Source organism: Hibiscus syriacus, unplaced genomic scaffold (assembly GCF_006381635.1).
Source record: "Hibiscus syriacus cultivar Baekdansim isolate YM2019G1 unplaced genomic scaffold, ASM638163v2 tig00111061_pilon, whole genome shotgun sequence".
NCBI lineage: Eukaryota > Viridiplantae > Streptophyta > Magnoliopsida > Malvales > Malvaceae > Hibiscus > Hibiscus syriacus.
Window position 1 is genome coordinate 41975 of NW_024062967.1, and position 65073 is coordinate 107047.

At 34.1% G+C, this 65073-nt stretch overlaps 1 protein-coding gene and 1 long non-coding RNA gene across 2 annotated transcripts; both read right to left on the bottom strand.

Annotated features, from left to right (window-relative positions):
- Positions 1–39604: 39604 nt before the first annotated feature.
- On the bottom strand, positions 39605–40037 carry LOC120151586. Its single transcript, XR_005518629.1, has 3 exons — positions 39954–40037; positions 39794–39860; positions 39605–39703 (listed from the first exon to the last, which is right to left on the bottom strand). It is a non-coding gene; the product is annotated as an uncharacterized LOC120151586 (long non-coding RNA).
- A 48-nt stretch (positions 40038–40085) lies between these two features.
- LOC120151607 (phenylalanine--tRNA ligase alpha subunit, cytoplasmic-like) lies at positions 40086–47261 on the bottom strand. The gene is made up of 8 exons (XM_039164001.1): positions 46938–47261; positions 46880–46901; positions 46321–46426; positions 46193–46249; positions 46064–46119; positions 45685–45775; positions 40180–40257; positions 40086–40121 (listed from the first exon to the last, which is right to left on the bottom strand). Exons 3-8 carry the CDS (start codon positions 46342–46344, stop codon positions 40086–40088), a joined length of 342 nt encoding a protein of 113 aa, XP_039019932.1. The 5' UTR covers positions 46345–46426; positions 46880–46901; positions 46938–47261.
- Between the last annotated feature and the right edge of the window lie 17812 nt (positions 47262–65073).

Genomic DNA, 65073 nt, shown 5'->3' on the forward strand with positions numbered 1-65073 from the left:
GTATCGATACTTATTGTCCAGAATGAATGCCCAAACGGGTGCACGTATAAAGTGTCGATACAATTATTAAAAGTATCGATCCCAATAAAATCGAAATAGATAATTATAATGTAATATGTAAATTTACAATGTAACCGGTATAAATATACCGGTTTTATGAGAAAATAGGTCATCATAAAGTATTGACAGTTATTAAATTTGTGTCGATACATTTTGTCCATAATGAATACCAAACGGGTGCACACATAAAGTGTCGATACATTTATTAAAAGTATCGATCCCAAAAACATCGAAACCGATAATTACAATTTGATAGGTAAATTTACAATGTACCCGATAGAAATATACCAGTTTTATGAGAAAATAGGTCTAAATAATTTATCGACACTCTTTAAGTTTGTGTCAATACTTGTTTCCAGAATGAATTCCCAACGAGGTGCACGCATGATGAGTGTTCAAAATCGTTAATCTTTGCTTGTTATTTCTTCAATTTTGTGGAATTATTGTTGCTGAATTGGTCGTGTTATACTTGTTTTTATATATGTCCTTGCTTTCCAGAATTTGTGACAAAACGGGCGAATTCTGTATTTTATTATTATTATTTGGTCATGGCTGAAGACATGGGCACGACTCTGGCCACGACGCGGTCTGACGTGGCAGTTTTTAGAAGGTCCAGTCATCGACGGTTTCTAGAAGACTTTATCCGCCGCCTTTTAGAAGATGGATGAGCAGAGTTGCATTAGGAGACTAGTTTAAGTTTGAATTTAAATTAAAAAATAATTATCTTTAGGATTATTTTATTTATTTTTTTGTTTATCCTTTAGGCTTTTAGAGGCTATAAATACCCACTTCGGGGTAAGCCTAAACTTATCATTCGGATTATAATCTTCTTTTCTCTCTAGTTTTTATAAAAGTTCTCTTTTTACTTTTCAAGTTCTTTTCATTTTTCTTTTATTTTTCAAGCTTTGTTTTCAAAATACTATGTATGACTTTTGTCATGCTTAGCTAAACTTTTCATAAGCCGAGAGATGTCGCGATGACTCAATTCCATCAGGAGAATTGAAACAGACCCTTAATATTTTCGGAATATCTCTCTCAATCTCTGCGCTTATTTTTCAAAATCAAAACAGTTTTCAAAATCAAAGATTGACTTTGGTCAAGAGGTTGTTGCGATTAAATGTGTGGGAGGAAGATTCGGTTTATAGAAAGCAATTCGACTTCCTGGGAACACACTTGGCGAGATAGCTTCGCCAAGAGGGAATTGACGGTTATTGAAGCAACAATCCGAGTCGGATGCCATGAACCTAAATGGTAATTGATCTACGACAATTGATGTTGTTATAATCAATTACCGAAGCCGAAATCAAAGATTTCCATGGGTATTCGGTATACAAGATAGAGTCACGTGGATAGGCCTTGTAGGCAAAGTAACCGACGTGAATACCGGAGGGAAAATATTATTCGAAGATCTAAAGGAAATTGAGTCAAAGCGAAGCTTGAGGCTACTTTTACCGTATTTATTCACAATCTTCATCTTTTTATTTTTACTTTAATTGCTTTTACTTATTTAATCGCTTTTATTATTTTTTTATTTTCTTAGCAAAATCCCCCCATTTTTACTGTTTCACGCCTGACATAAATAAATCTGACATAAATTTATAATTTTCTAAGTCCATGTGGAATCGACCCTTACTTCTCTTTACTACGTATTTCCTTTATTTATTTATTGAGAATAAGGAATTTATTTTGACACCGAAACGACAGTTGTCAAATTGGCGCCGTTCCGGGGACTTCTCTAAAGTTACTAATTTTTGTTTTCTTTTGATTTATGACCAGGTCTAATCCGGGAGCATTAGTGGAGTACGACCCGGAGATTAAAGCCAAAGCTAGGAGACTCCACGTACAGACACTTCGAGAAACAATGAGACAACAAACAAATCCAGAAGAAGATTTGAATTTAGGAAATATAAATCCGATGGTCGATCTTACTATCCAGGAGTTAGCCGTGGCTCCTATTGAGCAAGGGCCTATGTGCATTGATTTTCCCCAAGGTGAAACTCCGTACCAGTTAAAAACCGGCCTTATTCATCTCATCCCTACATTCCGCGGATTACCAAACGAAGATCCACACAAACATCTCAAGGAATTTCATATGGTCTGCTCCAGCATGAGACCACAAGGAGTAACCGAGGACCAAATAAAACTTAGAGCTTTTCCTTTTTCATTAGCCGATTCGGCTAAGGAGTGGTTATTTTATCTTCCTCCTAATTCTGTTACTACATGGGCTCAAATGACTTGTATTTTTCTTGACAGTTTTTTCATGCGGTAAAAGTAAGTGAACTACGAAGGAGAATACTTTGAATCAAGCAGCTTGATAGAGAGTCACTTTACGACTACTGGGAGCGGTTTAAGAAGTTATGTTCTAGTTGCCCACAACATGGGTTAACTGAACAAACACTCTTTCAATACTTTTATGAAGGATTATCTCCCCTGGAAATGAAGATGATCGATGCTGCCAGCGGTGGAGCCTTGGTGAATATGACTTCTACTGAGGCTAGAGACTTAATATCGACGATGGCCGCAAATTCCCAACAATTTCGCACAAACAATGAACCTTCTCGAAGGGTTCATGAGATAAGTTCATCTTACTTAGAAAATAAAATAGACAAGTTAATTGAAGTCGTAAACTCTCTTGTTACAGGAAAGACAGGACAAAACCGATTATGTGGAATATGTGCATTACCTAATCATCCAACAGACGGTTGTCCACTGATTCAAGATAACACAACAACTCAAGTCAATGCAGTCAGAAATTTTCCGGGACCTACCAAAAGATCTTATAATCCTTACGGTAATACATACAACCTAGGATGGATGGATCATCCGAACTTCAGTTATTCTTAGAACCCGAGACCGAATCAAGGCTATCAAGCGAGACCTCCCCCACCGCAACAACAGCAGAAGTTATCATTAAAATCAATTATCGAGAGGTTAGTACTTTCCCAGGAAAAATTCCAGAATCATACTGAAGCCCGCTTACAAGAGATAGACAAGCAGATGAGCCAACTGGCTCAAACCATAGGTCACTTGGAATCACAAGGTAAACTTCCATCTCAAACTAAAGTAAACCCGAGGGGGAATGTCAGCGCCATCACTCTTCGGAGCGGTATAGTAGTGGTGCCACCTGTTCCATCAAATGAAGCAACCCAAAAGGAGAAAAAGATTGATGATTCAGGGTCCCAGAAAGGGAATGATGAAGAACAAATGGACAACACGAAGCCATCCCCCTATGACGTGCCACCGTCTTTTCCATCGAGGTTAGTTAAAAAGGATAAAAAACTGAGGAAAAGGAAATATTAAACGTACTTCGGAAGGTAGAAGTTAACATACCTCTCCTTAAGGTTATTCGGAAAGTTCCAAGGTATGCCCGGTTCTTGAAGGATCTCTGCACTAATAAAAGGCGACTTACCAGAAATGAGAAGATGGATTTAGGTGCGAACGTCTCAGCAATTTTCCAACGACCGCTTCCACTAAAATATAAAGACCAAGGTATGTTTTCAGTACCTTGTAAAATCAGTGAGGTTAAAATCAAGCGAGCTATGTGCGATCTAGGTGTCTCTATCAATGTAATGCCTCTCTCCATCTATAATTTAATTTCCACCAAGCCTTTGAAGGAGACAAGAGTTACACTTCAGCTAGCCGACAAATCAATTATTTATCCTAAAGGACTCATAGAAAATGTTCTAGTAGAGGTAGAAGATTTAATATTCCCTACTAATTTTTATGTGATTAATATGGAAAATAATTGTAGCAAAATTGGTTCTGAAATCCTCCTCGGTCGTCCCTTTCTGAGCACGGCAAATGCAAAAATTGGCGTTCGAAGCGGTATTCTTACTATGGAGTTTGACGGTGAGATCTTAAAATTTGGTGTTTATAAAGCAATGAGATATCCGGACAACGTGCATAGTATTAATTTTGTTGGCATTACTGAGCTTGTTGATGATGGATCTAACTTCGTTGATGATTTATGCAAGGAATCGGATGATAAAAAAACGACATAAGGGAGTTAAAAAATATTTCAGTTGTTGATTCAAATTTGATCTTAACTTCTTTAAAAACTAAAGATTTACCTTCCCTTTTGCAGGCACCGAAAATTAAGTCGAAACCATTGAGGAATTGTTTGAAGAAATCATTCTTTGGTAAAAAAGTTGTTTTAACGACCATTCTTTTCGACATGATTTTTAATTTGGGAAATATTCGAAGAAATCTTAATGAGAATTTTCGAATTTCTCATAAGAAATTTCTTAGTTGGAAAAAGCTAATGAAGTGGAAGTGTCTGTCACGGAACCTGTAGTCTGAATCAGGTCGTCGAGCTAACGACGTTAAACAAAAGCGCTTAATGGGAGGCAACCCATTGTTTTTAATTCTATTACATTTTTTTTATTTTTTTTTCATTTCGATCGAGCATATTTTATTTTATTTTTATTTTATAGGAATCAATTTTTTATTCAAACTTGAACGACGAAGATTTACAAAATTATGATTCGAACAGTGCTAATTTTGGAGACTACTGAGCAGTGAATAGTCAAACAAAGCAGAAAAAATAATGCCCCAGCCGTGCGCACCGTTTCATTAAACGGAGCACGTTAGAAAAACCGACGTGAAATCCGTGGAGTACTCTATTCCTTTTCTTGCACTTTAATTTTTCGTTTTGAGGCAAAACGCTTTAAGTGAGGGGGAATAGAGTGTAGGATTGAATTTCACCTTGCTTATCTTTATGTTTCGATGCTAGTATATGTTGGTTGGATTTGTCGGAAACTTCATTGATTGTCTTTGTCTTGTTGAATATTGTTGGGATTGCTATGCTTGTTTGGGAACACATAATTGTTTAGGTTAGGATGTTATTGATAGTGAATAACATGAATTGTGATCAAGTTGGTACTTTTGTGATCTTCCATGATTTTATTGGTTGAAATGTGATTAGCTCAATGCATGAAATAATCTGGTGAGATTTGAGCCTTTACGAGCATATCATTTTCGCTCGCATTTTGTTTGATTAAGTGTGTCGAATTTAGCATTGATATTCTAGAACCTGCATGTTGAATACTGTTGAGATTACACATGAACATGATGCTTAAAAATGATTTGGGCACCTTAGGATTAACCATCCCGTTTCCCCACTAAATAGCCTACCCATGCATTTTTTCCCTTAGTTAAACACTTGTGAGCCTATTCCAGCTTCTTTGCTTTCACCACATTTATAAACCCGAGCCTTTTTGTTTTATCCCTCTTTTCTACCTTTTTCAGGGCAAGTGAATAATTTTACCATTGTATGCTCCATTGAAAAAAATGTTGAATGCGAAAAAAACAACAGTTCGAAAAAAATGTTGTTTGAAAAAAAAGACATGAAAAAAATGGAAAACAAAACAACAAAAGTGTGAAAAAAAAGAAAAAAATCAAATACATTTTGTTGTTTGACAATTAGTCTTTTATTCTTGGTGTGCTTAATGTTTTAATAGAGTTGAAATTATCATTTGTTAGTTCATTGCCTTGAATATTTAGCCATATATTTAGTCTTTTCCCCACCTTTACCTAAGCCCCGTTACAACCAACAAAAGACCCTTTGATTTATGCATCTTGTTCTTATTAGTAATGGAGATTTGATTTACTTGCAGGCTTATGGTAATATCGTGTCGATTCTGACATTGACCGTTTCTTTACCCCAAACACATTGAGTGATTTGAGTGAATCCCGGTAAGGTGTTGAGTTGTGAGCATTGAGATTAATAAATGAATGAATATTACAATTGCATTTAACTTGTTCCAATTGATGATGTTCATTTGATTGATTTCTTGACTTGAATAGTTATTGTGGTCTCTACCTTGCTTCCCTAAATGTGAAACTTGACAAAAGAACGTTTAATGAAGTTTTTGACTGATTTGGTTATATCATACTTGAGGACAAGCATGAGATAAGTGAGGGGGAATTTGATGAGTGTTCAAAATCGTTAATCTTTGCCTGTTATTTCTTCGATTTTGTGGAATTATTGCTGCTGAATTGGTCTTGTTATACTTGTTTTTGTGCAGGTCCTTGCTTTCTAGAATTTGTGACAAAACGAGCAAATTCTGCATTTATTATTATTATTTGGTCACGACTGGAGACATGGGCACGGCTCTGGGCACGACGCGGTCTGACGTGGCAGTTTCTAGAAGGTCCAGTCAATGGCGGTTTCTAGAAGACTTTCTCCGCACGCCTTCTAGAAGATGGACGAGCAGAGTTGTATTAGGAGACTAGTTTAAGTTTTAATTTAAATTAAAAAATAATTATCTTTAGGATTATTTTATTTATTTTATTTGTTTATCTTTTAGGCTTTTAGAGGCTATAAATACCCACTTGGGGGTAAGCCTAAACTCATCATTCGGATTACAATATTCTTTTCTCTCTAGTTTTTATAAAAGTTTTCTCCTTTTACTTTTCAAGTTCTTTTCATTTCTTTTTTTTCAAGCTTTGTTTTCAAAATGCTAAGTATGACTTTTGTCATGCTTAGCTAAACTTTTAATAAGCCGAGAGCTGCCGCGATGACTCAATTCCATCGGGAGAATTGAAACAGGTCCTTAATATCTTCGGAATATCTCTCTCAATCTCTGCGCTTATTTTTCAAAATCAAAACAGTTTTCAAAATCAAAGATTGACTTTGGTTAAGAGGTTTTTACGATTAAATGTGTGGGAGGAAGATTCGACTTATAGAAAGCAATTCGACTTCCTGGAACACACTTGACGAGATAGCTTCGCCAAGAGGGAATTGAGATCAGAATTGACGGTTATTGAAGCAACAATCCGAGTCGGACGCCATGAACTTAAACGATAATTGATCTACAACAATTGATGTTGTTAGAATCAATTACCGAAGCCGAAATCAAATATTGCCTTGGGTATTCGGTATACAAGATAGAGTCACGGGATAGCCCTTGTAGACAAAGTAACCGACGTGAATCCCGGAGAGAAAATCTTATTCGATGATCTAAAAGAAATTGAGTCAAAGCGAAGCTTGAGGCTACTTTTACCGTATTTATTCACAATCTTCATCTTCTTATTTTTACTTTAATTGCTTTTACTTATTTAATCGCTTTTATTATTTTAATATTTTCTTACCAAAATCCCTCATTTTTACTGTTTCACGCCTGACATAAATAAATCAGACATAAATTTATAATTTTCTAAGTCCCTGTGGAATCGACCCTTACTTCTATTTACTACGTATTTCCTTTATTTATTGATTGAGAATAAGGAATTTATTTTGACACCGAAACGACAACTGTCAACATATAAAGTGTCGATACATTTAAAATTGTATCGATCCAAAAAATATCGAAATCGATAATTATAATGTAATAGGTAAAGTTGCAATGTTACCGGTATAAATATAACAGTTTACTTATAAAATAGGTCAATATAAGCGCTACATATTACATTATATAAGCGCTACCTAATATGTTATTGTACTTGATAATATTTCTGGTTAAATGCATATTTTATTATATAATCGCTACATATTATATTATATAAGCGCTACCTAATATGTTATTGTACTTGATAATATTTCCGGCTAAATGATATAACATAACCAGTTTAAATTTTAACTGGTCACGCCGTTTTTTAGGCGCCACACAACAGAAGTTCCCCATTATCGGAGTAATAATCATTTTAAAATCATCTTCTTATAGTATTTGATATGAATTAATCGGTAAATAGATCGAATACAAGTGATTAATTAAAAAAAATCGTATTCTCACATTTAATTTGAAAGTACTCAATAAGTGGTAATCATCTTTTACCAACAATACTACTCTCCCAAATGGCCTTCAATTTAACTTTTTTTTTATCCGGTTGCACAAATTTAAAAGTATTGTGTTAATTTTATTGATATCATTCATATTTTATTATACCAATCAAGATAAAATCGCTTTTAAAATAATTATCTTTTATAATATAATATTTATTTTATTTTCTTATTATTTATAATTGTTAGTATTAATGTCTTTTATTTTATTTTGTTATACTCAATATGACCTTGTTAGGGGCCGCTGAGGATAGTGGCGGAATTAGGAATTCAATATAGCATGGTTAAAATGATTTTTTATTTTTTATAAATACAATTTTTTTTAATTGAGGAGAGCCTGATAATTTTTTTATTTATTTTTTAAAATATTTATTTTTTGTATTAATTAATAATTAAAAATATAATTGGCGGGGTCAAAGGTCCTCTTATTCTCCCCTTGGTTCCGTCCATATTTAAGGATAATTGTTCTCAAGAAAAATTCAAATTATTATATATTTTAGATTATTTTTATATTTTTTATCAATAATTTATATTTATCTCTAAAATTTTATAACTCGATCATTTTTAAAATTTTAGAAATTGATCTCTAAATCCATGTTATACTATTATCCAACAAATAAGTGTTAATTTTTATATGCATGAGATTAATTTGAACTTTGCATGTTACCGATTATGCTCTTGCATGAGCTTGGTGGGTCCGTTCTCGAAGCATAGGCTAAAATCTAATGTTTCGTACTATAAGTCCACGTGTTCACCTCTTGTTAAATATGATATAAGAGCTGGCTTGTTGATTTCGTAATAATCATGTGTGTTTTCTCTTACAAAGGTAAATATTTGTACGCGTTTCCACCGTCAATAAGTTGATATAATATGATAAGCCACTAGATTATTTAAATAAAGATATTGGTTTAAATTTTAACTATTGTAAATGTAACAAATTGAATTAAAAAAATCGTTCTTGTATCTATAGTATTTGATTCAAATTAATTGATTAATAAATTAAATACCAATAGTTATTTTGAAAAGAAAAAAAAATTGTACACGTTCCCTACAGCTACAGGGGTGAAGATAAAAAGAAAAAAATTCATTTTAATTGATTAAAATATAATTTTATCTTATACTCGAGGAGTTATATAAGGAATGGGGTTCTTTCCAAAACTTTTAGTTTAATAGCATGTTAGGTCCTTATCAATTTAAATTTAAGTAAAATTGAACTTTGACCCCCAAATTTTTAGATTAAATACATAATAAGTCATCTCTTAATATTTGATCATGATTTCGTACCTGCATATACTAACAATCTAACGAATAATTTCATAATTTAAAAAAGATTTATATATAATTTTATTATTTAATGGTATCAAGACCTTTACCAGCACCTAATTTCACCCTCTCCCACTGTGTATCTTACAATTTGGGGGCTTCTTTGTTGGATGTTTGGTTCTTTTGTAAAAATGGTGTTTTAGCCAAGTTAAAAACAATCCTATCATAGGAATAAACGATCATAAAATAATACGAAAGTTAAAATTATACAAATTTACGTAAAGAAGAAGAATTTGAGTATAGGTGGTGATAATTTACAAGAGGAATTCAAATTTTAAAACTCTAAGTACATATTTATAATTATATCAACATATTAATCCTAGTTAAATAAAATTGTAACGTATTGCAGGGGCAATGGTGAACGAATTGGACGGTAAACAGACCAAATAAAATTTGAATTACAAATTTATTTTTGAATTAATCACTTGTAAAAACACGTGTGAAAATACCTCATTTCTATATTATTAACCATTCAATACACTATCCTTTTTATACAATTCAATTACATCAGCTAACATACTAACTAGCTTCTAACTAACTACTAACCAACTAACAAACTTCCTAACTAATTCTCAACTTCTCAACACTCCCCCTCAAGTTGGTAGTCTAAAGATATCTTTGACTCCCAACTTGGAAATTCATGTTGCTGAGTTCCCAAAGCCTTGGTTAAAACGTCTACTAATTGATTTGCGGATGAAACATAATCTGTACAGATCACCCCTTCTTTTATTTTTTTCTCGAATGAAATGACAATCTATTTCAATATGTTTTGTCCTCTCATGAAATACCGGATTTGATGCAATCTGCAGTGCTGCCTTGCTATCACAATAAAGTCTAGCTGGTTGGAGATCCTTTACACCAATTCTATCAACAAACCTCTTAACCATACAATTTCAACTGCCACCACTGCCATACTTCTATACTCTGCCTCTGTTGACGACCTTGCTATAGTATTCTGTTTCTTTGACTTCCAGGAAATTAAGGAATTTCCTAGTTTAACACAGAAACCAGTAATCGATCTCCTTGTCATCAAACAAGCTGCCCAATCAGCATCACAAAAAGTTGTTAGCTGACATTGTCCTGCAGAAGACAGTAAAATTCCTTGACCAGGATTCTTCTTTATATACTTAACCACTCGAAGGGTTGTTTCCAAGTGTGGCCTTTTTGGTTGCTGCATAAACTGACTCAGATGATATACCACAAAAGTGATATCCGATCTTGTATGAGTGAGATAGATCAACCTTCCTATCAACCTCTGGAAGACTTCTTTTTCACTCTGCAACACTTCATCATATATCCTCTTTTCACCATTTTTTTTATCAAACTAGAATCATAACCAGTAGAAGTAAGCTTGACATTATGCTCCGTAGGAGTACAAACAGGTTAGCACCTCCTAATCTTGTTTCTTCTATTAACTCTAATGCATACTTCCTTTGGTTCAACAAAATTCCTTCACAAGATCTAAGTATTTAAAAACCAAGAAAATACTTAAGTTCCCCTAAATCCTTCATTCTGAAACTAGCATGCAAAATTCCTTTCAATTCTTCTATCATTTGTGCATCATTTACAGTAATCAATAGATCATCAATATATATATACGCATGATTACTATATTTGTTCCTTCTCTTTCTGTAAAAAGTGAGTAATCAAACTTACTTTGAATATATCCATCAACAACTAAAGCTTCAGTCAACCTCATGTTCCACTGTCTAGACGCTTGCTTAAGGCCATAAATAGATTTTTGCAGCCTACAAACCATGTTCTCCCCCTGGCTACTGAATCCCTGAGGTAGCTGCATGTAAACCTCCTCAACCAAATTGCCTTGAAGAAACATATTATAGACATCCATTTGAAGCAGAGACCAGTGTTGCAAAGAGGCTAATGCCAAAATGGTTCGTACTGTAACAAGTTTAGCAACAGGAGAGAAAGTTTCAGCAAAATCCACACATTCTCACTGATTGTAACCTTTCGCAACCAAATGTGCCTTGTAGAGCTCAATCTCACCATTGGATCGAAACTTGACCGTATACACCCATTTGCATCCAATGGGAACCTTTCCCAGTAGCAAAGGAACTACACACCAAGTATTGTTTAATTCTAATACTTGAACCTCCTCTTGCATGACCGTAATCCATAAAGAGTCTTTAATGGCATCACTATAACTAGTAGGCTCAACAATAAAAGAAGAAGAAATGAAGGATTGAGTGTGAAAGGGAAGATGAGAATAAGAAATATTATTTGAAATGGGATAAAAACTAGAAGTGGGTGATTGGCAAGAAACATACTCATTTAACCAAAGTGGATGCTTGGACACTCTAGAAGACCTCCTAACAACATGATCAACAGGAACATGAACATTAGGAGAATGAGAAGAAACATGTGCATGAGACACTGGAACAACAACATTATGACAAGGAACAATAGAAGAATTACCAGATTGAGATTGTTGAGAAGACATATTAGGATGACTACCATGATCAGAAGACACATCTGACATAGACAAGTCAGTTACAAAAAATTCAGAATCAGAGATAAAAGGCTGAGAATGAAATAACCTAGTTGACAATTCAGATGAATGAAAAGGAAAAGAATGTTCATGAAACCGAACATCCCTACTAACAAAAAAGTCTTAGAAACAAGACTAAACATCAAATAACCCTTTTGAGTATCGAGTATCCCATAAAAACTGAAGGAATAGCTCTAGGAAAGAACTTATCATGAGTCTTAACTTGAGTAGCATAACCCAAGCAACCGAAAACCTTTAAATGCAACGAAGAATGAGGCTTATGATGAAACATTTCATATGGAGATTTCCAATTAAGAACAGCAGAATGAAGCCTATTAATTATGTAATAAGCAGTTAAGACACTGTTGAAAACATTTTGATATTTCGATATAACAAATTAAGATAAATGAATTTTAAGATTTTCCAAAAAGATTTTCTAAGTATATTCGATATAATTATTCGAATATCAAAATATTACTCCAAATCTTCAAAAGTCATTTTTAATCCTTACTCAAGTGTAAAATTAAGTTTTAATCTTAAAATTATTTCAAAATAATTTTACAAAGTATTTCGAACCGTTTCAAAGCCGAAAATTCCAGAATGTCCAGAGGGAACCGATTCCCCCCCCAAGGGGGTACTGATTCCCCCCTGAATGGTTTTGCTCCGAGAAATTCCAGTATGCTCAGAGGGAACCGATTCCCCCCAGGGGTATCGATTCCCCCCACTGTTCAACGGTCGAATATTTGAATTTTACACTTAGGGAACCGATTCCCCATGAGGGGTACCGATTCCCCCCACGCTCCAAGCTGTTTTATTAATGGTTTTCACACTTAAACGGCTCCATTGACACCACTAATCATCCCCAACATTCAGAATCAATTGAGGGAGTATTTAAACAAGTTCTGAAGCCTTTGATCAATAAGAAATCATAGAGAAACAAGAGAGAAAACATCAAACACCAAGTTTGTGCAAATCAAGCCAATTTTCCTTTCAATATTCATTTTGCTTTCAAGAACACCATTTGTGCTCATTTGTAATTATTTTTAGTGTTCTTTTCTTGTTCTAGAATTGTGCAAACATCTTACCTTATGAGGTTTTCCTTGTAAGTTTGCAAATTTGTGTATTTCTCTTTGAAAAAGAGTGTGCTCAAGAATTTAGGGTATAATTCTTGAGGGAGTTGAAAGGTTACTCTTTGTCCTCAAAAGAAAGAACAAATTAGTGAATTTGTTAGAAAATCCTTAGTGTGGATAGCTAAGGTAGTGGACGTAGACTTTGGTTGATAAATTCGAACCACTGTAAATCGCTGTGCAATTACTTTCAATTTTCTACAAAAGCTTCCACCAAAATTTTTATTGCCAATTCACCCCCCTCTTGGCCGATTCCATCGATCGATTAACTCAATAATTGGTATCAGAGCCTCACTCATTTGAAGGTTTAATCGCCTCTTGAGTCGATCCGAGAAGAGTTAAATCGATAAAGATGACGTCTACTTCCGGTTCATTCTCCATAGAAGAATCCAGACCTATTGACGTGCCTCCACACTTCAATGGAATAAATTATCGTCATTGGAAGAGGTGTATGATGTTATTCATCAAAGCATTTGATATAGAAGCTTGGATGATAATCAAGAAAGGATATTCTTCTCCTACTAAGAAGGCAAAGAAGTTGAGTGTTCAAGAACGGAAGGAAGCTCAACAAAACTCAAAGGCTATGCACATGTTGTGTTGTGCAATTGATCCTAATGTATATAAAGGAGTTTCTTCTTGTTCAAGTGCCAAGGAAATATGGGATAAGCTTGAGGAGATCTATAGAGACAAGGAAGAATAAGAACCAATAAAAGTGATGTCTCTATTAGCTCTCACAGAGCCAAAGGTATCTTTTAACTCAAATATATCAAATTCAAAATCTTTTAATGAGTTACAAGATGCTTATGATAAATTATTTTCAGAGTTTGAGACCATGAACTCCAAATATAATAAATTGATTTCTAAATTTATTGCTAAAAATGATCTTCTTTTGAAAGCTAAACAAACTTGGAAAATCAAAATGAAATGTTGAGAAAAGAGTTAGAGCTTTCAAAAATAAAATCTGAAAACTTTGAAAAAGAAATTTTCAAATTAAACAAACTTCTTCTAGAAATGAAAATGGATTTTGAAAATCAAAATGAAATCTTGAAGAAGGATTTAGAACTCTCAAAAATGAAATTTGAAAGTATTGAAAAAGAAAATTTCAATTTGAAAGATAAGATTGAATGTTTAACAAGAGAAAAAGAGATCATTCTAAATAATTAATCTAGTTCAATAATGACAATATGTTCACATCATGGTCATAAGGAACATACTTGTCCTTTAAAGAAATGAAAACAATTTAAAATTAGACAAGTATGGGTTCCAAACGGAACAAGAGGCATTGAAACTAATCTTCAAGGATCCAAAGCAATTTGGATACCAAAATCTACTTAAATGTCTCTTGTAGGTGTGTGAGAGCAATGATGATAAAGATGATGATATTCAAGATGCTCTAGCCACACATAAAAAGGGAATGGGTAACCTCTAAACTTAATGTTTTTATTATTTGGTTGCTCATTTAGTTTATGCATGCATGAGGTTTTAAAATGTTGAATTATGTTTTATCTCATGTATGTTTAAAAAAAATTGTATGATGAACATGGTAATTTTTGGTAATGTTTTATAAACTCTAGTTCATCATATTATTTTTTGGTCAAAATTTTTTTTAAAATGTAATTGATATCTCTTTAACAATTGATATCGATTTTTCAAAAACTTTGGTTTTGTAAAATTTTGACCTGAAATTTTTCTTAATGTTTATGCATAGATTTTTGTTTAAATATTATAAAGTTTTAATGCATAACATTTTCAAAAACTTTATGCATGTGCTCTTAATCTCTATAATCAACATTGCATGATGTTTTATATGTGAATGGGTTAAAAGCATATCTTTTGAAAAATAAATTTGATAAAAGATACAATGTTTTACTTTAAATGATTGCAAAATTGATTGACATTGCATCTATTTTCGATTATGCTTATTGGTCATAAAATACGGATATATACATGATGCATTTAGATTTTATTGATATGACTATTTTGTGCCTAGTTGCTAGGGATGAGCATGATAATTTGTTATGGCATATGAGACTAGGACATGCTAGTATGAGTGTTTTGCAACGGTTAGTTCAAGGAGAATTGGTTTGAGGGCTGCCTAAACTAAAATTTGATAATGATAAAATCTGTGATGCTTGTGCTAAAGGAAAACAAAAGCGAGTTTCTTTTAAATTCATTAATGATGTGTCAACTAGTAGAGTATTACAATTAATCCACTTAGATCTTTTTGGGTCATCTAGAACTACTAGCTTGGGTGGAAAACAATATGCATTTGTCTTGGTAGATGACTATTCTAGATATACTTGGGTTCTATTCTTAAGTACTAAAGATGAAGCATTAGAAAAATTCATCACGTTTTAAAAAATAATCCAAAACGAAAAAGGTTACTCTATAACTAGTGTTAGGAGTGATCATGGAATTGAATTTGAAAATCTTGGATTTACTGAGTTTTGTAATTCTAATGGTATTAGCCATAATTTTTCAGCACCTAGAACCCCTCAACAAAATGGAGTTGTTGAGAGGAAAAATTGAACTTTAGAAGAAATGGCTAGAACCATGCTTTGTGAAAATAATTTGTCAAAGTATTTTTGGGCGAAAGCCACAAATACCACTTGTTATGTTATTAATCGAGTAATGATTAGGCCTATTTTAAAGAAAACTCCATATGAACTTTTCAAAAATAAAAAGCCTAACATTAGTTATTTTTATCCTTTTGGATGTAAGTGTTTTGTTTTAAACAATGGTAAAGACAATCTTGGCAAATTTGATGCTAAAAGTTATGAAGGAATTTTTCTAGGTTATTCCTTAAATTCTAAAGCTTATCGAGTATTTAATAAAAGAACTTTGGTTGTAGAAGAGTTTATACATGTTGTTTTCGATGATAATCTCCTTCCGAGGAAGGATTCTTGTTTAAATGATGATGTAGGTATTATAAATACAAATGACGTTAGACATGACGTTGGAGAATCATCATCAAAGGAAGAAATGAAATATGAGGAAACTCATGATCCTCTCGAGAATCCAACCATTGAATAAAGGGAAGTATCTTATCCAAGAGAGTACAACTATGTCAAGGATGGTGAGATTATAGGTGATCCATCCAAAGGGGTAATAACTCGATCTTCTCTTAGAAATATTTGTAATTATGTTGCATTTATCCCATGCATAGAGCCTAAGAATATTAAAGAAGCATTAAACGATGAACATTGTATTATGGCTATGCAAGAAGAGTTAAATCAATTTGAGAGAAGTAAAGTATGTACATTAGTTGAAAGGCCTAGTAATAAATCTACTGTAGGTACTAGATGGGTATTTAGGAATAAGCTTGATGAGAGTGGTAATATAATGAGAAACAAGGCTAGACTTGTTGCTCAATGGTATACTCAAGAAGAGGGCATAGACTATGATGAAACATACGCTTCCGTAGCTAGGATGGAAGCAATTAGAATGTTATTCGCATTTGCATGTTTTCATGAATTTAAATTATATCAAATGGATATTAAAAGTGCATTTTTAAATGGTTTTATAAAAGAAGAAGTGTATGTGGAACAATCTCCAAGTTTTGAAGATTCAAAATTTCTGGATCATGTTCTTAAATTGACTAAAACACTTTATGGTTTAAAACAAGCTCCTAGAGCTTGGTATGAAATAATGTCAAACTTTTTAATTGAAAAAGGTTTTTCAAAAAAAAAAAAGAAGGTTGACACTACATTGTTTTTTAAAGCGTAAAGGTAAAGATTTATTAGTAGTTCAAATTTATATTGATGATATAATATTTGGTTCTACTAATGATGTTCTTTGCCAAGAATTTTCTAAGCTAATGCAAAGCGAATTCAAAATGAGCATGATGGGGGAGCTCTCATTTTTCTTGGGACTCCAAATCAAGCAAAGAAAATATGTCATCTTCATCAATCAAGCTAAATACGTCAAAGATATGCTCAAGAAATTTGGATTGGAAAATGGCAAGCCTCATGACACTCCAATGAGATCTTCAACAAAGCTTGACTTAGATGAAGGAGGTAAATGTGTAGATGTTAAATTATATAGGTCAATGATTGTATCTTGACTTTATCTAACTGCAAGTAGTCCAGACATTATGTTTAGTGTTTTCTTATGTGCTATATTTCAATCATGCCCTAAGGAATCACATTTACTAGCTGTTAAGAGAATCTTTAGATACCTTAAGGACACTCCTAGTTTAGGACTTTGGTATCCTAGAGACTCTAGCTTTAGCTTGCATGCTTTTTCTGATGCGGATTATGGAGGATGCAAATTAGATAGGAAAAGCACCTCCGGTACTTGCCAATTCCTTTGAAATATGCTAATTTCTTGGTTTTCAAAGAAACAAAATTGTGTTGCATTATCTACCACTGAAGCGGAATACATTTTAGTCAGTAGTTGTTGTGCACAAGTTTTATGGATGAAACAACAACTTTTTGATTATGGAATTGAAGTAGGTATCATTCATATCAAGTGTGACAATACTAGTGCTATTTGTCTCACTAAAAATCCCATCCAACACTCTAGAACTAAGCATATTGAAATAAGACATCACTTCATTAGAGACCATGTCACTAAGGAAGATGTAGTTCTAGAATTTGTTGATACTTTGCATCAATTAGCGGATATCTTTACAAAACCTTTAGACAATGAACGTTTTTGGACACTTAGGAGAGAATTAGGTTTAACTGACCTATCTTCACTAAGTGTTTAAAATAATTTTGACATTTTAAAGAATAAATGAAAAATGCTTATAATAGTAATTTCTGATTACATTCATTGCTATTAGTTAGGGGGAGTTTATGATTCTTGATGAAAAAATTAACTTTATGTTCAAATGTAGTTTAAGGATTAATTTGATTGATTGAACATAATTAATTTTTGATATATGAGTTACCAATACCACTAGAGAAGATTAATTTAGCATTTTGAGTGTTTAAAATACAGATTTTTTAATTATAGGGCAGAGGGAATCGATACCCCCTTGAAGGGGAACCGATTCCCCCTTTGAATGGGATCTGATTCCCTCCTTGAGGGAATCGATACCCCCATGGGTTCTGGATATATCACGACTAGAAAACCCATTCTCTCAAAACCTCTCTTCTTTCTTAAACGGCGTTCATCATCTCTTTCTCTCTAAATCTCCATTTTTGCCAAAATCATCAAATACAAGTCGGAATTAGATCGTTCTTCAACTTCTAATCCTTGCAAACAACATCCCATTCTCATAAAATCCAAATTTTAAAGGTAATATTTCAAAATCCTCTATTTCATTGATTTTTGAACTTAGGACTAGTTTTGATTAGTTCTAAGATGAACATTACATCAGGCATTGGTTATATGATGATTTTACAACCAATTTCGTCAAAAACACTCAATTTCTCAAAACTATCTTTAAATTTAAAAAAAATCGAAAATTGTTGTTTTAATTGATGTTTTTGATTCAATTATGTTTTCATAAAAACTATACATATTATGATTTTCAAACATTATTTTCCAAATAGTTTTTCAAAACATTGCCCTTTAGGATTTGGTTTAGAGAACCTTGAAATATTGATGACTCATTTGAGTTTTGGGTTTGATTATATTGCATACATGTGTTTAAATTTGCGGGTTATATATTCTATTCTGATTCTTAAACCATGTCAAATCCTAAACGACCTAGGACATTGTCTAGTAGCTCAAGTCAAAATCAACCTCTTATTCCTCCACCCAATCCAAATAACCCAAATATGACCATTCTGAACTCTTGTTTCAACGTACCTGGTTGTGGACAAGATATATATCATAGGTACCATACTTGTTTTGAGTCATACAAAATCCGGGAAGAACATATCCCTTCAATTCAAGCTATAGAAGATATGGACTTTCAATATCTTCCTACTCTTAAATCCTAGAAGTTTGATAAACTCTTTAAACTCAAACCTTTGGTTTATCATCAATTAGTCCGCATTTTTCTATTCCAATGTGGTGTGTGTCTAAAACGAGCGCCGATATGAAATTATAGGAATTCGATTCTATCTTTTAGGACAATTCATTTTTATTGACTCCGGCACAATCGCTACCCATTTTGGACTAGATAACTCAGGTTTAATGAAAAAGAGACTGTGGATTCACCCTATAAGTCTAAGGATAGTGAGAGTACCCTAAGAATTCATCGTGATAGATTCCTTCATTATTTGATCTCTTGGTGGTTTAGACCATCCGGAGGTAGGTACTCCTCCCTTAGGAACATAGATATATGGTGGATATATTGAATCCAACATAAAAAGAAGATTGATCTGCCACAGATCATCTTTAGTGAGTTTCCATAAACATTGTTCCTTCCAAGAATATAGAAAACTTGGTTTATGGTTGTCTCCTTTGTAATTTGTTTATCAAACTCGGTCTTTGGGTCAATGGGTTTATCGTCCCGAACTCAGAACTTTTAATTGTGAAACATTTTGATGTTCATGGATTGTTTTATTTTGGGTGATTGAATTTGTTGGATAATTGGATATTTGAACTTACATGCTTATAAATTTGGTTTGATTTTCACTTTCATTTTGAGCTTAATGTTTATTTTTGCATCACTTACATATTAGTTGCATTATGACCAATTTTTTGCCATTTCACATTGTTTATGAATATTGAATTATGGAACTAATGGCTAATCTTTCTCTTGATTATGATCTTAGCAGCTTACGCTATATTTAGTTATCAATTAGGTAATTGTTTTTCAAAAAACTTGTTTAAAATCTTTTAAAGGTCTTTTTGATTTAACAAAAAGGGGGAGAAATATTAAAGTGTTTTTAAAGGGGAGAAGTGTTAGAGTAAGGGGGAGTAATTTCAAAACTTGATTTCAAAATCTTAAAATTACTAAAATGTTTTGTTATATCAAAAAAGGGGAGATTGTTGAAAATATTTTGATATTTCGATATAACAAATTAAGATAAATGAATTTTAAGATTTTCCAAAAAGATTTTCTAAGTATATTCGATATAATTATTCGAATATCAAAATATTACTCCAAATCTTCAAAAGTCATTTTTAATCCTTACTCAAGTGTAAAATCAAGTTTTAATCTTAAAATTATTTCAAAATAATTTTAAAAAGTATTTCGAACCGTTTCAAAGCCAAAAATTCCAGAATGTCCAGAGGGAACCGATTCCCCCTGAATGGTTTTGCTCCGAGAAATTCCAGTATGCTCGGAGGGAACTGATTCCCCCCAGGGGGTATCGATTCCCCCCACTGTTCAACGGTCGAATATTTGAATTTTACACTTAGGGAACTGATTCCCCATGAGGGGGTACCGATTCCCCCTACGCTCCAACCTATTTTATTAATGGTTTTCACACTTAAACGGCTCCATTGACTCCACTAATCATCCCCAACGTTCAGAATCAATTGAGGGAGTATTTAAATAAGTTCTGAAGCCTTTGATCAATAAGAAATCATAGAGAAGCAAGAGAGAAAGCATCAAACACCAAGTTTGTGCAAATCAAGCCAATTTTCCTTTCAATATTCATTTTGCTTTCAAGAACACCATTTGTGCTCATTTGTAATTATTGTTTAGTGTTCTTTTCTTGTTCTATAATTGTGCAAACATCTTACCATGTGAGGTTTTCCTTGAAAGTTTGCAAATTTGTGTATTTCTCTTTGAAAAAGAGTGTGCTCAAGAATTTGAGGTATAATTCTTGAGGGAGTTGTAAGGTTACTCTTTGTCCTCAAAAGAAAGAACAAATTAGTGAATTTGTTGGAAAATCCTTAATGTTAATAGCTAAGGTAGTGGACGTAGACTTTGGTTGATAAAGTCGAACCACTGTAAATCGCTGTGCAATTACTTTCAATTTTCTGCAAAAGCTTTCACCAAAATTTTTATTGCCAATTCACCCCCCTTTTGGCCGATTCCATCGATCGATTAACTCAACAGACACACTCTCCCCAAAACTTAATAGGAACCTGAGACTGAAAACGAAGTGCACGAGCTACTTCTAATAAGTATTTATGTTTCCTTTCAGCTACCCCATTTTGCTGAGGAGTATCAACACAAGAAGACTGGTGAACAACCCCAAAAGAAGAGAAAAAAGAAGAACATTCTTTGCTGAAGAACTCAGACCTATTATCACTACGAATGGTTTTGATAAAAGCCTCAAAGTGATTAAGAACTAAAGAAATTTTTTCTTAAAGAGATAATAGCATCCGACTTATGTTTCAACAAATAGACCCATATCATTCTTGTACAATCATCAACAATTGTAAGAAAAAATCTATGACCACTATGAGTGGAAATTCTATATGGACCCCATAAGTCCATATGAATCAAATGAAAAGGAAGACTATACCGAGACTGACTAATTGAGAAAGACAATCGAAAGGACAAACAGAACAAGAATGAATTACAGAAGAATCTAATTTATAGTCATCCAATGACAGATGATGCAATTTGAGAATAGAAACATGACCTAATCGAGCATGCCAAATAGAAGTTTTATTATTAACAGATGACATACAATGAGATTTAACATTGAAAGGCACATTGGAAACCTTAGAAGCAATACTAAGGAAAGAACCAAAAGACTGAAGAATATACAAACCTCCTTGTTTCTTACCAATCCCCAGCATCTTGCCATTGGAAAGATTCTGAAAGATACAAAAATCAGTATAAAATTGAACAACACAATTCAAATCAAAGGTCAACTTGGAAACAGACAACAAATTGTGAGTAAAGGAATGTGCATATAGAACATTATGTAAACAATAAGAATGATCAAACCAAAAAGAACCAATATGTGTTATGGAGAGGGTTTTATCATTCGAAAGATGAACAAAACGTGAGGAACATGCAACAGGATTACTCAAGTATTCAAAATCAGACAATATATGGTTAGTAGCTCCAGTGTTAAGAATCCAGGTAATTGAAATAGTTTTAGAAAAAGGTAAACCATCATGAACCATACCTGTAAAGTTGGCAGCAGCATCACCAAAATCATGAACATATTTGTTGAGAAGCTCCAGCAGACGATTATACTGGTCCGTGGTAAATACCGGAGCCAAAAAAGTAGCCAAAGGAGAAGAGTCAGAATGGTTATCAGCCTGGTCAGAGTTAGCAACCATGGGAGAAAAGGTCTTCTTAGTCTTTGTGAACTTGAACTCATGAGGGAAACCATTGAGCCTATAACATTGTTCACGCTTATGGCCTCGAATCTTACAAAAATCACATATTCCATTAAATCTTCCATGACGAGAATTAGAGGAGTTTGAGTACATTGCCACCACATCAGAAAGTGGTGAAACGCCTGAAGAATAGCATCGCTATGACTCCTCCTGAACCACCATCGAATACGCTCGATTAACCGAAAGAAGTGGATCCAGAAGGAGAATCTGGCTCCGAATTGCAGAATACGTCTCATTCAGACCCATTAAAAACTGAATTAGGCATTGTTGAAAAACATGATTCAAAGCTTGCGAGGAATCAACAAAGTTACACGAAGAGACATGAACTAATGCACTGTATTCATCCCAAAGAAGCTTGAGACGCGAATAATAGGTCGAAACCGAGGAATCACCTTGAGTAAAAAGAGCAATCTCTCGATGCAAGAAGAAGATTCGAGATCCATCAATCTTGCTGAAGCGTTCCTTCAAATATTTCCAAACAAGCGCAGTAGTGGAGGCAAACACTAATCCCACAGAAAGGTCAGCACTCACAGTGTTCAGAATCCACGAAAGAATGATCGCATTACAACGATCCCACTGTGATTGCAGGAGTTCACTGAAATCATCACGAACGCAATCACCATCGATGAACCCTAATTTTTCTTTACTAACAATGCAATTCAAATCGAGCCACTCCAGAGATTGTAATTCTCAATCCCAGTCAATTGATGTGAAACCATCACTGTCCCAGGCGTATCCGATGGATGAAGGTAAAGGGGATGAGTGAAATCGACCGATTCCATGGAAAAAAAAAGAGGGAAGAAAGCAAGGAAAACAATAAGGAAAGAAGAAAAAATCAGAAAGGTCGAGCCCCCACACGAGACCTTTCCTCTGATACCATGTAAAAACACGTGTGAAAATACCTCATTTCTATATTATTAACCATTCAGTACACTATCCTTTTTATACAATTCAATTACATCAGCTAACACACTAACTAGCTTCTAACTAACTACTAACCAACTAACAAACTTTCTAACTAATTCTCAACTTCTCAACATCACTGGTATCCGATCTATTAACCAACTAATCCAGATCGGATACTGAAGAGGCGAGGGTGACCCTCCAACCCAATTTGCTCCATTCGCAAATGTTAGGATTCGAACCTCTGACCTTGCTTAAGGGACCTAGTGTCTCATCCCACTAGACCAACTAGTTCTAAAATTTTCGATACTTGTTGGTTCTAAATTTTTCAAAATTGAAATCCCATTTTTTCCTGTTTTGTTTTAACGTTTCAATCATCAAATATGTCAAAGAATTACTGATGCAATGAAATACTTTACAAGGCAATGTGAAATTTACAAATCATGATCAATGAGTTTATCGACTCTCGGGCTCAATTATTGTGTGCTTCAAATTACTATATATTTTAAATTTGATTTTTTATTAAAAATATTTTTTTCTTCTAAATTTTTTATAGATCCGGACCCTCTTAAAATTTTAAAAATTCACCGAGAGTCGACTATTAGGGGAGCACCCTAAGCGATTGCTCAAGGCCCTATGTTTTCATCTTTGTAATTAGGTCCCTAATTTTTTAAAATCTTATTCTTTTGTCTTTATAATTGAGCTCATAATTTTATTCAATCTCACTTTTTATCTTTATAATTGAATTCTCTAATTTTTTTCAATTCTTTTTTTACTTTTATAATTGAGACCTCTAATTTTTTAATCTTACTTTTTAACTTCATAATCGAGGCCCTTAACTTTTTTCAATCTCACTTTCTACATTTTCTATCTTTACAATTGAGGCCTCTAAGTTTTCTTTCAATCTCAACTTCTGCCTTTACAATTGAGGCACCTAACTTTTTAATCCTAGTTTTTAAATTTTATAACTGAGGCCCTTAAGTTTTTTTCAATCTCACTTTTTACCTTTATAATTTAGGCCCTCGAGTTTTTTCGATCTCAATTTCTACCTTTATAATTGAGCCCCTAATTTTTTTTCAATCTCAATTTCTACCTTTATAATTAAAGCCTCTAATTTTTTTTAATCACATAAAATTCTCAATTTATCATCCATTTCTTCATCTCTTTCGCTAATTCATTTAATTTTGAATTAAATCTAATCATATTTGTCTTTTTTTTTTAACATATCTCATTTTTCAATTTACCAAATATTCTTTAACTCTTAGTCTTCTCCAATCTCAATCTAACAATAACATAATATGTTATTCTTTATTTTTTTAATTTATTATTAAAAACAAGTTTCATATCATAATTCATATCTGCATTCGATTTTTATTCTCTTTGTCGTATTTAAGGTGTTTTCTTAACAAAATAATGAAACTAATCTTCGAAAAAGTTTAATCATTTTTCTATGATATTAAATTAATTATTTAAATAATAGAATATACTTTCGTTTTATAAGGTTTATTTTTTAGTTTTTCCCAAAAATGTTTAAGACTGCTCTGGATTCACCTTTTTTAATATAAAATCATGTATTCGTCCCTGTTGTCCGCGGAACCATGCTTTGATATGGCTCATTCATGTTTTTATTTACAACAAGACATGGTAAATTATTTGACGCAATAATATCCCTTTCAAACGGTCCCTCAAAATGCGCGCAACACATAAGAAGCTGACACCAGATGAAAAAAAACTAGGATAGTGGTGTAAATGAGAAAAAAATATGCATACAGTAGAGTAATAATTGTAGCTTCGTGGAGTGATATATGGCTTGCAAGTTGAGTTATGTAGAGTTGGCCCCAACCTATAAATGTTCCTACTACACTTCGTCACCAAATATCTGCAATTGGAGAAAGCTCGACAACGACGATGATTCGTTGGTATCTTTGCTCGTTTAAATGTATAGGTTGTTTAAGTCATGGGGGGCATTGGATTCACACACAAGTTGCATTGGGGGGGGGGGGCGTCGATCATGTTTATGGACGATGGCCACATGCTCGCCGTGATGATTGGTTGAAAGTTACACCATTTGGGGAATCCTTATCTAATTCAAACTAATATCTTTGGATTCCTTTCTCTCTCCGGCTTGTTGTTTCTTTTCAATTTGCGTTTTGCTTTCCTCAATCATTTGTTAATCATTTCAAGCCTTTCAAGTAAATCCATTGGGTTCTTTTTCCACCTTTAATGGGATATATTATCTACTCATTCAGGAACCCGTCTGAATACCAACTTAAAAATTAAAATATAATTAATAATAAAAAAAATGAGATAAATGAAAACAAAAGTATAAATCCCGATTATATCTTTTTGACTTTTTGTAATAAAAATGGAGAGAAAATTGTCGCAAATCCAACTCCGAGACATATTTGAGTCACAAAACTTTTATAGAATTGTAGTTTTGTATAAACTTTAAGCAACTATAAATTATATTTCTAAGACATCATAATTGTGAAAATAAAAATCACAAAATTTTACACGGTTTAGACGCAATAATCAAAAATAAACCAAAGGGAGTCTTAGATATAATCACATCATCTGAATAATTTCAAATTCTCATATAGCTTAAATATTATTTTATTAATAATCTACTTTAACATCCCGTAAATTTCTAATATTATTTCATAAGTCCGTTTATCTCGTCAAAAGGAATATTGTGAAATTTCGGAGGACGGAATAATTGTATGAAAACTACCTATACATTCTCGGAGATATATTTTCATTTAAAATAACAACATTAAATCATATAACGATTGTTATTTAAATTCGAATGATAAGTTAAGTATATTTTTAGGTGTGTCGACACCATTTTTCGCCCGGGCGGAGAAAGACCGATACCGACTCGGAGGTTTTCTCTTTGAAAATCATTTTGAAATGTGATGAGTCGCCACCAATCATTTAAGGGGTGATTTTACTAAAACATTTTATTTTAGTAAAATATCGAGTTTTAGGGTCTACGAAAATCCATAAATTGGGTTCGAGAGTCAGTTACGCGTGGGGAAGGATTAGCACCCCACAAGCGCCCAAAAATTAGTATCTAGTTGATTACCCTATATTTAAAATCGGAAATTTTGAGTTCGATCTTTAATTAATTTAAAAATCATTAAGGATTCAAAGTTTGAAAAGGATATTCGTTTATTGAGACCAATAGCATTCGCTCCCGAGCGTAAATGCGGAAGATCAGCTATTATGTCTAATAATCGAATATTGCCTCGTTTTTAGAAAACAAGATGCGATTTTGAAAAGGATGTCGACCTATTTAGGGAAGTCACCCTCTGAGTGCGATCGCGGAAGATATACTGTTAATTCCCCAAATAAGTGAACAGTGCCTTAGAGTTAAAATAATGCAATCAAGCAGAATTTTATTTAATCCTAATTATACTAAAAATAAATTAAGGTTTTTCCTAACTTAAAGTGTCAAATTATAAAAATCAAGGAACCTATGGGCTCAAATATAAAAACGTAGACTCTAATATTAATCATATTTAATTTTAATTAATTATTTAATCGAATAACTGAGATGGTCCCTCGAGCGTTTACACGAGGACTAACTCGAATTATCCCCTAAATTAAAAGACTAGTTTGAATCTATGCTAAAATAGAGACTCTATTTAATCTATTTAATTATGTCAAAAGGATAATATTGTTAAAAGTTTAGGGGCTAGAATATGAAAAATCTATACTTAAGGTTCAATCTATTTCAAATTAACTAAATCCAAGACTAAATTAAACAAAACTAAACATGTCGGAATTAAAAGGAATTAAACCCACTCGAAACATGAACCTTTTTTTAAAAAAAGAAAAAAATATGTAACAAATAAATTAAAAAACGAATAAATAATTATAGAAAGAAATGAATGCACAGAATAGCAATTTAATGCTAGGAGAAAATTAAATAAGAATTGGAACAAATAAAGGACAAAAGTATGAAACATATTCAAAATGGAAACTAAATTAAGGGGGGGGCAAAATTAGTGGAGACAAACAGTAAAATTAAAGGAAATAATTTATTAAAAAGGTGCTTTTTAAGGGAAACCTGTCGATTTAAATAAGCAACAAAAGGTTAGATCAAATCAAAGTAATTTAACTTTACATCTATTGTAATAAATTTGGGAAAAGCAATAAGATATAAACAAATAATATAAATCAAGCTAAAATATGGAAATAATTTAAAACGTGTGAGATATAAACAATTAATTATATAAAAGGAAATATGCATACAAGGATATATAAAGTGTAATATTAGTATGAGAAAGTTAAAAATAAAAATAAATAAAAACATAAAATAAACACAAATTAAAGGACCTAAACTTAATTTATCCCTAAGGTTGTAATATATATATTACTTAAAAGAGAGAATCGCCTCAGTGACCAAAAAAAAGTTATAATATACAATTTTAACCAACTTTTTTTGGATTTGCCAAAATGACCAACAAAATCGCAACGCGAAATAAAAATCGCAACGCGATCCCCAGAATCGCAAATCAGTTTCCAAAATCGCAACGCGATTCTTGAAAATCGCGATGCGATAGTACAAATTCGCATTGCGATTTTCCATAATCGCAACGCGAATATGAAAATCGCAACGCGAACACATAAATCGCAACGCGTATCCGTAAATCGCAACGTGTATCCGTAAATCGCAACGCGTATGGGTAAATCGCAATGCGTATCCGTATATCGCAACGCGTATCCGTAAATCGCAACGCGTATCCGTAAACTGCAACGTGTATCCGTAAATCGCAACGCGTATCCGTAAATCGCAATGCGTATCCGTAAATCGCAACGCGTATCCGTAAATCGCAACGATAATCCGTAAATCGCAACGCGTATCCGTAAATCGCAACGATAATCCGTAAATCGCAACGAGAATCTGTAAATCGCAACGATAATCCGTAAATCGCAACGAGAATCTGTAAATCACAACACTTAAATTTTGGGTATATAACACTGAAATCATAAACTAAATCCCTAAATCGCAACTCATTCCATCTCCATCTATCACTCTCTCCGGCGACATCCGTTCCTATATCCAACGACATCCTTCCCAATCCGGCAACAGGTTTTAGTTTCGCAGCTCGTCTGTTTAGTAAATTAATTTACAACCATGAAATCATCTAATGTTGATCATGTTTGGATAGATTTGTGTTTTGGAGGGTCATGGGATAATGTTCATGGTGTTTTACAATATATGCCTTTACCCATGAATCTTCAACTAAAATTGTCTTTACAAAAGTTAACTTATGAAACTCTAATGCTACGTGTTTCAAATAATTGAATTTAGAGCCCCTAAGTGGATTTAGGCTATCTTATCAGAGAAATGGTAAAGTTTATTTGTTAACCGACAATGAAGATGTTGAACGATTCATTGCTTACATTAGTGTTTCACAAGATGATGTTACATTGTATGTTGTTGAACCTAGAAGTAGTATTGTTGGGTCAGTAGCGGGTAGTAATCAACTAAGTTTTTCTCAAAACCCACAACCTTTCTCTAATCCAAATCCCAATCAACTTTCAGCACCAAATTCCGGTTTTCGTATTGACCAGTTAGACGATGATGAGCCAACAGAAAAAATTGTGAGTACTAGTCAGTATTCGAAATTTGGTCTTGGTCAATATCCGGACTTTGATATTGGTCATACACGGATTTTGATGATGTTTCAGAAGAAGAAACAGACCATGCGTGTAATGATATTGATATTGGTCAATACCCGAATTTTGATGATGAAACAGCCGTTGCCGAAGAATGTAATGTTGATGATAATGAGGAGGAAGTTACGACTGTGAATGAACATGTTGAACATCCATTCTGTAATTCATATAATCCTGAAGAAGAAAAAGAAGAAGAAAAAGTCCCGAAGAAAAGAAAATGCCACGGGCGTATAACTGGAATATGCCAGAATTACTTCAGATACCGGAAGAAGAGTTGATAAAGAAAGCAGTTGATTGTTACACAAAAGTTATTCGTATCAAGAAAGATGATTGTTTTGATACAAAGGAAGACTTGAAGATAGCTTTATATACGAAATGTGTGGAAGATGGCTATCAACTAAAAGTTAACAAATCAAGCAAAGATCGTTTCGAAACAAGGTGTATGATTGACAAAAACTGTACGTGGCGTATGATTGCAAGAGAATAAAAGATTGCAAAATGTTTCAAGTTAGGACTTTTATTGATAAACATACATGTTCAAGAACCCAAGTTTTTCCTCACCATAGACAGGCAAACAAAAAGGTGTTGGGTGGTTTTCTAGCTGAGTTAATGTTTTTGAATGGCAGGGTATATCGGAGACATGAAATTATGACTGACATGAATGCTCGGTTCAAGATTAGTATATCATATTCTCAAGCTTGGAGAGCCAAATGTTATGCCTTGGAATTGTTGAGGGGGTCGCCAGAAGCATCGTTTGCCCAACTGCCGGCTTATTGTCACAATTTAAAGCTGAAAAATCCTGGGTCGGTAACTCATATCAAAACAGATAGAGATGGACGCTTTGAGTTGCTGTTTATCGCCATTGGTGCTACGGTTAGTAAATCAATATAATTTTGTTGACTCATTTTTGTTAGTTACATGCATTTCACATTAAATGATTATATTTCTTGTGTATATTATTTTGTAGATTCGTTCGTTTATTACTTGCATGCGCCCAGTTATTATAGTTGACGGAGCACATTTGAAAGGTCGATACCTTGGAGTAAACTTATTAGCAGTAGCCATGGATGCTAACAATGGGATATTGCCAATAGCTTACGGGGTTGGCAAATCTGAAACCTCTGATTCATGGACATGGTTTATGGGGCATCTTAGGGATTGCATAGGTCCTATTAGCAATCTGACAATCATATCCGATAGGGCAAACTCAATTGACAACGCTGTTAGAAGGTGTTTCCCAGATGCTTTTCATGGACTTTGTGGTGTTCATTTGTATAGAAATCTAAAATCAAGGTCTGCTGGTATAAAAAAGCACAAATGGACATACTGGAAGGCTGTAAAAGCTTATCGGGAAGTGGATTTCAATAAGCATATAAATTGTTTAAGACGTGTTTTGCCTCAGTGTGCTCAAACACTAGAAGATGTCGGGTTTGAAAGATGGTCAAGAGTACATCAACTTGGAGCAAGATATGGTTTCATGACGTCTAATAGTGCAGAATCAATCAACGCTCTAAGTCGTCATTCCCGGAAATTACCCATTACTATGTTAATGGAGTTTTTTCGAGCCTCTATTCAACAGTGGTACTACAAGAAAAGAAACCATGCAGGTATTATTTCTTTGAATTCGTAACTTATCATATTTATATATTTTACTAAGTATTGTTTATTTAAATTTACAGGAACATTGGAACATCGTGTTACACCATGGACTGAAAAAAGATAACGAAACGTGTTGTGAAGTCAACGTCATGGAGAGTTGAACCATGTTCAAACACTTTGTTTCAAGTACTGGATAATAACTTAAATGGGCTAGTCGATCTAAATGCAAAGACGTGTAGTTGTATGAAATGGCAAACATCTGGTTATCCGTGTGGCCATGTTATAAAAGTTGCTCTTCATTTAAACCAAGATGATTCAAGCGCATACGCTATGGATTGCTACACTACAGAAGTTTATCGACAGACTTATGCCGAGATTGTCTACCCTATTCCACATCCTTCTGAGTGGGACATACCAGATGACTTACAAACAGTTTTGCCACCAGCCATGGACAGAAGGCTACCTGGCCGACCAAAAAGTCACGATCGTATACCGTCTAAGGGTGAAGAGAAGAAGAGATCGACATGTAGTCGGTGCAAGGAAAGTGGTCATACAAGGTTGACATGTGGATCACCAGTGCCATCAAAATCATCTTTTCCTCTACCAAAATATGGATCCTCATCAAAATCCAAAGCTCATATGGTGTCAAGCAAAAGGCAATCATCTTTAAAATCCCAATCACGATTGGCTTCACCTTTTGAGACTGTTAACTTAGGTGATTTTTAAATGCAAACGTTGTATTATGTGGATTTTATGTGTGAACTTTTAACATTTTCAGTTGAATTAATGACTCAGGCCAACCATTTTGACTTAACCAACTCTTGTTATTCAGTTGTTATCACTATTAGGCATGCATTTGACTATCGCAACACGGAAAATACAATCGCAACGCGAAATGAAAATCCCAACATGAAAATCGCAATGCGGAAATGAAAATCGCAACGAGAGAATCGCAATGCGAAATGAAAATCGCAATGCGAAATGAAAATCGCAACGACAGAATCGCAATGCGAAATTAAAATCGCAATGCGGAATGAAAATCGCAATGCGAAATGAAAATCGCAATGCGAAATGAAAATCGCAATGCGAAATGAAAATCGCAACGAAAGAATCGCAATGCGAAATGAAAATCGCAATGCGAAATGAAAATCGCAACGAGATAATCGCAATGCGAAATTATAAACGCATTGCGATTTTCATTTCCGCATTGCGATTTTCATTTCGCATTGCGATTTTCATTTCGCATTGCGATTCTCTCGTTGCGATTTTCATTTCGCATTGCGATTTTCATTTCGCATTGCGATAGTCATTTTTGCCTTCAACATAATGCAGATTGAAATCAACAAAATCAACCATTACATTTCAATCAATTAAACAAGCACAAATAAGAATTATGTTCGCATCAATTACACAAATCAACTTTTACAAATCATCTTTACAAATCAATTAAACAATCAAAAAATAAGCAATAATTCTTATTTCCGATCATCTACTATTGAATCAACTTTTACAAATCAATTAAACAATCAAAAAACAATCAATTAAACTATTGAATCAACTTTTGCAGCTCGACATCATTTTCACGCAGTTCACTTCTGAGATTAACCTGCAGAAACCAAACATTTGTTCAAACAACACTTTCTACGCAAATTATTGAATTCTAGTTAATTAACCAAACATTTTCATTTATAAGTATATAAACTTACCAATTGTTTATGGACATTTTTATAACGCGGATGCAGGTAGGCAGCGTCTCGTATATATCGATTTAGCCATATAATGCCGAAACCACAAGCCTACTGCAGCTTTATCTCTATCGGTGGGAGGTAGATACTTGATGCTTCCCGTCGTCAAACGCTCCAACGCCAAGCATACGAGAGGACCACAATCTCCTCTGGCTCCGCTCGTTTGTTGTGGCGCGGTCTCGTCTCTAATAACTGTAATATTGAGCTTCTTTGGCTTCTTGTTTCCAGAACGAGTCCAATAATTGATCGCATCCAAGAATTTAGCCAAATGAGAGCTCCATCCCTTAATAACATCTCTTAAATCAGCCAATGATATGTAATTTATCATGCTGTCATACACTATTGTCTTAAGGGATGGGAGCTGAAGCTCGACGAGAATCCAATGTTTACGTTCCAAAACAGGGATAAACACCTGCAATCATAAGTAATAATTCATTCATTTGCGCACTTATTTCATAAAACCTTTAAACTCAATCTAAAATAAATACTAACCTTATCGACCTCCCACCATGCAGGATAAAGTTTAGCTTGTCCATTGCCCAAATCAAATGATTCATCTCGTGCATTCTTCAAGTGAACGGCGTGAAAAGACGTCGGCATTATTGTATATCGTATATTTTTATTTTCTTAAGTTTTCTTATTATTAGAAGACGTGTCACCCACGCATCGATATGCTGTTTTACAAAAAAAGACATATATTAGTGACTTACATAAATTTAAAAAAAAAATTAATCAAATTGAAATATAAGAAAAATATAAGACTTACCCCCCCATCGAAATAGCCATTGTCTTCGACCCCTAATAATACGCCCCACCAAGGCCGTTCAAGCAACAAAAAGATATCATCGGTGAGCTTGCATATGTCAGTGAAACACCCCTTGCTCCGCTCATGTAGATAAAAATCAACTGCGGTCTTAGCCCAAAGGGTGTTATCCAAAATTGTGTCCGGTAGTTGTTCCCTCTCCTCTTCAGATACCGGTATGGTACTGGCCGGTAACTCATACGAGAGCCAACTTGAATCCATCATGTCCGGCACGACAGAGGGTTTCTCAAGAAGCCTACATATGACGCCATGTGAATCGGGCTCTTGAATGGTGGGAGGGACCTCTTCAATGATGACAGTGGCCTCTTGAACGGTGGGAGGGGACTCTCGAGGAATGATATGGGGGGCCTCTTCAACGATAGGAGTGGACTCTTGAGGGATGACAGGCGAGTCGGGCTTCTTCTTGCGGTGTCTTCGCACTATTGGGGTGTACGGAGACTTAATAGCACGTGCACGCTGTCTGATGCGTGAACTCCGTCGTGCAAGCATAACCCGACGTAAAGCATCCACTCTATCGGGCCGCTAAATAATTAAATACAAAAATCAGTAAATAAACAGACATGATATTTAAACAGTGAAAACAAAGACAAATATGTTTCAAACTTGCATTGTATTCACCCAAGTCATTATTCTATCATAGTTCACAAAATGCATCAGATAACAAAGAAAAATATGTTTCAAACTAATACCCTGAAGTTAGTATTTGTCTTTGTTTTGTCTATTGGTTGAAGTAATGCAATCCATTCAAGTTTCAATTTGCAGAAGAAGAAATAGTTTACTTTCGCAACACGAAACTTAAAATCGCAACGCGAAACCAAAATCGCAACGCGAAATGAAAATCGCAACGACAGAATCGCAATGCGAAATGAAAATCGCAACGAAAGAATCGCAACGCGAAATGAAAATCGCAATGCGATTTTGGTTTCGCGTTGCGATCTTGTCGTTGCGATTTTGGTTTCGCGTTGCGATTCTGTCGTTGCGATTTTCATTTCGCGTTGCGATTTTGGTTTCGCGTTGCGATTTTAAGTTTCGTGTTGCGAAAGTAAACTATTTCTTCTTCTGCAAATTGAAACTTGAATGGATAAATTTACTTTCAACCAAAAGACAAAACAAAGACAAATACTATTTCACAGTGTTAAAGAATACACAGTTTAGCAGAATTGGCAGCAACCGAACAAATTTACTTTCAACCAAAAGACAAAACAAAGACAAATATATTTCACAGTGTTAAAGAATACACAGTTTAGCAGAATTGGCAGCAACCGAACAAATTTACTTTCAACCAAAAGACAAAACAAAGACAAATACTATTTCACAGTGTTAAAGAATACACAGTTTAGCAGAATTGGCAGCAACCGAACAAATTTACTTTCAACCAAAAGACAAAACAAAGACAAATATATTTCACAGTGTTAAAGAATATACAGTTTAGCAGAATTGGCAGCAACCGAACAAATTTACTTTCAACCAAAAGACAAAACAAAGACAAATACTATTTCACAGTGTTAAAGAATACACAGTTTAGCAGAATTGGCAGCAACCGAATAAATTTACTAAGCAATCTAAGTGAAATGGCTAATCTAAGTGAAATTACGAGTAAATTTATCATTAAGTTAAATATGGAAAATCTTAAACTTACCTCGTTGCGTAGAGTATGAACCTCATTCTGCAACGATACTATCATCTCACGTAGAGCGGCAACCTCACCACGTAAAGTTGACACCTCCACACGCCATGCACCATCGTTATCGCGTAGAGTACCGATCTCCTCACGCAAGGCATTGACCTCATCACGTAACTCCCTTGACTCATCCCGTTGAGGTGGAGGTGGAGAACAGGGAGATAGGAGTCGTGGCATCTTTGCCGGTCGCCTATCATGAGGTGATGGTGGAGAAGAGGCTCGATGATGTGACGGGATAGGTGATGGCTCTCGTTCTAGAGATGTATAGTCGGGTCGATCGGGTGATGGCTCTAGGTGAGGTGATGGCTCTCGAATTGGAGGAAGTGGATGTTGCTCATCATCCGTGCCATCAAAAAATTCTGACTAGCTTGCCACCAATCAGTGGCAAGCTCTTCCTCCGTGGGTGTCAGTCTTTGTAATGGAATGTTGGCCTCCTAAAATATAAAAACTCAAACAAAGTTAAACGTCTACTATTAATAACTTGTTTTATATTATATGAAAGTATTTGTGTTAACTTACATTATTTATTGTGGCATATGGTATTAAGTCTTCCCAATCCAACAGAGTTTTCCTCTTCCAGGAAATAGCCCTGGGAATATCATTTGACGTTTTATTGCATATGTACGCATGCTGGGGAAAGCCTCGAATATCCAAATCTACAAACAATATAATAACAAAATTAGTAATTGTTAAATAATTAATTATAATTTTAGAAACATTATATAGAAATTCTTACCTTAAAGGCCCAAACAAAGCCTGACAAAGTGTATTTGGACCCATCGCCCCGCAAACTTTTGCGGTCATCAAAGGCAGACGACAACTTAGTCCAGGTAGCTTTCCATATATACGAACCCCACGGAAACAGATTCCATGCATTCAGGTCCTCTACCAATATTATTAGCTCCCGATGAATAGGTTGTCTGGCCTCTCTGCCTAAAAAGCCGGCATACACAAGTAGTAGAAGGCATACTCGGACAACATCGACGTCTTCCATCCGAGTGAAACCAGCTTTCTTATTAAATAATTTCTTCAGGTCGTCGACATGTAGGTTCGGCTTCTCCATTGACTCATCCGGAAAAACCCGGGATAACCATGATGGGCGGCGATATGACGAGTGTACCGGCCTACATCATCGTGTCCGAATCGTAGACCAGTGATTAAGCAGAACTCCTTCCGCCCAAAGCAAGTATACGCTGGTGGAAAATGAAACCATATCTCTTCCTCACCACGTTGTATACTGTCGGGTAGATTTGATGTCATGGTCTGAAGCCACAAATGGGTCAAATTAGCATCTCCACCCGGATGCTGTACTCTCAGCCATGGCCCGAAGCAGGTTTCCTCAAACAATTGTCTTTGAGCAGGTGAAAGCTTCTTTGCAATTGTAGTGGCCAGGCTGACTTTATTTCTCAAGGTCAATTGAGTCGAAAAAAATTTCTACAAAAACAATAAACATACCAAGTTAGATATACCAAAAACTACACTGTGAAGATATACCAAAACAATAAACATAAAAGTAGTAGTTTATTCTTGAAACTAAAATTTGCAACACTGTTTTGTCTTTTGGTTGAAATGAAAATCGCAACGAGAGAATCGCAACGCGAGATGACAATCGCAACGAGAGAATCGCAACGCGAAATGAAAATCGCAACGAGAGAATCGCAACGCGAAATGAAAATCGCAATGCGATTTTGGTTTCGCGTTGCGATTCTCTCGTTGCGATTTTCATTTCGCGTTGCGATTCTCTCGTTGCGACAGTCATTCTCTCGTTGCGATTTTCATTTATCTCGTTGCGACTCTTCTGCAAATTGAAACTTGAATGGATTGCATTACTTCAACCAAAAGACAGAACAAAGACAAAGACAAATACTAACTTGAAAATCGCAACGAGAGAATAGCAACGCGAAATGAAAATCGCAACGACAGAATCGTAACGCGAAATGAAATCTAAGTGAAACGGTTAATCTATTATTGAAATGACCAGTAAACTTATCATCAGTTTCAATATGAAAAACCTACAATAATGCAAACATTTCAAAATAAAAATAATTAAAAAAACTAACCCTCGGAGGTTGATTTTCCATTTCTGAATATTGTGAGGATTTCTGACCGTGAATGGTTGTGAGGGATTTCGCCGGAGATGGGGACGGAAATCTTCGGAGATGGGGACGGATTTCTTCGCCGTAGAGAGTGAGAGATGGAGATGGGACTGAGTTGTGATTTTAGGTTTTAGGTTATGAGTTGCGATTACGGGATTTTGTCTTAATATTCTTTTTGTAATTTGAAAATAAAATACGCGTAGCGATTATAATGGCGCTTTAAATATCGCGTTGCGATTTACGGATACGCGTTGCGATTTTATGTATTATCGTTGCGATTTACGGATACGCGTTGCGATATACGGATACGCATTGCGATTTACCCATACGCGTTGCGATTTACGGATACACGTTGCGATTTACGGATACGCGTTGCGATTTATGTGTTCGCGTTGCGATTTTCATATTCGCATTGCGATTATGGAAAATCGCAATGCGAATTTGTACTATCGCATCGCGATTTTCAAGAATCGCGTTGCGATTTTGGAAACTGATTTGCGATTCTGGAAACTGATTTGCGATTCTGGGGATCGCGTTGCGATTTTTATTTCGCGTTGCGATTTTGTTGGTCATTTTGGCAAATCCAAAAAAAGTTGGTTAAAATCGTATATTATAACTTTTTTTTTGTCACTGAGGCGATTTTCTCTACTTAAAATATTAAACCTAACTTAATCTTAAACTGAACCCTCATCAGCCGCTCACTCTATTCCCCCTCTACTCTCTCCCTCACGCTAATCTTCTTCCCAAACCCACGTAGCCCTCTTCTTCTACTTCCTTCCACGGCGCCACTCTCCTCCTCTACAACTCTCTACTGGTCGAGACACTCATAAATGAGTGCCTAGAAGTCCCAAACCGACCCTCAACTCTCCGATTTCCATTCGTTCTTCTCGACCGAGACAAGAGAACCAAACTCATCAATCGCTGCATACCAACGCCTGTTATGACAGGAAAACTTCTAAAGCCTAACGGAACCAACAAACTCACATGCAAAGCCTACAAACGGCGACCCAGGGAAACCGTCCCTTTCTTAACCCCTACGTTTTGACTAATTTGGCGACGAGGGGACCGACCCCGAAGGTAAACGATCTTTTCTTTGTACTCTATATTTTAATCTTTTTTATGTTTGGAACAAAGAAAGTTAATGAACGAAAAAACTTTTGAAAGGCTAAATATATTGCCTTGAAAATGATTTTAAAAATAAAGAAAATGTTACTGCAAAGAATAATGAAGAAAGAAAACCTTGAGGAATGGTATATGGATGCTAAGGAAAATACTGTCTCTATTGTTTTCGAATGGAAGAAAAGAATATTTCCCCGTTTACAGTTTGTTTTCCCCCAATTCGATTACAATTGTTGTCTCCCTTCCATACATTTTGTTTGGCTTTTTTATAGCCATTTTACATTGATTTTTACATATATAAAAATACCACTTGATATGTGTGATGATGTTTTTTGTTCTTTTGCGGGAGCAGCTGGCAGGGGCGGTGGTTGTGCGCAAATTTCTTGCGGGAAACACGGGATTGTAGGGGGTTGGTGTTGAAATGTGATAGTGGGGAGAAAAATTGGTGCTTACAAGGTGTGATTCCCATTTTCCATATAAGATGGATTCAAAGGTTTATAATGCATATGTGGCTTGTATAAGATTTAAAGGTGTGATGTACTAGCAAGACACGAACCATGCATGCAAATTGCAGAAGAAATAATTTCAAATCAATCGCACCCGCAACTACTCTTAATGCGCCAACGGACCGTCGTCGAGGCCTAGTTTGTTCATATTGAAGTTTGTTTCGTATATTTTAATCGTATCGTGTCCGTAATTTTAATTTTTTTTTTTAAATAGTATCAAATTTAGTCCCTTATAGATGATTTTTGAGTTATGTAATTTGAGACTTGGGAGAGGTATAAAATTTATTTTGGGTGTTGTGATATGGTAACAAGAAAAATGTTAATTATAGATCGGTATGTTTTATTCATGGTACAAACTGATTCTACTGTTGGGAGAGTCAGTGGAGACCAAAGCAGGATATGGTGTGGGCCAAGATTATTACGTTCTTTATGCTGATCTTGTCCAGTTGTTTTAGTTAAAGTGCTCAGTAAAAGTCAATGTCGGCTTCATGTCTGCTTGCTTCTTTTCTAACATTATATAGTTTCTTCTAACAAAAAAAAATTGTATATTCTCTATATTTCATTTTCTTTTTGGGTAAACTATATTCGTAGTGGTTATTTTTAAGTTTTGAAACATTTCAATACATACATTGAACTTTAGTTTTACGTTTAATTAAAACAAATTGAACAGTAAATCGATAGAAACATGTTTAATAACTAACCGTGTTTTACCTTTCTTTTATGTCCGTCTTTTTTCCCCTTTGAAGCCTTTTATGCATGTTCAAATTTCTTAGTTCTTAATTATAATAATTATTCGAATGGTTTTATTTTTATTAATCAAACAAATAGAATATTTGGGGTCATTCATGCACACCACAATCTTCGGTTGTCCTCTTGCCACCATTGAATCCTTCAATCTTCATCTTAACCACTGCACCACGAGGACGAAAACGATCACCTCCTGAAGAAAAAATCCTAGAAACCTCGGTGGTGTCGATCGGAGTCGAGGAAAAAAACCGAGAAACCGAAAGTCGATCATAACGGTAGCGTTTCAACAATTTACGAGTAACAAATATAAAAAACTGCAGTTAACCAAACCAAAACAAATTCCATTTGTTATTGAAAAAGTACAGCTGCAATGTGTATTAGTGTATCCTTGGTTCAATTACGAAAAATAATCAACACGCTGACAAGAATATCCCGTAATCTAATTAATTCCAAGTCGGCAGATCGGGTTCCGTTTGATGAGACTGAGGTCCACCTGCAATAACAACCATACATTATCCGTCGGAAAATAACCGCTATGCAGCAAGGAAGACGAAATTCGGCGTACGTATCAGTACCTTGTGTCCAAAGAGGTCCCTAATGTTATCGATTCCATAGAGTATCATAGTCGGTCTATGTCAAGGAAACAAAAATGAATGTCAATACGTTGTTCAGACAACTCATAATGCCGGACTATATAAGTTATTAATTTCTTGGTTCTTACCTTTCGAGGGAAAGGCCCCAAGCAATCACACGAACATCCTCCGGTAATCCCATTGGAAGCAACATCTCGGGTCAGAACATACCGGAGTTGGCAATTTCAACCCATTTCTTCAGGCCTTCATGGTAACTGGTACAAACAAGAATGAACCATCAAATCTATATTTACCTAACAGGTAACAAGTAAAAGAACCGTTTAGAGAAATATGCAATGTATCACCTGAATATCTCCATGTTGGGTTCGGTATATGGATTGTAAGCGCGCTTGAAACGAAGCTTGGACATTCCTGAAACAGATTATAGAATCAAGATTGCGCGCATTTTCAATGATGCTGCGACGAAACTTGATTTCATGTGGAATGACGGGCGAGAACCATTACCTAATCGTGAGAAGAAGTCATTCAGGACACTGATCAAGTCACCAAGAGTAAGGCCCCGGTCACATACCAAACCTAAAGCCAAAGTGATGTGAAACATTAGATGCGTTTCAAAAGAAACACAAATCAGATGATTCAGAGTTGAAATAACAACAATGTTGCAAATATGAACTCGAAATTTTGGGTAAAAAAGACAACACCATTGCAAATGCATACAGCTTATTAATACCTTCAATCTGATGAAACTCCGCAAGATGCCTTCGGTCCACAGATTCATAGAGAAATACCTTTTGGGAGAAAATGGTTGCTGGAGATGAGATCATAAAACAAGTGAATATTGACATTCACAGAAATATTAATTATTAATTATGCTATCAAAATAAACAAGCTACTGTTGGGAAGTTGAGAGTTAGTTAGTTTGTTAATTAGTTAGCAGTTAATTGAAAGTCAATTAGTATGTTAACTGACTAATTTGAATTGTATATAAATGGAGTGTACTGAAATGGTTAATAATAGAGTTGAGGTATTTTTTCCACACGTGTTTTACATGGTATCAGAGGAAAAGTCTCGTGTGGCTCGACCTTTTCTGATTTTTCCCTCTTTTTGCACTGATTCATCTTCTCTTCTTTCTTTGTTTCCATGGCACGCACCCTCTCTACCTTCATCCGTCGGATACGCCTGGGACTGTTCTGGTCTCACATCAGTTAACGGGAATTGAGAATTATAATCTCTAGAGCCGCTCGATTCGTATTGCGTTGCTAGCGAAGAACAAGTTAGGGTTCGTCGACGGTGAATGTGCTCGGGGTAATTTCGCTGAACTCTTGCAACCGCAGTGGGATCGGTGTAACACAATCGTTTTGTCATGTATTTTGAACACAGTAAGTGATGATCTCTCGGCGGGATTGGTGTTCGCTTCCACTGCAGCACTTGTTTGGAAGGATCTGAAGGAGCGCTTCAGCAAGGTTGATGGGTCACAAATTTTTTTCTTACATCGAGAGATTGCTCTCTTTACTCAGGGTGATTCGTCCGTTTCCACCTATTATTCGCGGCTGAAATTGCTTTGGGATGAATACAGTGCATTAGTTCCTGTATCTTCCTGTACCTGCGTTGATTCCTCGCAAGCCTTGAATCATGCTCTTCAACAACGATTGTTTCAGTTTCTAATGAGGCTGAATGAGACATATTCTGCGATTCGAAGCCAGATTCTTCTTCTGGATCCTCTTCCTTCGGTTAATCGGGCGTATTCGATGGTGGTTCAGGAGGAGTCACAGAGATATTTTTCCTCCGGCGTTTCTCCTCTTTCTGATGCGACGACTATGTACTCCAATTCCTCTAATCCTCGTCGTGGCAGATTCAATGGAGTTTGTGATTTTTGCAAAATTCGTGGCCATAAACGGGAGCAGTGTTATCGGCTCAATGGCTTCCCTCCTGAGTTCAAATTCACAAAGGCAAAGAAGTCTTCTTCTGCCATAGTGGCTAACTCTGAGCAGAGTGATACCCGTTCTGAGTCTTCCCCTGTGACTGCTCCGTTGGCACCGATGTTTACAACGGACCAGTATAACCGCTTGCTGGAGCTCCTCAACAAGGATGTTCATGATTCTGGTGATGTTGCTGCTGCCAACTTTGCAGGTATGATTCATAGTGGTTTACCTACTTCTGAACGTAATTTCATTATTTGGATTCTTGACACTGGTTCCACAGACCATATGTTGTCTAGCTTTGAATGCTTGAGCAACCCTGTTGCATGTACCTCACGATATGTTCATCTCCCGAATGGTAAAACCATGCCTATAACACATACTGGTTCTTATTGGTTTGATTCTTCTCATTGTTTATGAAATGTACTATATGTCCCTTCCTTTACTCACAATTTATTATATGTTTCCAAACTGACAGTTGACTTAAATTGTGATGTTCAGTTTTATCCTGATTTTTGTGTCTTTCAGGATCTCTTCAGTGGCAAGATGCTGGGGATTGGTAAGAAACAAGGGGGCTTGTACATTCTTCATTCTTTTGGTTCTTTTCTTAGTTTTGCTTCTAAGGTACCTTTCAATGTTAAAACTCATTGTGTGTCCTCTATTAATAATAAAACTTCCATTTGGCATTCTCGCTTAGGACATGCTTCTTTTCTCAAATTGCATCATATGTCATTAGGTGACTGTAAATTGGATTCATCTGTTATTCATTCTTGCTCAGTTTGTCCTTTAGCTAAACAAGCTCGGTTGCCTTTCCCAATAAGTCAATCTCGATCTAGTCTTCCTTTTCATCTGATTCATATGGACTTGTGGGGTCCATACAGAATTTCTACTCATAGTGGTTATAGGTTTTTTCTGACAATTGTTGATGATTGTACAAGAATGACCTGGGTCTATTTACTGAAACTAAAGTCTGATGCCATTGTCTCTTTAAAGAAGTTTTTTTTCTTTGGTCCTTACTCAATTTGAAGCTTTTATAAAAATCATTCGTAGTGATAATGGGTCTGAATTTTTCAGCAAAGACTGTGTGTCTCTTTTCTCTTCTCTTGGTATTGTTCATCAGTCCTCTTGTGTTGATACTCCTCGGCAAAATGGGTTAGCTGAAATGAAGCATAAACATTTATTAGAAGTAGCTCGTGCCCTTCAGTTTCAGTCTAGGGTGCCTATTAAGTTTTGGGGAGAGTGTGTTTTAGCTGTTTGTTACATAATTAATAGGCTTCCTTCTGCTGTTCTTGGTTGGAAATCTCCATATGAAATGTTTCATCATAAGCCACCTTCTTTGTTACATTTAAAGGTCTTTGGTTGCTTGGGTTATGCTACTGAAACTAAACCTCGTGATAATTTTTTTCCTAGAGCTATTCCTTCGGTTTTTATGGGATACTCAGAAACACAAAAGGGTTATTTGATGTTCAGTCTTGTTTCTAAGACTTTTTTTGTTAGTAGAGATGTAAGGTTTCATGAGGATTCATTTCCTTTTCATTCACCTGAGTTGTCTTCCAGGCTATTTCCTTCTCAACCTGTTATACCTGATTCAGAATTTTTTGTCACTGACCTATCTGTGACAGATATGTCTTTAGTCCATAATAATCCTTCCAATTTATCTCAGCAGTCTCAATCTAGTCCTAGTGTTGGTGATCAAGTGTCTCCTACATCTGTAACTTCTCATTCTTCTAATGTTCATATTGATCCGGTTGTTCGGAGGTCCTCCAGAGTGTCTAAGCCTCCGTTGTGGTTAAATGAGTATGTTTCTTTCCAATCATCCACTTCTAGCAATTATCCCATCTCAAATCATATTTCTTATTCTCATATTCCATTTTCCACTCAATCTTTTCTCTCTTTCACTTCTATTATTGAACCTACTAGTTATAATAATGCCATTAAAGATCATTTATGGTTCACTGCCATGCAAGAGGAGATTCAAGCATTAGAGTTAAACAATACTTGGTCTGTCTTTCCTTTTCCACCGGGTAAGGTTCCCATTGGATGCAAGTGGGTGTATAAGGTCAAGTTTAGGTCCAATGGTGAGATTGAGCGTTACAAGGCACGTTTGGTTGCGAAGGGGTATAATCAGCGCAAAGGTGTGGATTTTGTTGAGACCTTCTCTCCTGTTGCTAAACTTGTCACGCTACGGACAGTTTTAGCAATTGCCTCTTTACAATGTTGGCCATTGTTTCAAATGGATGTACATAATGACTTTCTTCAAGGCAATTTGTTTGAGGAGGTATATATGGAGCTGCCTCAAGGAGTCTGCAGCCAGGGGGAGAACATGGTGTGCAGGCTGCAGAAGTCTATTTATGGCCTAAAACAAGCATCTAGGCAGTGGAACATGAGGTTGACTGAAGCCTTGGTTGCTGCTGGATATAGCCAAAGTAAGTTTTATTACTCACTTTTTACGAAAAAAGAAGGAACAAATATAGTGGTCATGCTTATATATGTTGATGACTTGTTGATTACTGGAAATAGTGCTGCCATGATAGAAGAGTTGAAAGCAATCTTGCATGCTAGTTTCAAGATGAAGGATATAGGAAAACTTAAGTATTTTCTTGGGTTTGAGATACTTAGATCTAGAGAAGGAATTTTGTTGAACCAAATGAAGTATGCACTAGAGTTAATAGAAGAAACATGATTAGGAGGTGCTAAACCAGTTTGCACTCCTATGGAACAGAATGTAAAACTTACTTCTACTGGCTATGATTCTGGTCTGATTGAAAATTGTAAAGAAAAGTTAGATGATGAAGTGTTGCAGGGTGATAAAGAAGTTTTCCAGAGATTGATAGGAAGATTGATTTATCTCACTCATACAAGACCATATATTACCTTTGTGGTGCACCTTTTGAGTCAGTTTATGCAACAACCAAAAAGATCACACTTGGAAGCTGCTCTTCGAGTGGTGAGGTATATTAAAAAGAATCATGGTCAAGGAATTTTGCTGTCCTCTACAGGAGAATGTCAACTAACAGCCTTTTGTGATGCTGACTGGGCAGCTTGTTTAATGACAAGGAGATCAGTTACCGGTTTCTGTGTTAAACTAGGAGATTCATTAATCTCTTGGAAATCAAAAAGACAAAATACAATAGCAAAGTCATCAGCAGAGGTAGAGTACAGAAGCATGGCGATGGTGGCAGCTGAAATTGTTTGGCTAAGAGGTCTGTTATTAGAACAGGGTGTAAAGGATCTTCAACCGACCAGACTTTACTGTGATAGCAAGGCAGCATTGCAAATTGCAGCAAACCCAGTCTTTCATGAGAGGACAAAGCATATAGAAATAGACTGCCATTTTATCCGAGAAAAATTCAAGAAGGAGCGATCAGCACAGCTTATGTTCCAACAGCAAATCAATTAGCAGATGTCCTAACCAAAGCCTTGGGAGCTCAGCAACATGAATATTTAATTTCCAAGTTGGGAGTCAAAGATGTCTTTGGACTGCCAACTTGAGGGGGAGTGTTGGGAAGTTGAGAGTTAGTTAGTTTGTTAATTAATTAGCAGTTAGTTGGAAGTCGGTTAGTATGTTAACTGACTAATTTGAATTGTATATAAATGAAGTGTACTGAAATGGTTAATAATAGAGTTGAGGTATTTTTTCCACTCGTGTTTTACAGCTACCTATAAAGGCAAGGCGTAAAGCTTTCAAATATACCCTGGAAAAGTAAAAGTTTAAGCGCAAAGCTCGGAAAAGTAATGGCTTTTGAGTTTGTGAAAAGCAGTTGACTGAAAGTGGTTACAATACATCTAACTAGAGAGATGCAAAGCACTAAGAAAATCGAACCTTTGCAAGAGCATAAAGCATTCTAGTGGAGACGGCAGTTGTATGAGTATGCAACAGGTTTTTGTTAGCTTCCTCTCTTTTCCAGTCATACATATATCTTCAGAAATATGCATTAAAAAGTTTGTTAATCTCGTGGTTATGGAATATGGAAGAAAGATTATCGGAACAAGGAAAGCATCAGATTCATGGACGCCCTTCACCAATTCAACATAATCCTCCGGCAAATCCCCTGTGGTGGACGGCGCTGCAGGTGAATGCTTCAGATAAGTATCAAAAGAAAAGTTAAAAAGTTGTGTTAGGAATTCCATTTTAAGTAACTTCAACAAAATTATTCCATCTCACGACAAATTTTATTTGCAATTACAAATTATATTAAAACAAAAAAATGTTCATAAGATTAATTATGTTTAAACTACTGAAAAGCCTTTGTTTTTAATGGTTACACATTTTCTGAAAGCTAAACAAAGTTGATAAATCATCAGTCCTATCTTACCTTGAGTAATGGGTGAAGATGGCCAGATTCAGCAGGTAGTCCTTTAGCATTAAAGTTATACTCTTTGAACTCTAATTCCTTCCATTCAACCCTAAAAGACAGAAACCATATAAATTATCAGTACAAGAAACCTCCTCAAGAGCAAAGCACACTGGTTAAGGTGTTTAGATGGATACTTATAATGTCTACGACATAACTCTGTAGATTGTCTCGAGTCAAATCGGTAGCAACTTTCTTTCTTTTCGGGGCATAGTTAGGTCCTTTTCTCACCGAGTAACCCTTCCATGTCCTAAAACGGAAAGTATCCGCAATGTGAATAAAAATACACCTACAGGAAGAAAAAAGATAGAAAGCACAAGCAAGGGACTGGAATGATTACTGTGCAACGATAAGCTTCCTTGCTTTAAGTGAGTTAATACCCCCTTTGCCAATTCCCTACAGTAAGACACTGACTTTAATCAGTAAATTAATATAAACCAATAGCATAAACATAAAAACGATGACATACCTGTCCACTTTGTACTCTAATAAGCAAATCCTTAATCTTGTCTTCAACATGTTGAACCTACACCAAAACAAAACTGGGGAGATAAATAGCATAATCAAATAAAAAGACGAGGATTCATAAACGATTACCTTTTTGGAAACTTGCTTTCCCATTTCGACCCAGTTGTTTTTACCAGCTTGTGAGCAACCAATTTTGAAAATCGAAGGGTCTAGCTTTTTTTGTACCAATGCAAGTAGAGGTAAGAGTTTCCGTACTTAAAAAATCGAATTTTTTCCACTCAACTTATTGTTAAAAAGTTCGACTTGATTCGACTCAACTCATAATCTTGTAAACACGAATCGACTCAAAACAATTTAAATTCGAATTGAGTTATAAAATAGAACTCAAATAAATTAATTTTTTAATAATTAATATATTGATTTTTAAATTTGAATTGAATCCTCAACTCTACAAGATATTTGTATATTGTACATGGATATAGAAATATCATTTAAACTAAAATTTAATATTATAATTATTTACAATTGAATTTAAAAAACTCAAACAAATCAATTTGAATTTCATAAACTCCAACTGATTCGAAAAGTTTCAAATAAAATCTTTCAATTTGAATAACTCAAAAAAAAATTACTCAGTAAGTCGAATATTTACTACCAAATGCAAGGTTCAAAAAATTACATGTTAACATAGCTTAGCTTACGAAAAACTTAAGGAACATTTCTGTAAGATACAAATCCCAATATTCGAAGACTCGGAATTGAGAATGGATTAGAAATTGGAGAAAGCCACTGGGCTGAAGTTCATCTTTAGGAATGGTGCCATCGGGAGGGATGGCTAAGAAGAGTTGGACTTCGGGAGATCGTTGGGCGGCGTATTTTTGACCCTCTTCGGTGAGGACCCAAGTTCCCCTTTTGATGTCATGGGCATCGATGTAATGGAAGCCGTGCAGGCTCTTGATGACATTGACGAGTTCGTTGTGTTGGAGACCGTGTTGAGTTGCGAACTGTTCCGAGTTTGGGATCTCTTCGTGGGTAGACAAGTAGCTTAGTATGGCGTCCTCCGCCATTAAATGCTGCTGTGTTTTTTCAGCTATGCTCTTTAGTTTTGGTCTTCCTGTTGTAACCGGGTGTTATGCTGTGAGACACTTAAAATAAAGTTAATAAACTAATGTGATCGATAAAAAAAATTACAAGTTAAAAGAGCGCTATATAATTTATAATTTAAAATCGGAGTTTATTTGTTTGATTAACGTTTTAGTATAATGTTATAGAATAGTAAATTAACATAAAGGTAAATGTTATGAATACAAAACATAATAGGTTGTGCAAAAATGTATTGCTATGGAGTCATTTAATTTCCTACGATAAGAAAGTTAAAAATTGAAAACTTTAAAAACATATATAACAAAAACGGTTGCTCCCTATAATGTCTTTAAGTAAAAAAGAATGTTGTAATTTGGAATCTTAATATTTTGAATAATAAAATGAGTTGTACCTAAAATGTTATCAGAGTTTAAACTGATAGAGACTTTTAATTTCTCACGATAAGAAAATAAGTTAAAAGCTTAAAATGTTATGAATATGTATAATAAATACGGTTGCGCCTAATAATATCATAGTTCACTAAGAAACAAGTTGCGATTTGTAATGTTAATATTTTTATTAATAAAATAGGTTGCGTTGAAGAATGTCATAGTTCAATAAAAAAAACATGTTACAATCTGGAATATTACTATCTATAATAATAAAATGGGTTGGACCTAAAATATTATCAAAGTTTAAGCTGATAGAGCCTTGGAGTTTCCACGATAAAAAAATAAGTTAAAAGCTTAAAATGTTATAATAACTACAGTTGCACCCAATAATGTCATGGTTCACTAAGAAATAGATTGCGATATGTGATGTTAATATTTCTATTAGTAAAATAGGTTCCAACTATGAATGTCATGGTTTTGAAGAAAGCATGTTGCAACCACGAATCTTAATATTTTTAATAATAAAATGGTTTGCGCCTAAAATATTATCAAAGTTTAAGCTGATAGAGCCTTAGATTTTCCCATGATAAGAAAATAAGGTAAAAAGCAGAAAATGTTATGAATATATATATAAATAAGGTTGTGCCCAATAAAGTCATGGTTCACTAAGAAATAGGTTGCGATCTGTAATTGTCATAACCATTTTTTATAAAACAAGTATTTATTATTTTAAAAAACGATTATGACTTTAATTTTGAAAATTTGGGAATTTTGGATTAATTATAATTAAATTGAAAAGGGAGTCGCCATCGACCTTTGGGTTAGGTAGGTCGAATACCTAAAAACTTCTTTTAAAACAATTTTAAGAAAAATCATTTTTTAGACAAAAGTTGGTTTGCCTCACCAAAGATTCGATTAAATGGATTCGGGTGTCGGTTACGTGTGGGGAAGGGTAAACACCCCCACAATGCCCAAAAACTGGTACTTAACCGCTTACACATTGTCATAAATGGTGGAAATCATAAATCGAATATAAAGTTAAATTATGATTCATTTATTGAAATATAATTAATTTGCTTCAAATTAACTATTTATAGAAAATCCTTTTACACGATAAGTAATATTGAAATTTTCAATCCTTCGTCGGGAAAGCTAATTCAATTATTTCTCATTTTTTAACGAATAGTTTATCCTTATTGATTAAAAAATGAATCAAATATAAATTACAAAATTCAACATTTGCATAAAATAAACAAATAGATGTTTGGAAACGTATGTTGCATCGTTTGAATAAAAACACATTAGTTAGTAAAATAAACTTGATTTCATTTCAAATTTTCATGTCGTTAAAATGACGTATCGGATTGCACCACTTCGATCAAGTGGTACTTTCCACGCTCATTCTACGCATAAATGTTCTTGAAAATAAAAATCGAATATTTCATTCATGAATAAATTGCAATAGAAATAAATGTAATTAATTAAAAATAAAAAATAAAATGTTCACAATAAATGGAACAAAAACATTATTTACATAATACAAATAATTAACTAATGTGTAAAATACACATTCATACAAATGAGTAAAATAAAAATAAGTAAATATTACATACCAAAATAGAAAAACATTTAAGGGGCTAAAATATAATTAATAAAAATTTAAAATATTGAACAATAAATAAAAAAAAGTTAAAGGACCAAAACAACAAATACAACAACTTGATGGACTAAAATAACTAAACAGAAAGTTAAAGGATGAAAATATCAAAAACAAAAAGTTAAATCCCCAAACAGTAATTACGGACACTTAAAGGGCTATAATAGAAAAAACAAAAAGTTAAGGGACCAAAATAGTAAAAATAGAAACCTAAAGGACTAAAATAACCAAAAATAGAAACTTAGGGATTAAAACAGTAATAGTAAAAACTTTAATGGTTAAAACAACAATTACAAATAAAACATAGCCTAGATTGCAAATATTAAATAATACAAGTACTAAAAATGAAAATAGCCCAAAAATAACAATAAGGACTAAAATGAAATAAACAGAAACATAAATGGGCCCAGCGGTAATTAAACCAAAATCAAACTAGTGACTAAAAAGTAACATTTACAAATTTCATGGCCAAATTAGAACATCCACAAAATATCACAACATGTAATAATAGGACTAAAATGTAAGTTAAGAAACATGTGTACTCAAATCGAAATAAAATAAATTTTCATTTAATGTCTAAATAGTACGGTTACAAAACAAGGAGACTAAACATGTTATCATCCCATAACCCAAAACACGTTGAACCCCTCTTTTCCTCAAAACGTCATTGTTCCAAACGTAATATATATGTAAGATTAGGCTGAAAAATCAGTCATCCCTAATTCATTTCTTTAGTTTAAAAACAAGGGAGGAGAGAGAGAGTATTAAACTCTCTCAACTCCTTCAACAGGGAAGGGAGTATTCACCGTCGCCGGCGGTGGCCTACAACGACAGCCGAAAAAAGAAAAACACCCCCAAACCTTCCTTTTACTCTCCCAAACCAAAAAAGAACCCCACTTAGACTAAAAACACCCTAAAATGGTAGATATATAGTTTACATTTCAAAAAAAACACAAATCCGATCACCCCTTCAACTTCCCGGCAAGCAAAGGACGTGGTAAGAACCCTTTTGACTCATCTCTCTTCGAATATTCTTCCTTTCCCTTTCGTTTTTTCTTTTTGTTTTTTCCAAAGTTTTCTTCTCCCTTTTTTTATGAACCCCGAATAATCATCTTTGTTCTTCCCCTCCTCCTTTTTGAGTCTTCCCCTATTGATTTATGGTTACACGTCCTTGTTTGGTGATGGATTTGATAGATTTTTATTGCCTCGAGATTTTATGATCTACCTTGGGAAGATATGTTGACATTTTTAATATTTTTTCTTCTAATTTCTCTGATTTTGCACTGTTGATTGTCACTGTTGGGTGCATATGGGTTTGATCGGAGGTGACAGTGGAGAATAGGCAGCAGCAGCGGTTGAAACACCTATCTAGGGTTATAATGAAACCTTAAGTAGAATAGGGTTGGGTCAGCTGGGCGGTTCGGGTTAGATATTGGGCTCCAGTCAGGTTGTTGGGTTGGCTTGTGTCTTCGGGTTTGGGCTTGTATTATAGTTGGGCTAAGTCTGATGGGTCCCCATTTGGGCTACTTGTAATATGGTTGGCCTTTTTTGAGCCTCGGGTGGTACTGGGCTTTGGCCTGAAAAATGATGTAATAATTAATAATAATAATAATAATAATAATAAAAATAATATAATAAAATAAAATAAAAAAAGACACTGACAAAAACGGTTGCACATTCTTGTTTTAACAAGAATAAGGAAAAGACGACAAGACAACACGTTTTTGTCTGGTTCTCCTTTTTTTGTTTAAAATAATGGATAGGTTTGTTGGTGGGGATAACACTGCTCATAAGCGATGAAGATGTCTGGTCGTCTAAGTGTGACACGACTCCTACGTGATGAGAATATCTGGTTGGTGAATGACACAGCTCATACGTGATGAAGAGTTCTGGCCATCTTTAGGGACGGTGATAATTAGGTTCTTACGCGATGAGGATGGCTGGTTATCTAGGGGTGACACAGCTCCTACGCGATGAGAATGTATGGTCAAGGGATGAAACGGTTCTTATGCGATGAGGACGGTAAGCCATCTTTAGGGATGATAACACAGTTCCTACGTGATGAGGACGATTGGTTATCTATGGTTAACACGGCTCTTACGTGATGAGGAGGTCTGGTCAGGGGATGACACGGTTCCTACGTGATGAGGACGGTTGGCCATCTTTAGGGATTTTGGTTTCAAGGGAAACTGACTCAAAGATTTGTTTCAAGAAAAACAAACTCAAATATTTGTTTCAAGAAAAACAAACTCAAAGATGATGTGTTTCAAAAGCAACCGTCTCAAAAGAGACAAAATTTGTTTAAAGGGAAACGACTCAAAGATGACATTTAAAGGGAAACTGTCTCAAGCGAGACAAAATTTGTTTTTAAGGGGGACGTTCTCAAACATCGGTGTTTCATGGGAAACTGTCTCAAATAAGATAATTTTTTTTAAGGGAAACGATCTCAAAGATGTTTGTTTTGTTTCAAGGGAAACAGACTCAAAGATGGTAAATTTTATTTCCAAAGAAACAAACTCAAAGATTTTTCTCAAAAGAAACTGTCTCAAGCGAGATAAAATTTTATTTCCAAAGAAACAGACTCAAAGATGGATTACGTCTTAAGTGAGACAAAATTTGTTTCAAAGGAAACAATCTCCAATGTTGGGTTTTCATTAGAAACTGTCTCAAAAGAGATAAAATTTGTTTTTAAAGAAATAGACTCAAAGATGATTTTGTTAAGAGAAACAAACTCAAAGATTTTTTCAAAAGGAACAGACTCAAATATTTGTTTCAAGATAAACTGTCTCAAGAGACAAAATTTCTGTCAAGGGAAATGACTCAAAGATGATTTGTTATTTCATGAGGAAATGTCTCAAGAAAAATAAGATTTGTTTCAAGAGAAACGATCTTAAAGATAGTAAATTTTGTTTCCAGCGAAATGATTTAGAATTTGTGTTTAAAGGGGAAATTGTCTCAAGCTAGACGAATTAGCTTTGAAAATCTCAAGTGAGATTAACTTTGTTTCAAGTAAAATAACTTTGAAATTTGTATTCTGAGATAAAATGTCTTAAGCGAGACAAAATTTGTTTTCAAAAGAAATTGTCTCAAAGGCGATCTATAGTCTGCTTGTTCCTGCATGTGTAAGAAAAGTCTTCAAAAGATCTGATTGTTGACTTCAGGAAGTTAAATCATTGTTTCTTCAGGTTAGACATCTGGTCATTTCCAATCATTGATTTCCTAAAAGATCGAAATGATGTATTTATGAAAGCTTATCTTGTATGTTTACGATGGATGCCAAGATTAAATTTATTTGAGGTGTTTAATTTGATGAATTATTGAGTTTGTCCTCAAGAGAGGAGGAAAATGTCTTTGATACATATGATGATGAATGCAAAGATACAAATTTCATGTGAAATATATGTATGTGTATGCATGTATGTATGTGTCGATGTATGTTTTCTCGATCTAGAAGGAGAATGGTTACGATAACAGTCTTCATTCTATCCTTGATTCAATTTGTCTTCATTTCCACCAAGGTGTACTCTAGCAAACCTCGACCTAAGATAATTTATTTTCCTTGCCGAAACAAAATTTGCCCAAAAAATTTGGCTTACTTTGCCCCAGCTTCAGTCTTGAGCTTCGGAAAGGTACTCATTGAATTCCAAGATACTTCCAGAGAGATGATCTTGTTTGAAAAAGTTTTTCTTTCTTTGAAAGAACTTAATGAAGAAAGAATTTTTGAATTTTCATTGTCAAATGAACTAAAATAATGCCCCTTCTTCTGCCTCGCAATTGGAGCAAATCACAAAAATATGAATTCATTGAATATAAAAAATCAACTGCTCTTTTAATCTTTGATAGCTGTAAATCTTTGACAAATATGAAGATCGAAAGGTTGGTTTAGAGGTTAGCTACCTAAACTCTAAAGTTTGTTTTGTCGATTCAGTCATCATGAAGATCATGACATGCATCTCCTTCCTGATTTGGCATTTTAATTGGAGGCGAACAAAATGACACAACTAGCATAGTTAATAGCTAGACTTTCAGAACACTTTTGTTTCAGTTCTCTGAAATCTTACATTTTTTCAAGATTTGTAGACTTACCTAGTCAAGGTAGTACATAAATATCGGTCTAAAAATAAGATTTCTGAGTGCTCGTATGAGTTTGACTATAAAAGGTGTTCCTAAACTCCCTTAGTCCATATTCACCAAAACTCTTTATTTATTGAATTTCATTTAATTTGCCAATTTTTTGGCTAGCTGAATTCGACTTTATTGTACATATATTTTATAATTGCCTTTATCAGGCTAGCTGAAGGATTCATGTCGTCACAAAGTATTCGCAAACACCAGATTTCCAAGTAGCCCAATTAAATGTCATGGTTTGAATATAATATATTCATAAAGTCAGGGGTTTTGAGTTTCCTTTATAACCAATTACTTTAGCGGAATAGCTCAGCTTTATTGTATATATATATTGGGAATATGAATTCTATTTCTTAAGCTTACTGAGGAGAACCTGTCATAATCTCGGTGTTTGTTTAAGGTCAGAAAATTTCATCGTTAGAGTTCAATTCCCAAGCAACTGACCTAAACTAGATTCACCTACTTGACTATTCCATCCGAGAATATTATGATCATCATTGAACGTCATTAACAGAAGTATAAACCAATTAGTTTTGCAATCTCAAGTGCTAGTTACCCCATTTTGTCTGCTCCTAACACATACCTGAATGCCAAGATGATTGACGGTACATGCGAGGAAAAAGTGAGCTTGGTTCCTTCAAGAGAAATGATATGTATTCTGTTGTAAATTTGGATTAGGTCAAGGGGTCCTTGTTTTGCAAGGTTTAATCTTGTCATTTGTCAAAGATTTATAACCTCAATTATTAAAAAGATTTTAATTAAAATGATATTCAAAGAATTTCAAGATTGAAATTTGCTCATTGTTCATTTCCTAAGAATGAAGCATTTTATTGAAAATGTTCGAACGTCAAGTGACTTACAAACATTTAAATGTAAGAGGTGCAAAAGAAAAACAAGTTCAAACAAGATGATATGCATGAGAATGTAACAAAGCTCCTGATGGATGCCCCAGCCGACTCCTGATCAGAATGCCCCTATCACACATTGAACGTTGATGCCCCCAAATCGATAAAATCTTGGACCTTGCATTTCAATGCTCTGCAGTTCTCAGTGGTGTGCCCTGAGCTCCCAGTATGATAACTGCATATGGCGTTAATATCATAGCTTTCAGGATATGGGTCTTTCTTGGTTTGGATTGAACTGGAGTCAAAGCTTCTTCTCAACTAGCGTTGGGAGTAATTCCTCATATGTCATTGGAATTGGATCAATGCGAGTCTTTTCACATAAGACATTATGAGACCTGGTCCCCAAACTAGCAAGATAAGATCATACGATGTTAATCTCAACTCTTTCCTCAAAGTTAATACTGCTAGTAACTCTAATTTGGCCGTTCTTGACAGCTCTTTCGATCATTTCTCCATACATGACAATGTAAAAGAAACTCTTGGTGACATCTCCTATCATGTAGTCGATATATGGAGACTTAAATGTATCGATGAATAGAGTGATGAATTTTCTTTCAGTCATTGGTGGATGCACTTTAGATGCAACATCTCTCCATCGCTGAGTATATTGTCGGAAGCTCTCACCACTCTTCATCTTTATATTTTGCAGCGTTGTTCGATCAGGGGTCATATCAATCATGTGCTTGTATTAGCCTAGAAAAATACTAGCCAAATCCCTCCAGGAGCAAACTTGAGTATGACTCAATTAATTATACCACCTAGAAGCGGGTCCAATCAAACTGTATTGGAAGCAGTGGATCAACATCTGATCATTATTGGTGTATCCAGACATCATTCGAATAAACATCGTTTAGGACAAATGGTTCCATTGTATTTTTCAAAATCGGGCATCTTGATTTTAGGTGGAAGCACTAAGTCAGGAACTGAGACTAGTTGGTTGGATTCATTTCATTGTGAGAGCTCTTTCCTCTCATTCCCTGGAATGTCTCTCTGCACCACTTTTTCAAAGTCTTCGGGTTCTCATTGTTGGCTCTCTTCATCTTATCAGGATTTGACATGTTGTAGTTAGTAGAATGATCTTGATGACCTAACAAAGTTGCATGAGTTCTAGTGGCGGAGAAGCCTACTTGGTGGCTAGGAATCCTGTTGGGCAAGATAAGTGGTTGTGAACTAGCATGTGCCTTCACGCATTCAACTGTTTCACGGGTCAAGGAAAATTTCTCTTTGCCTTTTCCTTAGTTGAGCTTAGTCATTTTTGCTACCATATGGCCATCTAGATCTTTTTGGTTTTGCAAGATACGATCCACGGTGGTCTTTTACATATGCTCCATTTTAACCTCTCCCTCTGCTTGTATCTTTTGCAAACTCTCTTCCAGCTCTTTCTTCATTTCCTCAAATTTTACATCCATTCTTAGTACTGTGTGAATGCAGTTGCACAGTTAGAGGTGATTCTTCAAAATTTCCCACGATTTAATGCATGTAAAAATGTTTAAATTAATATTATGCAGAATGCAAAGATGCAAAATCAAAAGCAAAAATGTTGATCCCAACGATGAATATCGTAGAATAATTTTCACGAGAGGTAAAAATCTCCACATTATAAGACAGTCCATTTTCGGACATGCCTTCACTTAGATGTTGAATCTGAAGTGGGTTGATGTTTCGTCTCGGATTTTAGTCCTTGAAAATGATGCCCCTCAGGCATTCTGTAACTTAACTTCGTTAATGCCCCGACGATGTTGAAGTCAGTGCATCACTCTTCGATGAATAGCGTTGGAACGACCGTAGATAATAATCTATTATTGGATTACTCTTTGGATCAATGGATCATCTTTTCAGTCTGGAATACTGCACGATCTTCGAGCAAGTCTTATTCTGGTACTCTGGACTTCTTTTTAACCCTCGGTGCATGTCTATGTATATGATTACTCAATTGAAAACTTTTACCTCTTCTTGTGAAACTTTTCTCTTGACTATCCCCTTGCGAATCAACATTTTCGCATTATGTCATGTAGATGAAATGCAATGCACAGAAGGATGAAAAATAACACAAATAAGAAAAAACAAGTTAGTAATACATACAAAAGAGAAAAATGAGTTAGTACAAGCAATATAATTAATAGAGTTAAAATATGCTATCTACAGATAAATATAACACCTACCCAATCATGATATCTACCTGAGCATGATTTTATTGGATAGTAATCCTACCTAGACATACTTTATACCCACAAATGATTATTTCAAGGAAATTAATCCTAACCGCATAGTATCTAGTTCACATGTTGTTATTCAACATAATTTAAAGCGAAAATGAAAGGTTCAAAAACACTACTTCTTCGTGTATACCTATTTTGGGTACATACTGACGGACAGAAGTTCAGCATGTCTATACTTAGGGTGACCGTTCTACGGTTCATTATATGCATAGATTCGGCTCTAACAAGAAAAAGGTACTCGAATCGTCCTTGATGTCGGTGCCCCTTGGGTTGTCAAACCCTCGATCCTCACCCATTACAGGTTTCGAACGGAATGAGTTCAATTCGAGGGGATTCACTTCCTTATACCCATACGAGGAATAAATCCCTATGAAGGTATAATGTATGTATCACATGGGTTATTTGCTAAAACTCATACGAAGAATAAATTCTTACGAGAGTAAAGTAATCACCCCGACTAATTTGGATCGAAGCTCGTGTCTAGAGCTTATGTTATGAAAATGTATGTGATGTATGTGAGGAGGAACGTACCTACCTTTGACTCAAAACAGAAAAGAAAGAAGAAAAAAAACCTCGACAAAACCTTCGACAGAGCTGAAAGCAAAGAAATAAAATGTTAGTATGATAATTAATAATGATGCAATTAAAAACTTCAATAAGTGGATCATAAATTAACTAAAGACTCGAACTCATAATTTTTTCCACATCGACAATGTGTAAGCAACTTACAGCCTGACCTCTAAAAAAAGTCTCCAGCGGAGTCGCCAAGCTGTCATAACCATTTTTTATAAAACAATTATTTATTATTTTAAAAAACGATTATTACTTTAATTTTGAAAATTTGGGAATTTTGGATTAATTAGAATTAAATTGAAAAGGGAGTCCCCATCGACCTTTGGGTTAGGTAGGTCGAATACCTAAAAAACATCTTTTAAAATAATTTTAAGAAAAATCGCTTTTTAGACAAAAGTTGGTTTGCGTCACCAAAGAATCGATTAAATGGATTCGGGAGTTGGTTACGTGTATGGAAGGGTAAACACCCCACAACGCCCAAAAATCGATACTTAATCGCTTACATGTTGTCATAAATGGTGGAAATCATAAAACGAATATAAAGTTAAATTATGATCCATTTATTGAAATATAATTAATTTGCTTCAAATTAACTATTTGTAGAAAATCCTTTTACACGATAAGTAATATTGAAATTTGCAATCCTCCGTCGGGAAAACTATTTCAACTATTTCTCATTTGTCAAAGAATATTTTTCCTTATTGATTAAAAAATGAATATAATATAAATTAAAAAATCAGCATTTGCATAAAATAAACAAATAGATGTTAGGAAACGTATATTGCATCGTTTGAATAAAAACACATTAGTTAGTAAAATAAACTCGATTTTATTTCAAATTTCCATGTCGTTAAAATGTCGAATCAGATCGCACCACTTCAATCAAGTGGTACTTTCCACTCTCATTTTATGCATATGTGTTCTTGAAAATAAAAATCGAATATTTTATTCATGAATAAAATGCAATATAAATAAATGTAATTAATTAAAAATAAAAAATAAAATGTTTACAATAAATGGAACTAAAACATTATTTACATAATACAAATAATTAACTAATGTGTAAAATACACATTCATACATAAATGAATAAAATACAAATAAGTAAATATTACATACCAAAATAAAAAACATTTAAGGAGCTAAAATATAATTAACAGAAATTTAAAATATTGAACAGTAAATACAAAAAAGTTAAAGGACCAAAACAACAAATTCAAAAACTTGAGATACTAAAATAACTAAAACAGAAAGTTAAAGGATGAAAATATAAAAATTAGAAAGTTAAACCTTCAAACAGTAATTACAGACGCTTAAAGGGCTATAATAGAAAAAACAGAAAGTTAAGGGACCAAAATAGTAAAAATAGAAACCTAAAGGACTAAAATAGCATAAAATAGAAACTTAGGGACTAAAATAGTAATAGTAAAAACTTTAAGGGTTAAAACAACAATTACAAATAAAATAGAGCCTAGATTGCAAATATTAAATAATACAAGTACTAAAAATGAAAATAGCCCAAAAATAGCAATAAGGACTAAAATAAAATAAACATAAACATAAATTGGTCCAACAGTAATTAAACCAAATACAAACTAGTGATTAAAAAGTAACATTTACAAATTTCATGGCCAAATTAGAACATCCACAAAATATCACAACATGCAATAATATGACTAAAATGTAAGTTAAGAAACATGTGTGCTCAAATCGAAATAAAATAAATTTTCATTTAATGGCCAAATAGTATGGTTACAAAACAAGGGGGACTAAACCTGTTATCATCCCATAACCCAAAACACGTTGAACCCCTCTTTTCCTCAAAACGTCGTCGTTCCAGACGTAATATATATGTAAGATTAGGCCGAAAAATCAGCCATCCCTCGTTCATTTCTCTCGGTTGGAAACAAGAGAGGAGAGAGAGATTATTAAACTCTCTCAACACCTTCAACAGGGAAGGGAGTATTCACCGTCATCGCTGTCGGCCCACAGCGACGCTTGCGACAGCCAGAAAAAGAAAAACACCCCAAACCTTCATTTTACTCTCCCAAACCAAAAAATAACCCCACTTAGACTAAAAACACCCTAGAATGATATATCTATAGTTTACCTTTCGGAAAAACACAAATCGGGTCACCCCTTCAACTTCCCGGTGAGCAAATGATGTGGTAAGAACCTCTTCCTCTCTCTTCGAATATTCTTCCTTTCCCTTTTGTTTTTTCTTTTTCTTTTTCTTTTCAAAGTTTTCTTCTTCGTTTTTTATAAACCCTAAATGACCCTCTCCATTCTTCCCCTCTTCCTTTTCGAGTCTTCCCTTATTGATTTATGGTGCATGTCCCTGTTTGGTGATGGCTTTGATAGATTTTTATTGCCTCGAGATTTTGTGATCTACCTTAGGAAGATATGTTGACATTTTAAATATTTTTTCTTCTGATTTCTCTGATTTTTCACTATTGATTGTCACTGTTGGGTGCATATGGGTCTAATCGGTGGTGACAGTGGAGAATAGATGGCGGCAGCGACAGAAACACCTACCTAGGGTTATAATGAAAATCTAGGTAGAATCGGGTTGGGTCAGTTGGGTGGTTCGGGTCGGATGTTGGGCTCTAGTAAGGTTGTAGGGTTGGCTTGTGTCTTCGAGTCTGGGCTTGTATTGTAGTTGGGCTAAGTCTGATGGGTCCCCATTTCGGCTACTTGTAATATGGTTGGCCTTTTTTGGCCTCGAGTGGTACTGGGCTTTGGCCTGCAAAATGATGTAATAATAATTACTAATAATAATAATAATATAAAATATATAAAAAACATGGATAAAAATGGGTGTCTATAATAATGTTAATAATTTAAATAATAAAATAGGTTAATCCCAATAATGTTATGATTCACTAAGATAGTAGGTTGCGATCTATAATGTATTGCTAATAATATTTTTATAAAATAGGTTGCACCCAAGAATGTCAATGAATAGAAATTTCGGTTGCGATATGTTATGTTAATATTGAGATTAATAAAAAATGTTTTGCCCAAAAAATAATAAAGAGTTAGAAAATTAAAAATATCGATATTGAGTATATTATTATCGATACTATTAAATATTAAAAAAGTTGAAGATAATATTGAAAGTAAAAGATACCGATACATATGTTACAAATATAATTAAGGAATATGATTGCACGTAAAAAATAGAAAAGATCAAAATATTAAATATCGATACGTTATATAAAATTATTGATACTTTAAAATATTGAATAGTTGAAGATATGATTGAAAGTTAAAATATCAATATTTATGCGTTAATGATAGATACTTTTAAAAACTGAAAAACGATTACAAAAAGATCGAAATTTATAATTAAATCATTTCAAAAGTCTTCTCAAATCAATTAAATTGTTTGAAAAGCATCACCAATGAAAAAATGAAAAATGTTTATAAAAAGATCAATACGCTTGGGAAAATGGTGGGTGAATCGTCACTTGGGATTTGGGTCAAAAGAAAACAAAAACATTAAATCGTTTCAGGCTCAATTAATGGTAATTAAAAAACATGAGATCCCAATGAAATGATGGCAATGAAAGGGTGCGAGGGCTATTATAAATTTGGGTTTAGGTTTTAGGTTTGTAGTAATTATCTCTTTCAATGAGAAAAAATGTATGTTGTAATATTGTGGAACCAATCCCAAAAGAGTTTTTATCGAAAATTTTTATGCATGCGGAGTCTAATTTTATCGTCGATTTCCTCAATATTCGGTTGAGTTGCAAGACATTTCATGAAGCTTTGAAGCACAACTACATCTATCGCGATGTTTCAATAAAGAATATCAATATCATTCCATGGACTCAAAACAAGATAAATGTTCAAAAAAATAAGCAACGGGTTGGGGTGTTACATAATCACAATAAGCATATTCTATTTTCTCAATCCCTATTGATATTTTAACCTATGACATCAATAAAAAAATAATATACAAATAATCATCAACAATACAAATAATAAACCAACTAACAATTATTATTCTCGTTTATGTTCCAAACAAATATTAATCCACGATTGTTTTCCAGTAACAATTCCTGTCTCAACATATCCTTTTCATGAATTATTTTAACTTCTGACTAATTTTTCATCTTTTCACTCTAACAAAAGATGCTTGACACTAACCTTTTTCCTAGACCCTACAACCCACAAAATGTAATTTACATTAGCCACAATACTACAAGAAACAATATCAACTTCACGTAGTATTATTCATCTTACCTTTCTTTTTCAGCGGTGCAACATAATCAAAACTAATTTCATCAACAATGCATATATTAGGTGTCGTAAATTCAATAGAAGACACCTCCTATTTTTTATAATATTTCAACTGATAAAAAACCCTTAATCTCACCCATTTCTACCCTCATTCCACTCACTTCATTCACCATTAAACCCTTTTTCAATTGCTCAACCCCATCCGCACATTTTTTTACAAGTTCACCAACATAACAATTCAGCTCATTTATTTTACCCCTCATTTTATCAAATTCTTTCATTACTCCATAAGGTTATTTATCCTCTTCACTTATCAACGTCCATTTCTCTGCCGCTTCTTTTCTTACATACAATCAACGTTTCTTTATCAATAATGTTTACAATACTCAATCTCTATAACCTTCTCAATTCAATTTACATAGAGACATAACCAACCTTCTTATCCAAAACTCCCTTCCACCATCAACATTCATTCACACTGTAAACATTTCAAAAGTTTCATCAGTATAAACATCTAAAATAATTTTAATCAAGAACCCACATTCAAACAATGTATTAGATAAATACATTTTTATTTACTAAAAGTGTATATATGGGGTGATTGGTTGCTTCGGCCTTCTCTCTTACTCACGAGTCTCTTCATTCTCCAAGATATTTTCTTCTCGAAGAACAATTTTCATTTCACAACCTTTCATTTCTTTCTTTTTTTTCCTCTCACAGTTTTTTTGCACCTAGTGTCATCATCTTCTTCTTTCCTTTTCATTCTTTACAATGTAGATTTCAGCTAATATGTTGTAATAAATTGTTATGTAAATGTAAATGCAACTGCTTCTCATGATCGATTAGAGCCATAACTAATCATTAGAGTAACGGATCATGTAAAACCTATAAAGTTATCTACAATCCAATTTTTTTCTTTAACCTACAATATTACATTCTACTTGTTTTACTAACCCCAATCATTTTCCATTCTATTAACCTATAACAATAATCAATACATTATTTTACATATTTTCCCTATATATAAAATTCTAATCACTACATCCAAATTTGTTAATTGAAAAAAAAATGCAAACTAGGGTTTCACGAACATACCTCTATTCTTGAAATTGCAATTACAATTTTGTTCTTCAGTATTGATGTCTATTGCTCAAATGGAAAACATATTTTAAAGACGAAAACCTCTTCTTCTCTTATCTGATTCTTGTCTTTGCCTTCGCTAAACCAATTATGTTTTCTATAAGTACTTAATACTTTTCCCTTTGTATCAAAATATGTGAAAAAATTTGACACTTTTAAATACCATTCTCGCTTTCCTTCTTTTAACAATTTAAAAATATAGATACTTGGGGAAAAAGTATTAATATAATCAAATTACAAAAAATTAAATTCTATCTAGAAACTAGAAAAGTAATATGTTAATATAATAATATTGGTTAAAATTTAAAATGTTACCGTTCTGACGTTCACAAAATAAGTTAAAAATCGTTAATATTATTAATATATTAAACATTTTTAGATTGCTCCTTAAAATGTTACCAGATTTCAATCTTATGTGGCCTTATTCATTCACATGACAATAAAATGAGTTGGTTGCTATCTAAAGAGTAGGTTGTGATCTGACATGTTATAACCATAAAAAAATATCGATTTCCTTGAAATAAGTCTCGATACTTACCAACAACTTAAGTTTCCCAGTTAAGCTATTTTTTATTATATTCAACTACTTACAACCTAATATATTACACTTAATTCAACATTACCGATAACGTTAAACCTATTTTATTAAGTCCCTCTTCAAATTTTCAGTTGCGCCATTTTTTATTCTTATATTACTATGTCGTTTCTTAGAATCCCCGTTATAACCCAAAGCCCTCTATCACACTGAGTTGGATTGGATCGCATGTTTGTAATTGGGTTTGAAGTTTGTTTCTAGGGATAGAGTCTCTTTTAGCCCCTACACTTGTCAAATTTCTCGATTTAATTTTATTTTTTAAAAGATAGAATTGATTGATTAATTAACTATGTTAACGTGATAATTCACGACACTGGTATAATTATTTATATAAAAAACGATGATATCATATATGAAGTTTAATTGATTTATTTTAAGGTTGTACGTCTCATTTTCTCTCTAATATATGAATTATTTAATTATTTATTTTTAACTTTTTAGTTAATTATCTAATCTTGATAGATATTTACAATCACTTCCATTATATCGTGATTGAGCTTGGGAGGTGGGGCACTGTCCTGAGCTCAAAATTTAGTTATATATAATTAACAGAGTAAATAACACATTTAATCTCACCTATTACTGTATTTCTATTTTTGATCATTCAATTGTTTTTAAAATTATACCTAATTTTATGATTTATTTTTGTTTTGATCACCCCATTAATGATGATGTTTACATTGCATTTTTTAAATTATTTTTTAAATTTTCACTTAATTATTCTTTTATTATTTTTGACAAGATGAATATGATTGAAATTGAACTCTAGCCTTTTCAAAGAGGCTCATGTTTATTTTGTGTGAGCAGTTGTGTGTTTAATAAAATTTCTTGATATTTTTTATTTAAAATTTAATGTATGTATGAAATGATTTATTAAATTTAATAAAGTTATAATTTATAAATATTTAAATCTATTTTTTAAATCTTATAATTTAATTTTTCAATACTTAATTGTTATAGATTTAGAGATCTTTGTTCTTAGACCACCAAAATTCTAGAAACAAATCTGTATATTGTGCTTGTATTATGATAAAACTAATTATCAACATGATGGTATAGTTGATGTTTATTCTTCGCTCCTAATAATTATTATTGATAAATTTGTTTGGCATTGTCTTCAATAATATAAACTTTATAAGAAATTTAGTCCTTTTTTCCTTTATTTATAAAAGCAGTTTAATTTCTTGGAAACGCCCACTAAAACACAGCATATCTGGGGGAGGGCAGCTCCAGAAGAAACTAATTATTTAATAAACAAGTCAACATAAAAAATAAATAAATTCTAAATTTTTGGATAATTAATAAATATTATATTTACATATAGAGAAAATTAATAATTAATAACAGGCGTACATAAATTATCAATTAATAAGTACTAATTCTTTTTAATATCTGAAAATTTAATTTAAAATAAAATTAAATATTTTTGTCATCATCAATCATACGTACGAATTCCAACAAGTTAGAGAACACAAACAATGATGAGCCTAATCACATTTTTAGCGCATTCATACGCATTCCCCACTTTTTTAGTCTTTCACGCTACTATTTTTCTTGTAACAAATATCTAATTAAATGTTGGCATATGGTTTTATTAAAATTTAAATTATTATAAATAATTTAATTTCTTACAAAAATTTAACAGATATTATTGATCTATATAACAATATTTAAATTAGGCTTAAAAGTCTCGTTACCCATTGAAATATATCATTTGTATCGAGTTGCCCCTAAAGTATTTTCAGAACGTTTTGTCCCTTCAACCATAAATCGTTACCCGTTTATCCCAGATCATTAACACCGTTAAAAACAATTCACGACCAATCAGAACACAACACGGCACCTCATAATTTTTATTTTCTTTATCTAAATATATAAAAATTAATAAATAAATACACTACATAAATAACCCTTCTTCCCCACCCCACCCCAAACCACCATCGTA

Bases quoted from the DNA above. Each gene is read 5' to 3' on its own strand.
- LOC120151607 (XM_039164001.1), bottom strand. From the start codon at position 46,344: ATGGGAAAGCAAGTTTCCAAAAAG. The intron at 46,250-46,320 runs GTAATCGTTTAT...GTTTTGGTGTAG, and splicing joins GAAAGCAAGTTTCCAAAAAG to GTTCAACATGTTGAAGACAA. The intron at 45,776-46,063 runs GTAATCATTCCA...TCTGTCTTTTAG, and splicing joins AGGAAGCTTATCGTTGCACA to GGTTGAATGGAAGGAATTAG.